This window comes from Bidens hawaiensis, unplaced genomic scaffold (genome assembly GCF_021521415.1).
Source record: "Bidens hawaiensis isolate Kalapana, Puna unplaced genomic scaffold, B.hawaiensis_p1.1 tig00033839_1, whole genome shotgun sequence".
NCBI classification, from domain to species: Eukaryota; Viridiplantae; Streptophyta; class Magnoliopsida; order Asterales; family Asteraceae; genus Bidens; species Bidens hawaiensis.
This window is the reverse complement of record NW_027495818.1, coordinates 56589-128677: the sequence shown is the minus strand read 5'-3', so window position 1 is coordinate 128677 and position 72089 is coordinate 56589. Positions and strand designations below refer to the sequence as shown.

Here is a 72089-nt window from a genome sequence, read left to right as displayed (position 1 = left end):
AAACCGGCTAGGACGATACCCGAACCAGAGACCTCTCGTTCAACAACTTATGCACAAACCAACCGAACCAAAACAATTAAACCCATATGAACTTAATATATCCATTTCCCGGGTGTTCATCTTTTACTCAAAACAAACCAACTCCATACCCATCCAACCCGCTTCAAAAATATAACCGATAATAAACTATTATTAACAATTTAGATCCGAACAATTTATAAGCGAAAACCGATAGCACCAACGCCCAAAATTAATTTAGCTATTAGTTGTACACGATTCGTGGCTCTATACCGAGGAATGAAACAAGTCGTACCTGCCGGAGACGGAAAACCGCAACCGGAGGGAGAGGGAGAGAGAGAGACGTCGCGAGAGAGAGAGAGAGAGCAGAGAGAGATAGAGAGACGGTGAGAGAGAGAGAGAAAGCCGAGGGAGAGGGAGAGCACGGGACCACGGTGGCCGGATTTCCGGCGCCGGAAAAACGACATTGAAGGGAAAACGGGCTGGTGGTCGGCGTCGGGTTGGGTTACAGGGAGGGAGTAAGCTGGTGTGCGGTGAGAGGTGGTGGGGTCGCCGGACCGCGGCTCCGGAGTTTGGGCTCGCCGGAAAGAAGAAGAAAGGGAAGTGGGGGCGGCTGGTGTGATGGTTGCAGTGGGGGTGGTGGTGTCGGGTTACGGGGGAGAGGATGGCTGGAATCGGGGTCGCCGGAGCTCGCCGGTCGCCGGAAAACGGCGCCGGACATGCGAGAAAGAAAGAGAGGTCGGTTGTGTGTGTTGTGTGATGTTAAAGTTAGGTTTAGGTTTTTTTTTGAGTTTATATATATAATATATATTTTCAAAATACCCCCCTCAAGTTTCATCAAGGTTTAATACGAGCTTAAAGGTTTGTACAACTCGTAACGACTTTACGAAAATCATTTTGAACTCCTTATGTTTTCTTAGCGTCACTATAATATGACAAACGTTGGTTTATTAATGATCGATGTCTATTATAATATTATATAAAATAAATAAATAAGGTTCTAAAATGTTGAGTTGGGTTTACGTATTAAAAGTTTACAAAAACGAATATAATTCGAGATCTGAATTTGACGAATGTCACAACATTCGAGGTGGAATTCATAAGATCGAGAGTACAAATTTGAACAAGATTAAACGAAGACTTTGAGGGATTCAGTTAGTTAAAATGAGAAACTTATGAAATTTAAAGAGAACTCTATACAACATTGAAATATCGCAATTGTGTACTAAATATAAGGTAAATTAAAATATTAAAGTACTGGTAGTAGTAATTGAGTATGCAAAAATATTAATGCAAAAAAAATTATGTATGCAAACAAACTGTAATAGATGAAATTGAGAAGCAGATATTCACGAATCATCGACATAGTCCTATTCCAATTAAATCTTAAAAAAAATAGATCTCGTATAAAGTGGGTCATTATAATATCCCCAGATTACAAGGGATTTTTCTATCTCCATAGAATCGTTTAAATTAAAATAAAGAAGTTGCAATATTCATAGTTTATCATGAAAGATTAAATAAATAATGAATATTAAAGTAATAATGGAAAATAGAGATGAGTTGAGAAATAATATAATTATATAGAAGAAAACGCGGAGCTGGATATGCATGAACCACAATGACTATTCCAATAACAACTAAAGAAATCATCAAAATATTTTAAATTCTCATAATATATTAAAATTTAAGTAAAGAGTTGAAATATCCACGAACACCATGCGACTTAAACTAAATAACGAAATTTAACAAAAATGAAAATGGGTTGCTATGATCCCCACGAACCACCGCAGGTTTTCAACAAAAATCGTGAAAATGTCAATAACTAAAATGAGTGGTCATGGAAATTTAATGAAAAATTCCTTTTAATAATGAAAATTAAATTAAATATTGAAAGAGAAAATTTCCATGCTGAAGATAATTTTGGTTAAATGATGAAGAATTCAATTAATAACAAAACTACAACAGTTATATTTCAACGACGAAAATTTGTAAGATGAAAGATAAATTGTGTAACATGAGATCAATAAATATATATGATGTACCAAAAATATTAATAATTGAGGTTGCGGGTAGAAATTGACACGCTTTCAATAATTTGAAATAACAAAATAAATGAGAAAAGACAATTTAAATAATATGATCGACAAATAACTGACTGTCGAAATTTTGTCTTTTAAAATTGAAGAATTGTTTCAGTTTATAAGAATCTAAGTATTTTGATTAATTGACGTAATGTTAACGAATCAACTCCTAAGATTTTTTTTATTAAATAAAAACCAGATAAGTACGACAACCAACGATATTGATCTTTGGGAAGATAAGAAAAATTTCATTGTATGCGAAAAAAGATGCTTAAAATGATGGATTTTTCAGGTTGGGTTTGTTCCAAATAACTAATTTAGACAAATAATCATTTAAGGTATAATTGAATACAAAATACGTTTAGACAAAAATGATGACGACGATAAAAATCTTTTTAGTGAAAACTTAACTACGATTGGTTTGATTCAAAACACCTTTGTTAATTGAGTTTATGAAAGCTTAAATAATTGGGATTGAATGATTTGAGGCACCTCGAATAGGTTTGTGAAAACGAGGTTTGACTAAGGTAGGCTTGATGAAATTAAGTCTTGCGGGTTTAGAATCTAATAAGCGAGAACAACCTTGCTACATGAAAAAGCCTGAGAGGCATAGGGTTGGTAGGTTTAAGCTAAATGAGCATGGGTAGTATGGTACGGCGCCGGTATAATTTAATCTCGGCGTGAATGAGTAAAGAGCAATGTGTTGCGTAGGTGATTAGGGTCTCCATAATTGTAGAAGGCACGTGTAGCAGGTGTATAAAGGTAAGTCGGCAACATAGACCGTTGTGGGATGTCTTGTGCCGTAGGCAGTGTACGACAAGTGTTAACGGGATACCCATAACGGTTATAGTAAGTGTAAGAATGACACAGGAATTGAGTCGGATGACGAAAGTCGCGAATAAGAGATAACGAGCGTGTTCCGGTGTAAGGTTTCTTATTTGGGACACTATGATTTTATTGAGATTGATAATTGGTTTACTTAGAAACCTAAACTCGATTATTAAGCTTGTGCTTGTTATTATCGTTGTTATGAGGGTGAGTAAGGGTAAATGAATCAAAATTTCTCTGAAAAAAATTAGTGAACAAGATTAAATGGATTGTATTAGTGCCTTGAGTTAGAATTTATGCCCTAGAGATTGAAGGAGCTATCTCTTTGACTGTACTTATGGTCATAAAGCGGGTGTAGAGAATATATGATCTATATTGTTTGATGTAGAAATCATTCTATAATTATGTAAAATGAGATTAAATGAGTATAAATAATAAGTTGTGTAAATCTCTTATTAGTTATTAAGGAAAAAAAATGAAATTCGACATAAGTTGTGCTAGCATTAATCATGACATAAGGATAAGTCAGAATTTAAATGAGATAATCTATATGACAATTTGTTAAATAGATGATATAATCAATGAGGTGATTTGATATGAGATTTTATTGAAGCATAACAAATTAAAATGTTAATACTTAAAATTTGAGGGTGATAACTGAGATGTAATTGATAGTTATTGGGGGTATTGAGTTACTTGTGATAAGTTCGTTAACTGATAACGTGATAATTGTGAACATGAGGGATATTGTTTAAATATTAAGGTATTTAATAATACTTTTATTATATTTGATAGTTTGATGATGTTATAATATGCGTATGAGAAAATAGTTATCAATTGCTCTTGATAATTTGTGAATGTGATAATATGAGTACGAGATAACCGATTAGATAATTAAATAGTATATTGTTTGGATAGACTTGTGATAACAGAGTCCTTGTGAGTGAATGATTTGTGCTCCATCATAAGAATGAAAATATTTGTTAGTATGTGAATGAATTGAATCAATAAGTTTTGGTTCCATGTAAATGAATAATTAAGTAAATGAGTCAAATCGTAACTTGTTTCAAACAAAATAAAATACATAAACAAATAATAAATAACGTAAGTTTCTCGATGTATTGGGTTTCCCATGAGCTTGTCCACGGTATTTTGTTGGCCCATGAGTGTTGCGTGCCGTTTTAACCGACTAAACTAAATAACGAATGGAAAATGTAGGTATGAGTAGTTGAAGTATCTCGTTTATCACCACACGTGATAATGCTCCAACCAAATATCGTAAATATAATAACTGTGAAAATGAATAGTTGGTGTGCCCATGGCGTCCCATAGATTTTTCAGCCGACTAGACATTTAAAAAGTAATAAAATAATAACAATAAAACGAAATTGAAAGATGTAACCGTTAACTGATAACGTTAAACGCTTAAAAGGTATAAACAAAACTTAGAAAATCCTAAAAGAATTTCCCGTCAATGAAAACAACCAACAAAAATTTGAATGTAAATATATATCTTGGGAATGAGGCGTTGCCTCGGAGTTATAAAAATATTTTGAGAGTAAGAAATAGTCTCGAAAATTATAAAAATATTTTGAGAGTGAGACATGAGCTCGGAGTTGTGTGTGCATGATAATAAAATAAGCATTAAACTAAACAGTTAAATAAGTACTTAGTCTAGCAAGTAATTACGCAAACTGTAAACAATCAAATAGAACACATCAGGTAAACAAATAAGCACGTGTGGGGCTCCTAAGCATGTTACTAAGGCACCACTAACGACCTATCTTAAACCTTCGGCTTTGATACCAATCTGTCACACCCCAACCTACGGCGGAAATGCCGGGGCGAACTGATTGCTCACAGCTTTTCAAAGGTTACTATCATGAAAAATTATTTAAATGACAATATCTATTAAATGAAACAATTACAATTAAGTACATCAAGTATAAAGAAAACTACAACAATGATTAATTAAGTTTGTATCCTAGAATGCATCTCTACGTGATCTTCATCTTGCTAAACAACCAAGCTGATAACCTGCAAATGCGTATAAAATATATTTTTGTCAACAACACATGTTGAGTGAGTAAAACACCGGTTAAGACACAACAGTAATAATATATATCATATAAAGAAAGATGCAAACTGTTCCCGTGAGAATAAACAGATAAACCATAGCACATACACAAACAATCAACCATAAAGAAAGGGCTAAACCGTTGCCATGCGAATGGGCATTGGTTACCAATAATGAGGTGTCGATGAAACCATTATCAACGCGTCGGACGCCGGCCACTACGACGGTCGTATGATCATATTAGACTGAGAATATGTTGGACCTCTCCGAATGCGGTTCAAATAAAGCATGTAAGCAAATAGCTAGTTAGGCATAAACTGATATACACACAAGGATTAAACAGTTGCGGTTTTGAATACTAGATAATATCGAAATACTGTAAATATGCATATGTCCCCAAAACGTGGAAAACAAGTAAAAAGAGGGGAGTGATTACTCACCTGATCGGATGAATGAAACACAAGTGATGATGTGAGAAAGATAAATCATTATGGATACACCGACAAGTATTCCTAGTTAAATAATAATATGAATTAATTATAAAAGATATGCACGATTTAATGCATTAAGATTTCGGTGTGATTAGACTTAAGTATTGTGATTCATGTGGTTATTGATTGAACAATTGATCTCTATGGATTATTTGTTATTGTGAAATCATTATTATTAAAATATACTTATAATATTTATAAATACAAATATATATACATATATATAAATACGTGTGTATATATATATACGTAACAAAAGCTTTTAACGAAAGTTTGGAAAAAGACGTAACTTAATGAATGTCGGTTTTCGTAAGATGTTTATTTATATCTACTTATTAAATTATCATTTATTAAAAATTAACTATATCAATTAACAAAAACTAATAAAAATTAAAATCCTAAAAATTCGGGTGGCCGGGTTTGAACCCGTGACCACCAGGATCACAACATATTGACCAAACCAACTGCTCCAGCATGCCAGTTGAGAGTTAACTGAAAACGATTACTTATATTCATAATTGACCAGAAACCACCAAACTGAATACAAACCCTAGAGTCACAATCCGTTAATCCGATAAGTTTTGGTTCAATTAAGCTTAGGGTAAACGTTATACTGATCTAAACGATCATGCTACATAATTTAAATACCTCAAATGGTTCTGATTTGATGAAGAACAGCGAGCCAAAACCGACGGCCAGAAACGGGAACAGAACGCGCATGCACAGGCTCCAAAAATGTAATTGATTAAGGGGGTTTAGATCGCCAGGTCATGGGAAGGTGAGGATGAGGTTAATTAAGTTATCATCATCTCTAAATCTAATCTCACTATTAGGGTTTAGTCGGTTTATAAATTGACATAATAAAGATCGTTTTTGATCAATTTCCTTAATTATAACGTCGGTGTAATACTAATTTAGCATATACACGATTGGAGCAAATCAATTCCAACTATAAAGCGAGAATTATGGCGGAAGTTAAGAAACGGGTTAGGGTTTAGGGTCAAACACGGGTTACGGGTTTGGTTGTGGGTCACCAAATGGGTTATTTGAATCTGATATGTTATAATAATAATAATAATATAATATATTTGCACATTAGTCCCTGGAGATGAAAGGTGGAAACAAAGTTGGGTAAAAGTTTTAGTTTGGGTAGTTTTTGCCAAAATATGAAAGTTATAATTATATTTTTATATAATTAATTAAACCATAAGATAATAAAATCAATTTACTCGATACACGCGATATTTTACGGATATAAAAGTGGGTCGGGTAACGGATATAAAATATAGTTAGAAAACCCGAGTTGTTACATTCTTCTTCATTTTCCATCTTCTTCAATGGGTCGTGGAGTGTGGAGGATACGTCTTTCTGACGAGGAGTTTTCTCTCAAAACTAATAGTAAGTTCAAATTAGGGGTTTTTTGTGTTACTAGTTTAAGTTATAAACAAATTTTCTGTTATTAGTTCAAATTATAAACAAAGATTGATTTTTTTTCTTTTAATTACAAATGATAATAACCTGTTTACATTTAATATATTCCATGGAGGCGAGTTTTCTCAATTTTCTGGTAGAGCTTACGCGGAAGACCGATCAGTTTTCATCGATAATGTGGAGGTTGGAAAAATTGGTAAGGGTGATTTGGTTGATATGGCAAGGAATCTAGGATATCCTCCTAGCGAGGTACTTTACTTTCATTATAGAGAACCGAATGTGTGTATGGATTGGGTTATACATCCATTGTGTGATAAATTTGATTTTAAGAAAACTTTTAACATTGTAAGAGGTGGAATTAACGTGGTTGATATATATATATATGTGGAACATGGACATTCACGTTTGATAAACAATGTATCGTTTTCTTCACAAAATCACTTTGCAAATGAAAAGTGCACGAGGTAGACGAAGTTGATGTTGATATAGAATAAACATCAAATAGGTTGAATGAGGAAGAGGGTAATGAAATCGCTTCACATGAATCGGGTTCATATGAAACTGAGGATGATCCAGATTATACTATTGAAGAAATTGGTTATGAGTATTTGGTAGATGTAGAAGTGGACATGACAGTCTTCAAAAATAATGATGATGCCGACGTTGTTGAAGTTTATAATGCCACGGATACTGCACTAGATGATTATGAAGATGGCGAACATGAGAAACATCTTAAGTTTGACCTTGTGTATAGTGATGAAGATAATTCCACTGTGTTGAATAGGGCCGCCAATTTATACAAAGGCACGAATGCACGACACATACTTACACAACTTTAACAGGTAACAGGTAAGGCCTTAACATGTTTTGTGTACTAAACAGGTAGACACGAAATTACCTGTTAATTTTCGTGTATAAACATGTAAAATACATGTTTACATGTTAAGTACATGTGAAGTACCTGGTTATATTTTTATAATATATATATATATATATATATATATATATATATATATATATATGGGAGATTTCAATTAAGAACACCTTTGAGTTTTAAGAACTCGAAAGAACTCAGTGTAACGATTTTTTTTTCGAATTTTTTTTACACATACGTAATATATGTAAGTTATATACGCGTAAAAAATTACAGAATTTTTTACGCACTGAGTCGACTTTTTACACATGTGTAACGGACGTAAAAGTTAGTGTAACCACTTACATATTTATTCTCTCTCATACTTTGACTTTTTTGTCAGATTTAATCTCAACCACATATTTCAATCAGTCTAATTAAATGTGTGGCCTTGAATTGAGTTCTTAAGTTCTTAAAACTCAATATGATTCTCAAAATATCCCTCCCCTATATATATATATAATTATAAGTTATCCTAAACCCCGAAATTTCTAAAACATTCTCACTCTCTGTTTCTTAACCGTCACCTCTCACCACTCACGAACATTCCTTCTCCGGCTTTTGCTTCACTAAACAGGTTGTCAAATATGTGTTTCTAAATAGCTCTTATCATGTATTATCGTGTATACCAGGTAGTAACAGGTTCGTGTTCGTGTTTGGGATACAGGTACACGTTAAGTTTTCGTGTTATGTACAGGTATACACATTTCATGTCCGTGTCTTATCGTGTTCTTGTCTTATCGTGTACAGGTATACACGATATGTCAGCCCTAGTGTTAAATAAAGTGAAACAGAGGATAAGAAGGAAAACAATTAGTGTTGGGCCTTGGAGTGATGGATGTCCATTCTATGTTGGTTAGTTAATTGAAGATAATGATACCATGAATGAAATGGTTAAACCCAGTGTTTTAAAAACCGGTTCAAACAAGTCGGTTAAACCGGATTTCGCACAGTAAACCAGTATTTTGAGTCCGTTATTTTTGACCGGTTTGCTAGAACATCGTACCGGCAGTTTTTGTCTAAAATACTGGTTTTTACCGGCAAACCGGTTTTAAGCTCGAGAAATTTTTGATATTTGCGGCCCATATTTTTTTTTAAATTACTTTTAACCGAACAAATAACATTCAAACATGTAAACTTTAGGACTATTTCTTTAAAATTGAGTGCTTTTGCATTATTTTTTAATATGATTAACTTTTGGATTATTTTTTGTTATAAGAATCATATAGTTTTGAGTTATTTTGGATTGAAGTTACATTTATAGGATTTTATAAGGTTATTTAACCAGTTAAACCTCCTGGTATAACCCGGCCAACCGGTTGTATCATATTTAGACCAATCTGATACAAGTAAAATACCGGTTATTAAAACATTGGTTAAAACATATGCGGTGGCCTAAAGAAGAGAGCTTTACACTAAGAAAAATGACAATATAAGGTACAGAGTATTGTGTTTGGGTAAGAATCTTACTTTGATTAGTGGTGAGGGTTCAAACTTGCCAGCTGGGGAAAACCTTAAGGCTCAAAGTGCCAAAGAAATGAAAACTAAACCCACTTGTCCTTGGGAAATGCAGATCTCAAGACGATCCATTACAGATCAGTGGTGTGTGAAGACACTTTCCTATCAACATCAGTGTCTCCAAACTAGGGTTGTTGGGCTATACACTATGGGCTCCATAGCGAAAGAGGTAGAGTCAGAAATTGAATCCAATCCTACAATCCCTGTGTAAATATCTTCAAGACCAAATCCAGAAGAAGCATCATATCCATGTTTTAGAAGTGAAAGTGAGAAGAGAAAAGAAGCTTGCTAATGATATGGTGATTTTATACAACCATATGGTGTGCTAAGAGCCTATCTTGAACAACTGCTAAAAGCCACCCCTGGTAGCCATGTCAAAATAGATGTCGAACCATGTCATGACCTTAGCAGTCCTACTAGGCAATTCAGAAGGGTTTATATTTGTTAGCTTGCTACAATATCTTGTAATTGCCATGTTTCCATGTTAACTTTAACAACTTCTTGATGTTGTAACATGTTGCTTAGTACAAAATACATGTAAATAAAGTGAACACAAACAACTACAACTAGAAATTCAACAATTACATGTTTACATAGTACAAATACAAACAACACAAGAACTCAAAAGGTATAAACATAAACAAGGAAGAACATCCAACTAATTCCTAAACATTCTTCAATTTGTTACTTCCTTAGCTTTGGTTCTTGCATACTCGTCTTTCTTGTTCATACTCTTGACCAATGCAGAGATCCTTTCACATCCGGGACAAATAGGAATATCTGCCCACTTTAACCATCCACAAGAACCCTTCTGTAATAAACAACAATAATCAACCATGCTAACCCTAACAAACTCATTTCATTCACAACTAACCTTTATACCAACTGATTTAATTCAAAACTAAGCTTAAAAAACTAATTTCCTTCACAATTAACCTTAATAACAACGAATATTATTGAAAATTAAGCTGCAAACAAACTGATTGTGAAGCTAAATATAAACTACATATACCAACTAATTGTGAAGGAAACTGCATCTTTTAATTGTATTCAGATGATCATTTCTTTACAAGTAGGTAGTTTTTTTTTATTATCCCCTTCAAGAGAACACATGGAGAAGTTTTTAGTTTTCGTTATCTCTACCATCTTTGAGGGGCAGTTAGTAAAATAGTGTTCTATACCAGTTTAGAGAGAAGATAAGAATTAATCGAGAACCATACATTTTGATTAATTATCAACATCTACATAAAAGACTATACATCCACTCGTATCGATTTAACTTGTCTCTTTTCACTTTTACATCACAACTTGATTGAGTTGTCAAAAACATTTGGTAGCTAGCTAGTTTACTTCAAAATGTTACATAACTTATTCGTCCTTCCCCTTTAGATTAATTAAGTTACTAATTCAGGGAAGTAACTTATCAGGAATTTGATTAACTTTATTCAGGAGGATTATGTGTATGAGTGTATAACCACAAAATCATTATCGCCATTATGGAAAACTACCACAGCATACACCAACCATGAGAATTTTTAAATTTACGAGGTCTTATAGTTTTGGTTACAAAGTATATATCTAGATTTAAAAATGATACATGCTTAATTTACGATCAAAGAACTTCATTTTGTTTTTGTCATCTCAGATTCTTAGTCATTGTGAAATGACTTTGGCAACACACGAGGTAGGTATGCTGTATAGACAATTATTATGAGTTTGATGATTATTCTAAATTCAAGTAAATAGTATATATTAAATTTAAATAAAAGCATGGATAGGGTACATTAGGTGGTTCATGGTTTTAGGAGAGGCGAAGGTTTGTTGGGATGGCGCCGTTTGGTAACGTTTTAAATGACTGCTTAACTAATTAGTAATTACAATCCTAACATCAAATTCTCTGCCTTCGTCCACGTGACACACATATTAAATAATTGGTATGATTTATGAAAAGTATGTGTTGTTCATACACAGGTCAGGTGCACACATATATACGGGGATCTATTTCAAAATTAATAATTAAATATTACTATAGTATGTTATTGTGGTGGATTAAACACTCAAGATATATATAGTATATAGTTCTAATCAATCTGCTAAATCGTCAAGAAAGCATTTGTCAAAAGTAAGAAAAAATTGCAAAAAGGGCCGTAAAAAGTAGAGGCCTCCCCACCTATTCAACCCGATCTGCTAATCGTCAATAAAGCATTGGAGAGAAAGAATACCATGATTATTTCTTTTAGAATGGCAAAAATCCTCAGTCTGATTGGATGGTTGTAGTTTAGCTTGCGGACGACCCGGTTGGAACCCTCAAAAGTTTCACTTGAAGGACATAACCTCTTGTTTTTGGATGAACTTCTCCCCTAATACCACTTTGACAAAAGTGTTGGAATTAATTATGAGTTGAACGTGTTAGTGAAACTTGAACACGGAATCGAACCTTTACGTCGCCGTGGATATATAGTACAGAAAATTATGGTTATGGGTTGGTTGAATAAAACAAAAACTAATAATTCCTATGAGGAATAATATTGTCATGATGTTTATATTGAAATCGGGAGGAGGCAAGGAGCTGTGGTGATGGAATGAAGCTTTTTTTATTAAACTACAAAACTCAAAACTCTTCAACAAATTATTATACTATTGTGGAAAAACTTAGAAGTATTTATAAATCTAACAATTACACTTTGACTAGAAGTAAGAAATTAATAAAAGATAAATATACTTTTAAATAAACAAAACTTAAATAATAATATATTTGAATTTGATCTCCTTCCTATCTTCCCCTTGAGATCGACCTAGCCATCCCTTGGTTTTATCTTTAACGAATCGGGATTATAATTATCAAAAAGTTGCTATGCCACAGGAATCGGAACCCCATGACGTAATGCAGGTAGGATAAAACCCTTGCGTGGCTTGAATTCGAGTTGAGGACCTCTCAAAGAAAGTCTAGTCTTATCTTTACTGTCATAACCAACTGGGGTGGCCCGATTATTTAAGACTTATTATTTATCTATAAGACTAAACATATTCTTTTTTATTTGTAAAATTAGTATTTAAACTATTCTACACAACATGGTTAAAAACAAAGTTATAATAATTTTTAAACTGTTTATTAGAGATTGTATAAAATAAAACAAGAAACTATAATATTGTCCATCAGTAAGACTAATCACTGATGAATTTAAATAGGTGATTTGAAAGAGATGTTGAGTGTTATTGATGAATGTGAACCTTCATTTATTTAAACTTCAAAAATCAACAACAAAAAAAGATTATTTGTGTCTGAGAGAGCGAAAACTAAGATCTCTATCTTGTTTTCTTCGTGTGTTCGTGAATACGACCAAAAATAGAAATGGTTATTCGCTAGTGAATACGACCATGGGTGAGAAGTGCTTTTGTAGAATGAGATGCCCGATCTTGAGTTTCTTGGTTTTTCTTTATTAATTAAAAAATTACGTGAAAATAATATGTCATATGTCAACCTTTTTTAACTGACGAGAGAGATCTCTCGCCCTTCTATAGAAACTAACAAAATTAAATATGGGTATATATAAAGAGTTAAAAATAAATTTGAGTATGTTAGTTAGAGTTGTCACAGCTGATGTAAACAAGGTATTATTCTATACCTACATAACTACATTACATTAAATCTGATGTGAGGTACATTATGCCATAACATTTTTTTGTGTGCTTTTTATTGTTCTTTCAGAAATTTTTTACTTTTCTATGTAGGTAGATAAAATAGAAGATGACCTGATAACTTGATAAGGTATAGAAATTTTTTTTTGAAGTTTGCATAATTTGGTTACAATATGAAACCCTGGTTTAATCTTTCATTATTAATACATTAACAAAGAACTCTTAACACAAATAAATTCAGAGCCATACACGGTCTGTTCCGCAGGTTAAAAGTTCTATAAATTAAAAAGAAACATAAAAACAAAGTGAACCATTAAAGGATATAAATGTGTTTTTGTTAGCAAAATGGCGGTGGCGCTTCAAAAACAAAGAAGGGAAATTATGGTTGAAGGTAATTTGAGCGTTTCACCACTCCATGCATTCGTGTTAGGCTATCCCAGCCAAGTTATCTAGCCCGTGTCTGTGGAATTGAATTGTTAAAATTGATTCGGTTGTGAGAAATAGTGGGGTAGAGTTGACTAGTTGTTGCCGTGAGGAATGGTCAAAACACGTGGTTCTGGCTTGATTGTTGGGCTGGTCCGGTGCCGCTAGGAGTCAGATTTCCAAAGCTCTTCTTCCTTGAAAGGTCAATGGGGATTGGGGGGTGTTTGATTGCTGATAGACTTTATATGTTACAGGGGTGGATTTGTTGTGTTTGGGATTAGAAAAGAGAGCTAGTGGGTTTAGAGGAAATAAATGAACCACGGGGGCTGCTCCAAATTTGCGAGGGGGGCAATTTAGAAGTTAGAACCGTGGGAGGACGTGGTTTTATGGTCACTTGGAGTCATCCAATGCATTCTCGGTCAGAAGTGTGAAAGATCGTATGTTGCAGAGTTCATGTTTGCCCCCAGATTACATAGTTTAGTGGAACCGGCTTGTTCCGAAGAACGTTGGTTTTGTTGCTTGGAGTGCGAATTTTAGGCCGACTTCGTGCGTTGGATGCGTTGATTAAAAGGAACATTCTAGTGAGATCGGTTTACTGCCCAATTTGTGGTGAGGGGGAAGAGTTGTAACACCCCGGCCTCTCGTACCACCAATATTGTCCGCTCTGCCCACGAAGAGCTCACGGATTTGTTTTTGGTTGCCCAAAACGCGTTGGTGATGTTAAGAGGCAGGACATTACTTATGAACCAAGGATCTCTCTTGTCCACGGCCGATGTGGGATAGCCTAAGAGTGGGACGATGTTGTGTTTGCCAATGGTGTTACAAGCAACCCCCCTTTGGACTCATCGTCCTCGATGAGGCGTGTCCCATCATCCCGAACGGCACAGGAGTGGCTTTGATTACAAGAGTCGATTGAACACATGTTTGTTTCGTACGGTCTAGCTCAAACGATATGGAGTGTGATTGCTCGATGGAGTAAGTTACCGACCTTTTACTTTTTTAGCTATCAAGATGTTTTGGAGCTATATAAGTTCTCCGCGCTCCTGAAGGAGAAGGCATTGATAGTCCAAGCGATTTGTTTGATTGCGACTTGATGCTTATTGAAAAAAAGGAACGCGGTAGTACCCAGTACACTCATATACATCTTGCGGGCCTAGTTGAGGAGAAAAGGTGTTGGGTTTTCTTTGGGTCAAGAATAGGAGAAAAAAATGGGCTCTCTAGGAGAAGTGTAGATTCCAATTGTAATGGGTGTTGTATTTTAGGGTCGGGTTGTTTGTTTTTTGATGGTTGTTCTCCCTTGTCGTTTTGTTTTGTTTTGGACTTTGGTGATTGTAATGGTGTGCCTAGCGACTTGCTAGCGTTTTAATGGAAGGTTTTTTTTGTTGGTCATTCAAAAAAAAATATTTTTTTTAACAAAAAATTGGATTAATGACGGAATGGCGGATCATTAACCTACCCGATCACCTTCGTTCCACTTTTAAGAGGAAACCCATCATAGGTGAGAAAACCTCACGTTCCAATCTGAAACCACCATTTTTTGTCACATGAGACCTGAACCCAAGACCTCTCCTTTTCAAATTAATGTATTTAGGTATCTCACCTTAAAAACTTAGAGTCAGAGATTATCGTCAATTAACATAACAACTAATCTTTTTAATTCCACCTCATATATTTGTTATTTATCCATACACCATATCTTATGTTACCATCATACATATAACATAGCCTAATGAAATTATAGAGTACCAAGTCATCCTTTTTTTTAATAATCAATAAAATCCGACCACTCAGGTACACATTCTGGTAAAGGCCGCTCATGCTTGTGATCGTTATTAGTGTTGTGACCAAACCCACCACCAATTCTAAAAAATATCTACCTCACGAATTCCCATTATCATAAAACATTTTGTCACGCTTAGACTGAGGGTAGTGGGGCGCGGCTGGCCGGGCGTGGACAACGTGGCCGTTGTGCACACCACTACACCTTTGTGTGGACGACGCGGCTGGCCGGCGTGGAGCTGACCGCGGGGCTTTTAGCCGTTGGAGTGTGGGGAAAATCAAAAAAATAGCCGTTAATTATCCAACACAACCACCACCAACAATCTCCGATGGAGTGTGACTCTGATGTGGGTTTGGAGACAGTGGCGGCTTGCGGTGGTACGACGGTGGTTGTTGGTGGGAATGAAGGTGAGGTTGTTGCGTTAGGGTCCACGTGGTTGAGAGACGACGGCGGTGGTCCGGTGATCGGTGGTGGTGGTGTGATCGGTGGTTGGTCGTCGTCGGAGGAACCTTGGCGGAGGACGGTCGTGGGTTTGTAAGAGGACGGTGGTGGGTTAATATAGAAGTTTGGGAGTTCAAATTAATATTAATATTTTAAATAAATAAATAAATAACTGAAACAAGCCTCGGATCACCTGGACCTAGGGGTGAGCAAGATAAGGGTCGGACCCTTGAAACCCGGTTACCCGAATTTTAAAACCCTTAACTAGACCTGAATAAATAATATGGGTAGGGTAAAGGGTATTTAAATTTCACCTTAAAGATAAAAGAGTTTCAAGGGTCCGACCCTTTTTCAAACTCTTGACCCATTTACTAGATAGATATGCATAAGATTTACGATTAATCTGAAAATTATGAGAGTTTGTATTTCATATATGATTCATCAGAAATTTCCCAACTAATACAAAAAATAAAATTAAAGGGACATACTATTGAATGGACACATATATATGGAAATCACTGATTTGTTATCTACATGTAATTTGTGAATGTGAATATTGTTTGCATCAGTTCAATTAATGGTTGATAAACTTTCGAAGTTAGACTTTACTATGTTATTAAATGAAAGTATAATTGTTCTAGGATTCATATATATATATATATATATATATGAGATATGCAACTAATAAATGCAAAAAATGAGATGTGATTAACGTCTTAAAGGGTAAAGGGTTGGACCCTTGAAACCCTTATTTATACCCGACCCTTTTATTGTTTAGAGGGTAGGGTCTCGGGTCCATGTTTCTTCCTAAAAGGGTAAAGGGTCCTGGTAGGGTATTAGGTAAAAGAGTCGAGTCTTACCCTTTGAACAGTCCTACCTGGAACACTATACCTTATGAGGCTTGATCTTGTGCCATGTCAGCGTCAACGTGACGCAAAAATAATGAATCACTTAAGCTTAGATCAAGCGCTACTACCCTTAGCCTTACACCGACTACCTTCATGAAAATATCGCTTTTGATACCAAAGTCTTCCTTAAATGTATATATTTGACATTTCACATTTAAGTTGTGTGTTAATTACTGTATTAGTTTTAAGTTCTGATATGAAGCTGCAGAATGTCATCAGTCATCAGTCATGTCACTTCACTTCCTTGAGAATTCAATAATTATAGAAAGCAGACAAAACCAGACAACTCACTTTCTCCCTAGTCCACTCCTCAAACGATGTGCACCCTACCTAAACCCTTCCACCACCACCACCGTATCCTGTCACTCATTCTCTTCCTCACCGCCACACTCTCAGCCGCCGCTGATCCAAACCCACTCAAAAAACTCTCCTCCCATCCGACGCCGTCGCCCTTCTCAGATTCAAGCTAAACTCAAAACACACTGCTCTACAACCTCAACCAGCGGCTCGACTACTGCCAATGGCAAGGCGTCAAGTGCGTCCAAGGCCGAGTCGTTAGCTTCGTCCTCCAGAGCCACAGCTTGACCGGCGTCTTCGCCGACAACACATTGGCTCAGCTCGACAAGCTACGTGTCCTCAGCCTCCGAAACAACTCACTTACCGGCTCCATACCAGACCTCTCAACTCTCACCAACCTCAAAACCTTGTTCCTTGACCACAACACCTTCTCCGGCTCATTCCTGTTATCACTGCCTTCACTTCACCAGCTCCAGTCACTTGATCTAGCTCGCAACAACCTCTCTGGTTCATTCCCGGTTCAACTCAACTCTCTATCCCGGCTCACCTTCCTCCGCCTGGAATGGAACCGGTTCACCGGCTCAATTCCACCGCTTAACCAAACCGTTCTCCAAGCGTTCAACGTCTCCGGAAATAACCTCACCGGTGCAATACCGGTAACGCCTGCGCTTTCGCGATTCGATAACTCGTCGTATTTACTAAACCCTGGCCTCTGCGGGAAGATACTTAACAAAATATGCGAGACGAAGTCTCCGTTCTTTGACGCTCCTTCAGGCGGTACTGCTTTGGCGCCGGTAATGCAAAACGCAGAGTCGCAAGGTTTAACTGTTTCTCCAACGGCGGCAAAGAGGCATAAGCGAGTAGGCGTAATCCTAGGATTTGTGATAGGAGTCCTAATCATTATAGCTTTTGTACTGTCGGTTTTCACTATTTTGAATAAGCGAAGCTATCAACGTAGAACTAAATCAGTTGCGTTCAGTTCAGATGCGGAAAACGAACCAGAAGTCGAATACAATGATAACGTAAACAGGAACAATGCAGCTAGTGCAGTGAAGAGGTAGGTCCCCGCAAAGACCAGTTGGACCCGCAAGACACACCTTGAAGAGGTACGTCTGCGCAAAGACCAACTTGATCCGCAGGACTCACCATGCTCAGAGATGAAGACCTTACACGCAGTAAGCCAGCTGTTCCCGCAGGAAAGCCTCCCTTGGTACAGTACCCTGCCTGTTCCCGCAGCTGTGGGTACAAGCCAAGAAGGAAGGCTACCCGCACTAACAGTAAGGCTACACGCATAAGGCACTAACTCTTATACTTCAGCAATGTCACCTGAAGGAATGAGCAGGGCGGGAATATTCCCGCCCAAAAGAGCCAGTCCGTATGCTTCTAGAAGATCTTTTGTACTATACCTACCAAGGTATGGACAAATAGACAAGATCTGACAAAAGCAGCCCATGAACCAGTCACAGGGTGACAGCTCACCGACAATAGTACGAGGAGGAGCACGCTCCAGTACAAAATGTCACTATCAGCCGCTGCCTACCCACCAACTCCCATCGTGGCACGAACGTAGCCCGTGGTTGGTGGAAAAGGAATATTATATACAGCTGGCCGTACCTGCTTGGAAACCTACCTTCGGCTATAAATACTCCAACACCTTGGAACGGTATCAGGATCTTATCTTCTCTCTAGCTATTTCTCTCTATATACACTTATATTCAGAGCAATCTAGTCTGATTCTCACGCCGGAGGGTGGTCACAAGGAGGAACCCCCCCCCCCCTTCTCAGTGACGAGCTCACGGTGTCTGTTTTGCAGGTTGAGAAGAATAACCATTTTTGCTGGACCTAACCCTCGTGAGAAACATCTACTTAACCCCCAGATTATCCTTAATCTGCCGGGGTCATTTAGTGTTTCTTCATTGGCGCCATCCGTGCATTAAGCTAGAACTAATTCTTTTTCTCAGTTTTTTCAAACTTCTGGAAAGATGGTTAAGGTTACTCCGACGCCAAGGCCACCGAGTGACCAAGAAATTCCGGTAACCACAACCCCAGCTACTGGGGGAAACACCGGTGAATTCACGATTTTTACGAACACTACCCCGGTTACCCAAGCCGGGGCAAGTGCAGTAAACAATCCTCCCCCTGGGATTCATTGATACCCAGTTGGAGAAACAACAGACGAGGCTTCCCCGCCAAACACTAGAACAAGTTAAAGCTTGGGCGGAAGCACGTCAGAAAGAATTCCAAGCCGAGTTGGATGAACGTTTACGTTCACTCCAACAGGCCAATGACGAATTCGGAAGCATTCGACAACAGCTCAACATGAGCAATGATTGCGAGTATGTGGACGATGAAGATTGGGAAGAATCTGACAGTGACGCAAACCCTCGTCATAAGGCGAAAGGGAAGCGTAAGGAAGACTTCCACTCGAAGAGAAATTTCGAGGAAACCTTCAAACCAAAGAACACGGGGGGAAACCCACGTGACTTCTCCAAAACTTTCAGACCAACTGTTGCGAATGCGGGAACGTCCAAATTTGCAAGGGACATTGCGGAAGCAATTGCTCCAAAGAGTGCTAAACAGATGTCCAACATAAGCACTTACGATGGCATATCTGACCCGGACGATCACTTGAACAGATTTATAGCAGGGGCAACCTTCAGTAATTGGACGGAACCCACATGGTGCTACATGTTCCAGATGACGCTCGTCGGGGCAGCCAGAGCGTGGTTTGATCGTCTACCGGTCCACCACATCTACGATTGGGCAGACTTCCAGCAAAAGTTCAGCCAGCACTTCAGTCAACAAAGAAAATATACTGAAGAGCAATGGACGATCCTCAACTGCATCCGAGAGGAAGATGAATCTTTGCTAGACTTCATCACTCGCTTCAACTCAAAGAAGCTAAGTCTGGGCACTATTAGCGAAGATCTTGTTCGCGCTGAGTACCCAGAGCTCATCCGCATGTTGACAGGTAAAGATGGCATGCCATCCACGTGGGATGCCATCATGACGGCAGCTAAACGCTTCGCCGAGACGGAGAAGCAACTGGGTAGAAATCTTTCCCAGAGCACAAACCTCTACACGCAGAGAACAAGAGAAAATAACGTCCGTACCGCCCGACAAAATAAGAAGAGGAAGCTTGGTATTTGGCAGTCAAGGATAAACTTTGACACCTCATCCAGCTCTCGCCTTCTCTTAGGCGGTAGGGACAACACGCACTCGTTGAACCGGAATCCCAGGTGGACGCCACTCACCAAAAGCGTCACCGAGATATTTGCCACCGAGAAACTCCCATGGCCAAAGGCTCCAATAATCCGACAGCGTCATAACGCTGATCAGAGCAAATCCTGTGACTTCCACGGGACCAAAGGCCACACCACGGAAGAATGCACATCTTTGAAGGATATCGTCGAAACATTCGTCAAAGATGGGAAACTCACACACCTCGTGGCGTCAATCAAGAACGGTGGGAGGAATGACAATCGGTACAAAGGCAATGGACGAAAGCCCGTCGACATCAGCATTCACATGGTTCATGGCAACGTCAGAGGAAGAAAACGACGAACAACAGAGCCAAGTGCGTGGAAGGAAGCTGAAGTGCGCTTCCCGCGTGTGCCAGGAGGACCCAACAAAGAAGGCCCCATAGTCATCAAAAGCCAGCTGGGGCACTACATCACCTCCCGCACTCTTGCTGATAACGGCGCTTCGTCAACGGTCATGTACAGGCAGTTCTTCGACAAGCTAGACGACGAAGACAAAGAACGCCTAGAAACGGTTTACGCCTCGATGGAAGGGTTCGATGGCAGCACAAACACCCCATTGGGTATCCTATCTTTCCCCGTCACTCTCACGGACGGGAAGTACTCCCGCACAAAAGACGTGGACTTTGTCGTAATGAGGAAGCCACACCACACATACGACATTCTCTTCGGGAGAGTTGGGATGGCAAGATTTAATGCCGTGGTGTCTTCGGTCCATGGCATGATGGGGTGGCCAACAGCTGAGGGTGTCGCGATGATCACGGGTATTCCCCAGGTATGCATCGCATCTGTCTCATCTAAACCCAAACCAAAGATGGCTAAACCAACCATTACCGAGCCGGAAGAATGGGCCTTCAATGGCAAGTACCCTGACCAGGCCGTTACCATTGGCCCAACGATCACTAATCCCACGCGCACCTTACTCAAACGCTTATTGCAAAAAAATGCTGACATCTTCGCGTGGACACCAGCTGACATGACTGGTGTACCCCGAAGTAAGGCGGAGCATAAGCTCAAGTGTGACCCGGCTTTTACGCCGGTCATACAAAAGCGTCGTGTAATGGGTGCGGAACAGGCTAACGCGTGTAGAACACAAGTCAAGGAACTCCTTGACGCAGGCATCGTACGCATTAGTAAATATCAAACATGGGTTGCAAATCCCGTCATGGTACCGAAATCCAACAAACAATGGCGCATGTGCATAGATTTTAAAGACCTAAACAAAGCATGCCCCAAGGATTGTTACCCGTTACCCGAAATTGACCTTAAGGTAGATTCGTTAGCACCGTTTCGCCTTAAATGCTTCCTTGATGCGTATAAGGGATACCATCAAATCCACATGGCCGTTAACGATCAAGACAAAACCGCATTTCGGACGCCCGATGGCACATTTTGTTACCAAATGATGCCATTCGGACTCAAGAATGCTGGGTCCACGTACCAACGCCTGATGGACAAAGAGTTCCATGCCCAAATCGGGAGGAACTTAGAAGTTTACATGGATGACTTGGTCATCAAAAGCCTTGAGCCAGAGGCGATGTTGACAGACATCGAAGAAACTTTCAGCACGCTCAAAAAATAAACATGAAGCTCAACCCGAGCAAGTGTTCCTTTGGGATGGAAGAAGGGAAGTTCTTAGGAGTCATCGTTACCAAAGATGGCTTCAGAGCGAACCCTGAAAAGGTCGAAGCCATTATGAAAATGGAATCACCTACTACCATCAAACAGGCTCAGACACTGAATGGACGACTAGTCGCACTTAACCGCTTTTTGGCAAACCATGCGGATAGGTCGTTCCCATTCGTGTCAACATTGAGAAATTGCTTGAAGAAAACGCACTTCCGCTGGACACCAGAAGCGGAAGCAGCTTTTCAAGAGATTCGGTCACGCTTGATCGAACTCCCAACGCTCACAGCACCAGAAGTGGGGGAGGAATTAATTCTCTACCTCTCCGCCACAGACAGAGCAACCGGGGCAGTCTTACTAGTAGAACGAAAAGGCATCCAGATGCCCATCTACTATGTAAGCCGCGTCTTAACGGACGTGGAAACCCGGTACTCTACCCTGGAAAAATTAGTCTTAGCACTTGTACAGGCTAAGACGATATTTCCAAGGTCACCCAATCACCATTCTCACCAACTTCAAACTTGCAAACGTTCTAGGCAAACCCGAGTTGTCAGGACGCCTAGCCAAATGGGCAATTGAGTTGGGGGAATACGCGATAAAGTACAAGCCAAGACCAGCCATAAAAGGCCAGGTCTTGGCCGACTTTATTGCGGAAGTCCCCGCATCGCGTGAAAAAGAGTGCCAGGAAGAGGCTCAACCCTCTCCAGCACAAGACATTAACGATGTCTGGCGACTCTACACTGATGGAGCAGCCAACAATGAAGGTTCAGGCGCAGGGTTGAAACTAATTAACCCGGCAGGCCAAGAATATACTTACGCTATTTGGCTTGATTTCCCAAGTACGAACAATGAAGCGGAATACGAAGCATTCTTGGCCGGATTAAGAATTGCGCGTAAGATGGGAGTGAAAAACTTGGAAGCCCACGTGGACTCCATGTTAGTAGCCAACCAGATAAACGGGACGTACACGGCCGTGAATGACATAATGGCCCTGTACCTTGCACAAGCCAAAACCCTTATGCGCGATTTTAACGATTGCAAAGTGGTGCACATCAAGCGAAGCGAAAACAAATCTGCGGATGCGTTAAGCAAGCTTGCATCGTTAGCCTTCACCCACTTGGGAAAGGACATCCGCGTTGAACTTCTCGGAGCACCATCAGTCCCGCACAAGGAAATTTGTGTCATCCAAACCGGCACGGAAACATGGATGACACCAATCATAAATTACCTTGCAGCGGGTATACTACCAGAGTCGAAGACACAGACAAGAAAGATACGCTGTAAATCACTGAACTATCAACTTGTTGATGACATACTTTACAGGCGTAACTTTCTTGGCCCACTCCTCAGATGCGTTGACGACCAAGATGCCGACTACCTCCTAAGGGAAGTACACGAAGACATCTGTGGAGTACACGCAGGTCCACGCGCAGTTGTAGCTAAGCTAAACAACGCGGGATACTTTTGGCCGGGGATGCACACGGATGCGCTGGCCTACATCAAAAAATGTAGGTCCTGCCAGCTTTACGCACCCAACACGCATCGCCCGAAGAACGAACTTGTTCCAGTCACTTCTTCATGGCCATTCCAGAAATGGGCCATCGATATGACAGGCCCATTTCCCACAGCAGCAGGGAACGTTCAGTGCCTAGTGGTAGCCATCGACTACTTCACCAAGTGGATAGAAGCAAAACCCTTAGCCCAAACAACCGCAAAACATATCAAAAAATTTATTTGGGAATTTATTATTTGTCGTTTTTGACTTCCACAGAATTTGGTGAGCGATAACGGCACCAACTTTGCTGACCAGAAGCTACAAAAGTGGCTGAAAGAGCTTCAAATCACCCACACCTTTACCTCAGTGGCACACCCGCAGGGTAATGGTGAGGTGGAAAGAGCAAACAAGAGCATCGTCGACGGCATAAAGAAAAGACTCTTGGAGCATAGATCCGGCTGGGTAGACGAAGTTCCACATGTCCTTTGGGCAAACAGAACGCTGAAAAAAGCAAGCACGGGCGAGACTCCGTTCAGCCTCACCTATGGCACTGAAGCCATGGTTCCAGTCGAGATTGGTCTACCCTCACCAAGAGTCATAACTCAACCAGAAGACAATGATGCGGAAAGACGGTTAGACCTTATGCTAACCGAAGAGCGCAGAGACCTAGCCGCAGCGCGTGAAGAGAACTACAAGCGACAAATGCAAAAGTGCTACAACACGCGGGTGAAACTCTGCAACTTCAATGTCGGAGACTACATACTGCGTAACAATGAGGCTTCGAACCAAGAGCGCCCAGGAAAGCTGGCCCCGGTCTGGGAAGGGCCATACATTATTAAAGAAGTTTTGGGAAAGGGCGCATACCGGCTCGAAAGGCTCGATGGCACCCCCATCCCAAGAACATGGAATGGAGCTCAATTACGCAGATGTTATATGTAGATCAATTCTAAACTTGTAAAGAAAAGGCCTAGAGCCACTTCTAATGGAAATGATTCTCCTTATCACATTGTGTTGATAGCCTTACCTTTATACTTATGAACTGACCACACTGATATGCCGGTATTCACCGCATAAATAAGTGAGGGAGGAAGTAAGTCGTTGCGTGTGGAAAGCGGCACAACCCGCATAAACACAAAAACAGCAAATATTTCTAAGGGGAAGATGAGGAAAACCTTCACGCAGGTCAGATATAGATGAAGTTTGGTTATCCTACTAAGTGAAAGTGACGGTCCTACCCGCACAATCATGATAGAGGAAACAGAACATTAACCTATTATTTGACACGCGCCGAAAGGTTAACTTATTTAAAACACTTAGAAAATTACTAAGTTAAACTAAAATATGCATGAGCAAATCATATAATGTTTACAAGGCAAGGCGTTAACAAAATATTTTTATTCACAATAAAAGTTGTTCAAACATTACAAAATGGCTAGGTATCTACCCGCTTACAAAAAATACAAATCTATCCTAACGGTTGGAAGGAATCTCAAGATTCAAGCCTCGGGACCACTTCCTCCAAACCCACTTAAACCCGCACCATCAGTCGGCTGCGGCGGTTCGAGGAAAGCTTTGAGAACAGCTAGCCCGTCATCAGCGGCAGCAACTTCATTAATCTTCTCCACAACCGGATGCGAGAAGGCAGCATACTGGTTCACAGCTTGGTCATAGGCAACTTCAGTGTTAACATCGTGTAAAGGAAATCTGGAAGGCGGGATGCCTTTCTCTGCAAATCCTAGACCAAGCAAGAAGCCAGCCTTCTCCCCATCCTCATGAGAAGCGTTGAGGGCTGCGCTCATGGCATCGTCATAAGATGTGTTCGCGAAAATCCGATGCACAACCTACAATAAAAAATATATATAAACTTTTCTAAGTATAAAGAAAAGCGCAAAGCAAAGAAATTATGGAGCTACGCATACCTGCGGCAACGCTTCTCGTAGAAGCCAATCCTTATTAGATAGAGCTTCTTGAAGGGTAGCTTGAGCTTGATCGCGGGCGCGTTCGGCTTCATTCTTGTTGAGGTTGGCAAGCAACACGTCCTTGGAAGCAGCCTCTTCAACGCCTTTAAGCTTGCGCTCAGTGCGATCAAGCACAGCCCTTTGATCCAAAAGCTCCTGTAGCTTCTTGGCATCTTCTAAAGCCAAAGCCTCATGAGCCTGCTGAAGCTTCTCCAGTTTGGCTTTAAGCTCTTCATTCTCAACGCGCAGAGGCTCAACAACGGCTTCGGCTTTGGTGGCCCTTTCGGTGGCATTACGTGCAGTTTCCTTAGCCAACCTAAGCTGTTCGTTAACAGCTTGGGTAGCCTTGGAACGGGCCTCATGCCTGGCTTGGATCTCGGCCTCAAGGTCCTTGAAGGCCTTCTCTTTCTCCGCAGCGATGGCGGCAAGCCTCTTGTTTTCCTCCCGCAGCGATCGCGCCTGAGCCACCTCCAGGCTACGCACAGTCTTTAACTTGTCGTTTTCACGACAAAGTAACTCGACACGCGGCTGCATCCGGGCGAGAAGGATTCGAAGCTCATTGGACAACCTACCCTCCAGGTAGCTAGCCATTGCCTCCCCCAATGCACCGCTTGGAGCGGCATGGCGCGCCCAGTCGACGCAGTCCGCAGCCGTCCTTAGAGTTGTCCCCCGGCGGATATTCCACCTTGAAGCATACACCTCATTGGAATCCGAAACTGCAAAAACAAAAAACAGTTAGGAAAAAATGATAAGAATGGATAATAGGCCAAAATAACCCCACGCACCTATAGGGTCGATAACAGGCCGATAGCCGCTAAACCCATCACCTGAACCTAAAGGATATCCATCTAAGAGGTCAAGGAGATGGGAAGGAGGCAATGGTGGGACTCCCTCATCAACAGAGGTAAGTCTAGAGGTTCCAACTCTAAACATACCTGGAGAACTGGCCCCAACAGAGGTAGTCGCTGACGCCGAATGCGACAATGCAGAAGCCATTGAGGTAGACACCATCGGAGATGAACTCATAACCGTGGTAGCAGCCGTAGATGAGCTCGCGGAAAATGTCACCGCCGGTCCAGTGAAGGATGTAGTAAAGATGGCACTGACGGCCGGCGGAGATGACGTCATAACTGGAACAGTTGCTTCAACAGTATGAGCAACTGAACCAGCACCAGAAACAGGCGCAGCCGCCTGGGTCATCGCCTCGGATAGGTTGACCAAACCTATCGTCGTGGGTCCTGAACCGCTTCCTTCCGCACCGCTCTCGAAAGCAGATAAGTCCAATCCTGCATGAAGAAAAACAAAAGATTAAAAACAAAGGCGGAAGGAAATGCGGAAAAGGTACACAAAAAATATACTTACTGACTTTCTTGATCCTGAAAGACCTGACAGGCAGAGATAGACTCGATGAAACTGGCCTCTTCGCGCCAGTCACCTTCGCAGCGCTTGGTGGCTCGGAAGTGACAGCCGTTGTCTCAACCTCTGAGACAATGGTCTCGTCACCACCACCAAGGTTCCCCGCCACCTCCTCACTTTCAGTCTCGGAATCAGACTGATTCCCCAGGTCGACGACGGAAGCAACCTTCGCCTTGCCCTTCATGCCAGCAGCCTTCTTCTTCCTCACAAAGAAAGGCCCATCTGCGGATCCCTCATCAGAAGATGACAAAATCAGAGGAATTCCAGCAGAATTTTGAGCATGGAGAGGACGAGGATTAAAGAACTCCTTACCTGGCCGAGTGGCGCTTAAAATTTCGTGGCCTGGCTGGTAGACCTCTACGAATCTATCCGCCGTCTGCTCCAAAATGGGCAACTCGTTCTCATCGAGATCACGAGTACCCAACCGTGTGGGACCACCAGTCTCCAGCATATGCAAGAGCGACTGTAAGTCGTTTCCCTCTGAAAAAAAAAAAAAAAAAAAAGAGACAATGTTAGAAGAAAAACCCTAAACCAACACAAAAAATGGAGCATACCGTAGAGGATATAGTTCAAACCGTATTGAAGGACGATGGGTATTTGCGGCGTCCCAGACCCGGCATCCTTCCACACGCGGCTCATCCCAAGCATCACCATCCCAGACTCCGCGAAGCGATAAACCGGAGTCTGGATCTAGGAGATCTTGGCGAACCATTTCGTCTCCTGGTAATTGGACGCGTGAAGGTTAGGGAGTGCCCTCCCATTATTGAACGTCATCGCGTTGGGACGACGCGAGCGGAGAGGTAGAAAAACTCCCGCTTCCAAGAACGAAGACTACGCTCAGTAGCGCAGATCTTCAACCCCTTGATCCGAGTAACAAGGGTATACCAGCCCTGGATGCACCTCCAGGTGTAGAAGGTCATCAGACGGTCGACGCGGGACTCGATGTCCAAAATACGGCACACCCATTCGAAATGGCGAACTTTAGCAATCGCCATTGGGTGCACCTCCGTCAAATGCACACCGTGTTTCTCCAAAACACGGTATACGAACTTCGTTAATGGGAATCTTAGATTCCCATATATGAAGAACGAGGCGTAAACCCCTATCTTGCCGTTAGGGGCATCGTACACCGTCTGGTTGAGCTCCGGAAACTCTGGCTCATACGGCTCCAGCATGAACTTCTTGACGATGTAATGGTATACATCGACAGAAAGAGTACACTGGCACTCGCCAGCAGTACTCTTATCGTCCTTATCGGACGTAGACGTCGGGTTCTCGAGGTAAACGTCAGACTCCTCGACGTTAACCTCAGGATCATGAGTAGAAGAAGACATTCTTTAAAAGTTAAAGAAAAGGGTTTCAGGAGAATGCTCACCAGAAAAGATGAGTATTCGCCGAAAATCGCTTAAAAGGAAAAGAAAGGTGAAGTGAAGGTATGGGACGAGATACACCCTCTCCCCCCTTATATACTCATCGCAATGAATGCGATGAATTTAATGTGGATGAGAGAGAAAGCGCAGGCGCAATGACACGGCGACACGTGTGGATACAGCAAGCTGGCAACAGGTGTCGGAATGGCGCGTGTCATGAGACTCGCGCCCACGCGCCTGAAAAAGCGTTCTGATTGACCACATGCTGTCACGTCGTCATAACTTCCTGCACGTCCTGAAACCGTCAGAAGACGCCAACGTCCCTTCAACCATTTGGACTGTCCTTATCCTTTCACCAACTCTCCGAATTCCAAAAAGATTCAAAAAGATTCAAAAATAAGAGGGAATATTCCCCCTTACCTTGGAAAACAAGAAACCATAAAACATGTGCGGGTACAGTGTCAAGGCGAAACCCTTCACATACTTAACACTTGCAGGGAATTGAAGCCAAGAAGATACCTTGGAAAACAAGGAACCGTAAGACAAGTGCGGGTACAGTGTCAAGGTGAAACCCTTCACATAGTCAACACTTGCAGGGAATTGAACCCAGGATGGATCTTATGGGTCATGCTTGCGGAAAGGGAAATAACACCACCGCATGGCGGGAACGTTGAGAACTAGATTGTTTGAAGCTTCAAGGTGGAATTGGCTGCTTAACATAACTGATCACTATGTCTAAAACTACCAATACCCCGTGAAGAATCTATACAAGTGAAGCTCAACGCTCCCGACTTGCGAAGAGGTTACACACCTACCCGCATCATATCCAAAGATCAGGCAGAAAAAATCGGGAATTTTCTGCAAGTGACATTAGGAAAACCGCGGGAAGAATCCCCACGGAGAACCTTAAAAAACGAAAACCCCTCTTTAAAACCCCTTGCTTAAAGTCCAAAAGTTCCTCTCATTAACAATTCATGAGAAGAACAATGGACTGGGGGGACTTGAAGAGGTAGGTCCCCGCAAAGACCAGTTGGACCCGCAAGACACACCTTGAAGAGGTACGTCTGCGCAAAGACCAACTTGATCCGCAGGACCCACCATGCTCAGAGATGAAGACCTTACACGCAGTAAGCTAGCTGTTCCCGCAGGAAAGCCTCCCTTGGTACAGTACCCTGCCTGTTCCCGCAGCTGTGGGTACAAGCCAAGAAGGAAGGCTACCCGCACTAACAGTAAGGCTACACGCATAAGGCACTAACTCTTATACTTCAGCAATGTCACCTGAAGGAATGAGCAGGGCGGGAATATTCCCGCCCAAAAGAGCCAGTCCGTATGCTTCTAGAAGATCTTTTGTACTATACCTACCAAGGTATGGACAAATAGACAAGATCTGACAAAAGCAACCCATGAACCAATCACAGGGTGACAGCTCACCGACAATAGTACGAGGAGGAGCACGCTCCAGTACAAAATGTCACTATCAGCCGCTGCCTACCCACCAACTCCCATCGTGGCACGAACGTAGCCCGTGGTTGGTGGAAAAGGAATATTATATACAGCTGGCCGTACCTGCTTGGAAACCTACCTTCGGCTATAAATACTCCAACACCTTGGAACGGTATCAGGATCTTATCTTCTCTCTAGCTATTTCTCTCTATATACACTTATATTCAGAGCAATCTAGTCTGATTCTCACGCCGGAGGGTGGTCACAAGGAGGAACCCCCCTTCTCAGTGACGAGCTCACGGTGTCTGTTTTGCAGGTCGAAAAGAATAACCATTTTTGCTGGACCTAACCCTCGTGAGAAACATCTACTTAACCCCCAGATTATCCTTAATCTGCCGGGGTCATTTAGTGTTTCTTCATGCAGTGAGAATTATTAACAAGGAGGTTGAAATTAAAGAGCAGAAACTGCAATTACCTCAACAACATCACGGTGAGAGAACCGGTAATCTGATATTCTGCGACGGCGAGACGGAGAGGTACGGACTGGAACAACTGATGTCAGCATCGGCGGAGTTGATAGGTAGAGGAACGATCGGAACGACGTACAAAGCGGTGATGGAGAATCAAAAGACTGTGACGGTGAAAAGACTTGACGCCGGGAAGACGGCGATAACGTCTGGTGAAGGTTTTGAGAAGCATTTGGAGACGGTTGGAAGGCTTAGACATCCGAATTTGGTTCTAGTGAGGGCTTATTTTCAGGCGAAACAAGAGAGGCTTGTGATCTATGATTATCAAGCTAATGGCAGTTTGTTTAACTTGATCTATGGTAAGTTCACTGTTAATCTTTTTACTGTTTGTGTGAGTTCACTCGCTGAGTTTGACTCGGTCAGTTAGAGCATGTGAACTTTATTGGAAAAGTAGAGGTATGGGTAACGTGCTTTCCCACTGGAACAAAGTGTGTTGAGTAGTAAGCATTAAGTTATCGTGTGATTATAGGGGTGTGGTGAGGTGAGTTGGCTAGCTTTGGTTCGGTATGGGTTTTAGATTTTAGATTTTCCTAAACAACCGGTGTGGTTACAAATGATTTAATTAACTTAGGAATTTAGATTAATTCGGTTATTCGAAAAGATGGTTATGTATAAAAGATAATAAGCAACTTTGTCGACATATGACGCATTATTTTATAAAGTTAAAAATTATAAAAGCTGGTTTTTCAAAAGTAGATGCAAATTTTCGATTATTTATTGTTATAACTAAAATATGAAGATTGTTTATTTTAGTTAATTCGGTTTATAACAATAACTAAACCTTAAAAATCAGGTATCCAAAAATACATAACCTAACCCATCAGTTTCTCAACGTGTTTGATTATTCAGTTTATGCCCATCCCTAATCGCGATGACACAAATTATCTAGTGTGGGGTTTGGATAACGGTTGGGATATTAAATGTAAAAAAAAGAAAAGAAAAACAAGTTAAGTATATACCACAACTTAATCTTATTCGTCCATTTTATATATTAAATGACATTAACAGGGTCAAGATCAACAAGGGCAAAACCACTACACCGGACATCCTGTTTAAAAATAGCCGAAGATATAGCACTAGGCCTTGCTTACATCCACCAATCCTCTAGACTCATTCACAACAACCTTAAATCCTCCAACGTCCTACTCGGTCCCGACTTTGAAGCATGTCTAACCGACTACTGCCTGTTGGTCCTCGCGGACCCCACTTGTATAGACGAGTCCATTTCCACAGGCTACAGGGCCCCAGAGTTGAGAACATCCTTCAACCGAGCTACAACCAAGTCTGATGTTTATGCATTTGGAGTCCTCTTGTTAGAGCTTGTATCGGGTAGACCCCCGTCCCAGCATCCACACCTGGTCCCCGAGGATATGGTTGAATGGGTGAGTGCAATGAGGGAGAATGATGACATGGCAAATAATAATAGGCTCAGGATGCTTGTTGAAGTAGCTGCGGTTTGTAGCATGACATCACCCGAACAAAGGCCCGTGATGAGACAAGTGTTGAAGATGTTACAAGAGATTAAGGAGACTGCGTGTATGACCACTGACATTGATTACATGTATAATGGATATTCATAAGTCAGTCATAACGACTAAAGCACAAGAACAAGCTAGAAGGAAATGGTTATCTTTATTGTAGACTGTGGTTATAATTTTGGATATGCAACCACAGAACAATAGCAACAAGTCACGTTTTTGTATGATATGCTGCTGGTCAAGAGGAGGATGCTGGCTGTTCGTGAAGATTAAGTTTTAATATTTGAAGTAAGATCCCAACATTTCTGTTATATATCCACACTTATTACGTTTTAATTTGTCATAACTTGTCTTTAAATTTGTATTTGTCCACATCGAAGCAACTTGTGGCGGTATGCTTGTAAACAAACCAAATAACACGGCATGTTCGTGTTCGTTCGTCTAACTTTAAACGACAAATGATTTAACACGAGACGTACATGGTTTTCTTGTTTGTTTTAATGTTTGCTTATGTTCATTCGCTAGTATTATAAACAAGCGACCACAAACATAAACAAACACATACGATCAAACATAATAGATGAACAGACATAATTGAGTAAACACCAATTAAAAGTAAATGTGAACATAAATCTATTAGGGCGGAAAGAGTAAAAAGAATAAACTTAAAAACTAGACTAATTTGTAATGGGTGATATTTTTTTCTCATAAAACTAAACTGTAATATGTCAAAAAAAATTTTAATAAATATATATTAACGAACAAACTTAATTACATGTAAACTAACAAACATAACTGAACGTAAAAGAACAAACACAAAAGAAAGTAAATGAACGAACATAAACGAAATTAATGGAATGGATGTTCATGAACATAAACGAACTTCCAACCAAATGATTCACTAAACATTCGGTTCATTTACTAGCGTATGTGGCGTTTAGAAGAGAGTTTCATGTTCTGAGACGAATGAAATATATACATTGTTCGATTCCTGTTTTGTGGGGATTGAAATAAATAATACAAAATTCTACTAATCTTCACCAAATGAAGATAACTACTATCTACAGATAATGTTCTACAAAAAACTTTCAGTTTTCTTTTTTATCCTAACTCTGATGCAATGTGTCCCTCTTTAATTTATAAAATGCATGTTTAAACTTTAACCTCCATGATTATTGCACATCTTCACCATAACAAGATTGAGATGATCCAGTGGTTGGACCAAGCCTGAGAGACAAATCTAGACCCTTCAATTTATCATCCCTCTTTCTTACCTGATCGTTAGTTTTAATCAGGTGTGATAGCTTCCATGGTTTCTGCCACTTCCACGTGAACTGTATCAGCCATTCATCATGACTTCGCCTCCACCTTGAGATCTTCCCCACCTGTTCGCCAAGGGGCAACTTTTTCATCGGCACATGTGCGATTGGTATCATCTGTACCAATGGACATACCGTCAAGAAAATGAATGTAAAGTAATGGAAAGGTTCGCAGAACCTTGACAAACAAACGGCTCACCTTTTGTGTTTGTTTAACAACCACTTGAAGTGGCCTATTGCAGATTCCAGGTTTATAGTCAAGTTCCCTTGATTCTGGGAATGGTAATGGAAATTCAATACCAATATCTGCAAAAATATCTATCCCAGTTGGAGCCTTTCCCTGTTACGACCCCAATAGTTAAAGATAATGAGGAAGTCGGTTCGTTTAGCTCTGAAGGTAACAAAGAAGAAATGAACACGGTTTCATAATTACCACCTTTAAAGGAGCCGAGCCGATTGTAAGAGCTTTTGATTTCTTTGAAGGTGTCTTATCCCTTGTGGTCCGCACACTCCGTTCTTCAAGTTCTTTCAACTTTGTTACTGAACTTACTTTTGCACTTTGAATAGATGTTGTTTGTGTTGCAGTTGAACCAGAATATCTATTATCCTTTGTTTCATATTCCTTTTCCAACAACCGGCGTCTAGTAACCCGAAAGTACAAACAAATTAGAATTTGAGAAACTGGAATAATGTATTTTTAATTTTACCTTGCTTCAATAGCTGTACTGAATAAGTGTTGAAGCAAATCCTTTGCGTCTCCCAGTGAGTGTAATGCCTTCCATCTTCCAGCCGAAGCAGGATCGTGTCCCCGCCCCGCCTCTTGAATCTGTGAAGACAGCTTCGAAAGGGCAGTTGAAGAAGATTTCACCTTGCTTTCAAGTGATACGATCCTAACTGCTCGCGTGTTTGGTGACAATGAAGGCCCTCCTCTTACACCAAAAACCATATTCAACAGTTAACACAGTTACTCAGCACCCAATATATCTTGGCTGGAATAACCGGATTCAAACCAAAACCAACGGGTTTGATTTATGTTTTTTTTTTGTTTCGGTTTTGGATGTGATTAAAACCGGAATAACCCAACTGAACCGAATTTATTGATTTTCGTTTTTAAATTTGAATCTTAAGTAATTTATAAGAATTTAATAGTGTAACCCAAATATTTTAGCCCAAATGTATAATAATCAATTATTATTAACTGACAGATTAAGTCCAAGGTTTTAGGCTCAAACTCCCAAAATTTTCAGGCCCATATTGTAAAAACCGAAAACGCAAAAGCCGTATGGTTTTCAAAATACTCAAAAACCGAATTTTCAGTTTTCAGTTCAGTTTGGGCCCAAAACCGATCCATGCACACCCCAAATTTTTGGTAACAGATATTATATATACCTCTGAGTGCTGGGTCGCCTATGAGAAGGCCTATCCTGTTGTTTCAGAATGCTCAAGTCCTCCTTAAGTTTTGCATGTCTCAGAGTTTGCTTTTCATGGTCGGTGCGTAGTTTATACACATGCATCACTTTGTCAAGTTCATTATCAAGCCATCTCTTCAATGTTTTGATCTACAAATGGAATATTAATTAAGTATTAACTATTAACACTTTCTCTAAAAAGAGAATAATATTAGCAGAAACATAAGGTTTACAGTTAGCTACCTGTCCGGATCGGTTTTGTCCTCTAGGTTGAGCTGAAAGAGAAAGTGGAGAGATAATGAAAGTTAACTCAAGTAGGAAAAGAATGTGTACAATAATTCCGTTGAGATTATTATTTACCGATAGTTTCACGGCGTGTGGGAAGTTTGTTTTTGTTTGGTTTAAGCAACTCCTTTAGCTTTTTGGTAGCTCTTTTAGCTTCTTCTGTTTTCCTTTGAAGAACCTAAGGGTTTATAATCAATCTTAGATTAAATTTAAGGGTAAAAATACATTTGAAAGTAATATCTTTACCTGTTCTTGGCGTTGATATAGAGCATGCATTTTTTGCAATTCGACTTCAGTTTTCCGGCTATCCTTCTTTAACTGCTTAAAAACAATGAGTTACATTGAAAATTCTTCGTAAGCATATATGAACTCAAAAGTCACTCACCTGCACCATTTGCTTCTCTTGATTAGTCTTCCATTGCCGATATTGCTCTTCATCGTGTTTAACCTTCTGTTGTAACTGCACCTGTAATACAATACAAAATATACAAATAAAAATCAAATAAAAACGCTAGGAACTTCATGAAATTGTAAGCTGCATTTAGGTTTGTAAACGAACACGAACAGGGCATGTCCGTGTTCATTCATTTAATTTTAACTGAGAAACGACAAACACGGACAGTTAAAACGAACGAGGTTTTCTTGTTTGTGTTCGTTTGTTAAGAAAATAAAATTGTTCATGTTCGTTTATGTTCATTCGTTAGTAGTATAAACGCACGGTTCACAAACGTAAATGAATGAATCAAATGAAGATCGTTCATGCCCATTTGTTTATTAAATAAGCAAACTTCCCACCGAACGGTTCACTAAAAGTTCGGTTCGTTTACAAGCCTAGGTACATGTGCCCAGAAGTTACCTTTTGGGACTTGATACTGCGTAACTCATCTTGCAACCGTTTCTTTGCATCGTGGCATTTTTGCTTGATAAGTTCAATCTCCTGTTCATGTTTCGCTTCCAAATTTGAAATCTGTATAAAGGTTTGATAAAAAGAAGTTAGCAGATAGTTAAAAAGAGGTCTAAGGCAGCATGATAATGTGGATCACAATCACCTGCCTCAGATCTAGTTCATGATTCTGAGCATTCATAGTTTGCACATTTGTGGTTGACTCACCGAGCCGTGCAATTTCATCTCGCAACTCATCTCTTTCCATCTGCAATAACCTTTTGTCTTCCTCAAGTGCAATGATTTCATCCCTAGAATGTTGATTAAGTGCTTCCACAGCAGTAGATCCAATGATGGCCTTCGGAGAGGCTGTGCATTGTGAGCCTTTTGCATCTTCATGAGGTTCTTGATATTCATGTATCTTTTGAGCATGAGTTTCTTGATATTCATGCATCTTGTGAAGATGAGTTTCTTGATATTCATGGATCTTTTGAACAAGTTGTGAGTTGGTAGCCTCCACAGAAGCACATTTTCTGCTGTATTCATGAATCTTTTGTTCAAGTTCTGAGTTGGTAGTTTCTAGCAAGTCAACTTTTCTCTTGAGATCCTATAAGCAAGTATGCACATTATCATAAATCATAATTCTTTCTAGTTTCTAATAGGAAATTACTTGCACGTAGAGTTGTTCAAAAAGCTCCCATTTCGCGCGAAAAAAGCTTGTTACAAGCCGACTCAAGCCGGTTCGGTTTGTAAACGGCCTGAGCCCGAGCCAAATTGTGGCTGCTTAAATTAAACCCCAACTTTTAACATAACAATATAATAATATTAATAATAACATATAAGAATAATGAAAAAAAATAATGCATATAATGTTTTGAATCTGCCTCGCTATCTTAAAAAATAACAAAAAACCCAAAAATAACACATGATGCAATAAATTCTCTAGTTTATAAATATTCTATTATGTGTATGTTAAAAAAAATTTTTTTGCATTATGTGGTGTGAGCTGGCTCGACAAACCACAAACCAGCTCCAGCTTTCTATGAGCCGAGTTGATCTAGACTTTTCAGCTCGTTAAAACAAACGAGATGAGCTGAGCCGCACTGACTCGTGTAAGTTTAAGCTCAAGCCCGAGCACAACCTGGCTCTGCTAGGCTCATTTACAGCCCTACATGCACGCCACAAATACTTATTTGACCACTTTACCTTCGCACCACAAGACGAGATAGGAAAGTGTTGCAAAATGCAGATGGCAGTATTGTCAAAAGAAAAGTGTTTGTGGTGTGCCAATGGTAACAAAAAACATATTCATATATAATACCTGCACTTCAACAAGTTCAGCTTCTTTCCTGTGAGAAAGTTCTGCATGCAACAATCTTAACTGCTGCCTCAATTTGTGTGTGTCAGCAGGAAATACTTCTTTTTGAACCTACAAAAGGTCCATTAAGCATGTGAGCAAAACCATAGTTCAAAGAAAATATTAGTGAAGAAAAAATAATATCAGTTAAACGTACCGAAGCTTTATTCTGAATGTTGCGAGCACGATTCGCATACTTGAGAGTATTAAGAGTTTCCTCAGCATTATAATCAGCAGGGCTAGCACAAGCTAAAAGTAAACAACACTCGGTAATATAAGTGGTATTAACAATTTGAGAACATAATATGATTAAGAAGATAGATAGATACCTATCATAACCGTTTTGCAATTCCCACCAAGTGAAGCTTGTAATAACCGAGTAAGTTTACTGTCCCGATAAGGTATATGCAGTCCCTCTTTCCATTTCTTGTCATCTCCTAGTGCACTGATCACATTCCCGAGTGCAAGAAGCCCCTTATTGATTTGAATACCTATTTACAAGAAACTGGAATAATATATCTGAATATTGAGATTTCAATGAGGCAGGCCTGTAAACGAACTGAGTGTTTAGTGAATAGTTCGTGAACCGTTTGGTGGGAAGTTCATTTATGTTCGTTTATTTAATAAACGAACGATCATGAATAAAAAGATTTTGTTCACTTAGTTAAACAAACAAAAATGAATGCATGTCTACTTCGTTCATTTATGTTCATTAACGTCCATTTATGTTCGCTCATTTAAATTCGTGTATGCTTGTTCATTTATGTTGATTAGTATACGATTGTTTAAGCTCGTTCGTTTACGTTTGTTAATATATTCATTTAAAAGTTTTATGCATTACAACTTAGTAGTATACTAAGAACTTTTTACCCCAACATGTTCTTCACATACTTTTAACTGGTTTTAGCTAAGTTATGTTTTAGCTCAACCGTTCGTTTATACTGTTAACGAATAAACATAAATGAAACAAATGAACATGAACATGAAAACCTTGTTCAGTTAGTTGTTTGTGTTTGATTTTTTGTTTAGCTAAAGTTAAACAAATGAACACGAGCATGCTCCATTCATGTACGTTCATTCGTTTACAGGCCTAAATGGAGGGGACCCTCAGTATATAAGAAACTATAAACTCTAGAAAAACATACAATGGGTCCGTGGGCTAAATAATAATGACTGGTAATAATCTTTATCTAACAATCCCTTTTTAAACCTACTAACCTTCTTTCAAACGAACCCCTTCAGAGCCTGCTCGCTTAGCTCTCTCGGATCCGGCAAGGTCTACCAAGTGCAGTTTTGCACAACGGTACTCCTCGGACATGATAAGTTGATTAGAGCTGGTTTTGTCTTTGTTTTTATCCTTCTGCTCTAGAATTATGGTGAAGATTGCGTGGGACCGGCTGTTACAAACTTGGCGTTCATCTCATTTGTTGTAGAGTAACTAACAAATGGATGGAAATATATTACCTTGATTGATTGTTCATATCTGTTGATGCTACTGACCGATTCAAACATCCCTGCTCAAGGCAAGCTGCCATTTCTCTCTGTGTACTAACACTAACTTCGGTTGACCCGCTTAGGCTTAGACCTCCTTCTGATGTTTTGCGGACTGGTAATGGCTGTTTTCCTGGAACCGCGTCCTCAGGATTTCCATCACGGGTTTCAAGTCTTTCGATAATGCCCGAATCCAGCAAGTCCCTCACTTCCTCTTTTAGAATCTTAACATTCAAACCCTTTACTTAGAACCAATTGCAAACACATATACAGGGAGAAGTTCATTACAAAGCACTAAATTATTGCAAGAACAAAAGGAACAAACTTAAATCTTGTAATTTTCTCAATAGTATATATTTATTATTATTTGTTTATTATAAACATACAGACGCCTTTGTTTACTTTTAGCGGCAAATTCACACGCCATAAAAATTGCATTTCAACCATTTTTTTATATTTGAAAGAAATAAAGAATTTATTTTGTTCATGTTCTCATAAAAATTGCGTTCTGCCTACAACTCTCCCCATTTGGGCAACATAGGAAGTGACCTCAATGAAGGAAACATGCAATTGGAATTCCGACTGATGTTGCAATTCCTGAATCTTGTTAAATATTGTGTTCATAACTTGAAACATAAGTCCAGTGTGGGAAGTTTCTTTTGGTGAAGTACCCATGGTGTATGTCTTGCCTGAACCTGTCTGCAAACAAATACTAGTTTATGAACAAATCAAAACAAAAGTCTCTCATCTTCCCAGTGACGAAATTACCTGACCATATGCGATAACCGTACTGTTGTATCCTTGAAACAGAGCATCTAACAAAGGAATCATACAATCTTGAAACATATTTTTTGATGGAGAGCCTCCTCCTCCATACACATGATCGAATATAAACGAATGCGCACCCATTAGCACCTGCACTTGACAAATAATTGATGATGGAAATGCGTAGCAGCACGAATCCTAAGTATAATAAAAACCAATAACGAATATAATGATTGATCAACTATATAATGATACTATGGATAATTACAATATGTTCCATATAACAGAATCGTGTGTTTTTATGCGTACGTACCTGTGAGGTGCCTGGAACGACGTCCAGACATTCTTGGCCGCCGTTTTGGCGCTCATGGCGGAGGAGAGGACGAATATGCACGGCGACCTTCACATTGCAATTCTCAGGTGAGGTCTCCATTAAGATGTTCTTGTCAGGAATTTGAAGACAATTTTGGCGGGTAGATGAGTCATTCAGGATCCAAGGAGGTCTTGTAGCGTCTCTAAAGTTGTTGGTGAATTTATAAACACGTCGGTAGGCCTAGGCCTGATGCTCGATCTCCACGCCATCGAATGGTCGATTTATTCAGTTTAGCCATGCATGATGGACATTGGTGTGTTATTCGTAGATCAAAATTGGCACAATGGTTCTTCTCAAAATAGAACTTAGAGCCATGATCGATCCCAATTGTTATGCCTGGTCATCCATAATTCTCATAGTCATAGATTGAGAGAGAAACCGGGAAGATGATGATGAATTATTTCATTAGAGAAAGAGAGGGAATTATTAGGATCTAAATGAGAAAAATCAATTAATTAATTAATGAATACAGATTTAAATCAATCTTTGGTGATGTGATTAGAGGTGCATAAAACGGAATTTTCAAATACCCGGGTTCGGGTATGACTGAGTACTGGGAAATCGGGTATTGGCAAAGCCCGGGTCGGGTTCGGGTCCGGGTATTGTCCCTAAAAGTCATACTCTGTGTATCGGGTCCGGGTCGGGTATGGAACCGGGTATTCTAAAACAGAGTTTCTGAATACCATGTTTTGGGTATTGAAAAACCCTATTTTTTGGGGTTTTTCTAGCTTTTTTTCGGGTATTTTTCGGATATATATTGATTTTTTAAAGGGTTGCACCTTTTAAGAATTATATTTCCAGGTATTTTTCGGGTAATATCGGGTATAGATCAGTTATTTGAAAAACCCGGTTTGGGTTTTCGGATATTACCGGATACAAATCGGGTTCGGTTCCGGGTACCTGTTTCGGATATTACCGGGTACAAATCGGGTTCGGCTAGGGTATTAAAAAACCCGTGTATAGAAAAACCCGTTCCGGGTATTTTTATCGGGTCCGGTTCTGGGTTCGAGTTTTTGTGCACATGTAGATGTGTATTAATTTATTACGAGGGTATCATGTGCTTGGGCCAATGTTTAGGCTCTAATGTGCATTTGGGCTTCTTAAAAGGATCAGGCTATAATGTTGGAATTCTTGGATTGGCCAATCTATTTCAATGGGGACTGGCCCAACTTGGCCCAATCCATTTGCTGACACAACACAATTGTCTATCACACCATATATCAAAATTTTCCGATCCGTCCAAATCGAGCGAGTCAGGTTACATAATAAAAAAAATTTAAAGAGTTAAATTTTTTAAATACAAAACAAAATTAAGTAAGTCGTGAGACGGATAAACTTTTTATATATGACTCATTAATATACATGTTATGCGCAAAGTATTCAATGCTTTTGTTGATCGAAAAAAAAGACAGGATGCTCAAACAGAGCAATATGAAATAGTTACAGTTGTTGGACAACACAGTAAAGTATGGCCTTTTCGGGTTCTTGGTAGTGGGTAACAATAACAGGTATAAATGTATAATATTAATATTCTTTCATTTAATATATATATATATATATATATATATATATATATATAATATTAATATTCTTTCATTTAATATATATATATATATATATATATATATATATATAGAGGAGGGTTAACGTACAATAATAGGTTATCGTACATTAGGTACGCGAGACCCTGCACCACCAGATCCTAATTGCAATTAAAACTACGCGGTGGCATAATTGTAATTAAATCAAAAAAATACTTCTCGCACAACAGATCGTCATTTGCTGCAAGCCTTCAACCATAATCAAATCATCCACAAAACTAAAGCATAATAAACAATCGATAAACCCATTATCGCTATAGTTTAATAATCTTCAAATTGATCAAAAATTGTTGATTTAATCAATAGAATTGATGTGTATGAGACTTTAGAATCATCAATCGATTATGAAATTGCATAATAATACACTTAATTGAGCTATGATTAGGGTTTATGTTTAAACGTTCTGCACAAAAACTTTAAACGTTCTGGACTTTTTGTACAGAACTTCTAAACTTTTTGTACAGAACTTCTAAATTTTTTGTCTAGAACTTCTAAAGTAAAAAGTTTAGACCAAAATGAAGAAAAAGTTTAAACGTTCTGACAAAAAATGAACAAAAAGTTTAAACGTTTAACTAATACGTTCTGATCAAAACTACAAATTTAAACGTTCTGACCAAAACGAACACCTTTAAACGTTCGAGTTTAGATGTTCTGTACCAAAACTTTAAAAGTTCTAACAAAAGGTTTAGAAGGTTTATTCAAAAAACTTTAGAAGTTCTATACAAAAACTTTATACGTTCTGTTTAAACGTTCAGAACAAAAATCAATTAAACTTTAAAAGTTCAGTACAAAGAGTTTATACGTTTTAGGTTAATGTTAATACGTTCAATGTTAAAACCCAGAATTCAAACTCAAAATTGATAACTAAAACTTTAAATTGATGATTTATTGGATCAATTTCAAAGTTTAATTGATCAATTAGTTCATCAATTTCAATTTCAATTGATCAATTTGATAAACTAACCTGTGAACAACTTGTGACAGAGAAAGATGGTGTTCACGACGGTAACGTCGATGGTCGCGACGGTGAATACAGTCGTTGGACGGTGACGAATTGATGAACAGTGATAGTGAAGGCGGACGGAATCGATGGGAGCAGTGGATCATAGTTGATGAAATTTACAATATTGCCATCGCATGATTTTGAAATCAATAGTGTAGGAACTCGCGTACGTAATATATGATTAGGGATTATTGTATTGGATATATATATATATATATATATATATATAGGGGTGGGATCTAGAGAGAACCCCTCTTAAAGAGAGAACTAGAGAACTAGTAAATAATTATTTTTAACTATTTAAAAAAAAATTATTTTATGATTTTTTTTCTTTCCTCATTCTAATAAGATGATATTGATACTAAAAAAAAAAACTTGTCGGTGGAGTACTGTAGTGCATATGTGCACTAATGCCTATTGCATATATACAATAGTGTTTTATTGCATATAATACAACACAATTGCATTATCCAATACACACAATTGAAAATATGCAAATACGACACTAATAATTGTGTGCAAAACACATTATCGCATATATGTAATACAACACTAATGCACATATGCACTATATCGATTTTTATTAATTTTTGTATATAATATAATACTATTGCAAATAAACAATACAAACAACTATATATATGTTATTCAACACTATTTCAAATATCAAAATGCACACTATTGCACATATACATTATAAAAAAAGTCGGTGTATTGCATATATGCATTACTCGTTATTTTTTTTTATTTTTTTTTTTATGAAGAATAACAACATATAAGAAGGATGCAAGAAAAAAAATTTTAAAAATATTTTTTTTAATTAAATTAAAAATACTTCATTATTAGTTCTCTAGTTCTCTCCATAAAATGGAGTTCTCTCATGATCCTCTCCCTTTATATATATATATATATATATATATATATATATATATATATATATATATATATATATAGGGGAAGGATCCTGTGCAATTTGTTGTTAACGTGAAAATGAAGGAAATGATCGTAGCCTTTTATTGCTGTTGATCTACGGTTAATATTCTATTATGGCAGTCTTGTAATTAAGTTGTTTATTTAATAATATAAAAGGGTAGGTTTGGGATTTCCCAAAACAAAACCAACAAAACCACGACCCCCCAAATCGGAGATGCCTTCCACGATCACCATGCGGTTTCAAAGTTCAAATCAACATGCTGGCACATTGCATATCTTCAAGAAATTGTCTCACATACATTGTAAGTGTTAGGTATCAAATAGTAGAGGGACTAAAGTGTAAATAGCTAATTGTTTAGGGTTATATCCGTAATATGTTTGTATACATATACGGGATCCGTTGGATAGACGAGTATCGATGAATTGATTTGGTTTTCCTCTCTCTGTTCTTCTTCCTTTCTCTTTATCGATCTTAATCACTCGATTACCATTTTGTATCGTAACAAGTGGTATCAGAGCATTCTTTCCTCTGACTTGTGGGTTAGTAGTGATAGTGATAACACGAATCACTGTTCAAGAATTAGGGTAACAAAAACAATCAAGATTCAATACAATGATCAACAATTTCTGGAATTAGGGCAACAATCAAATTGATTTTCACAACATCAGCAACAATTAAGCCATGGAATTAGCAATTGAAAACATTATGGCAATTAGGCAACAAGGTACAGTTAAAAACTTTTGTGAGGAATTCGATTTTTTGTTCAATCTTGTCAAACCATCGGAAGAATTTAATGAATATTATGCTATATACCTCTTTATGAATGGTCTTGAACAAGAAATTAGAGATGTTTTCATGACATGGCATCAATATAGTTTTCACACATTGAAAGATGCCATTTCTTTGGCTTTGAAATTGGATGCAAATGAGTTGAAAGATTCGTTTTCTCCTTATGATCCAAATTCTTCTTTATATGATGCCTTCAAGGTATTTGATGTTAATGATTCATTGGAGAATGGAAGGGTAATTGATAATGAGGTTTTAAGAGAAATTGAAAAAGATAATAAGAGTGCATCCAAGGTGTTTGATGAAATGCCTAGTAGGTTTGAAAATGAAATTGATTCTTTAATTCAAGATTGTAGTATTCAGGATTCGTTTGACGATGAAAATTTTAAAGGAAGTAAAAAAGATAGTCAACTGACTGAAAATTTGGGAAGTGAAACGAATTTTAATATGGATGAGAATATTGGAATTGAAGGTAATATAGTTGAATCTGTTGAGGGTGATATAATTCTCATCAATTCCAATGACGAACTGAAAGGTAGTTCCACTGTACCATTTCGATTTCATGCTATTAGCTGGATCGAAAAATCTAGTAGTGAATTCTTTCATGATTTAAGTAGCACACACAAGACATATATAAACAAATTTCTGGTAAGGAAAAAAGGTCATGTGATGTTGAATTTTGGTGATATCCTTAAATTTGGTTTTTCATTTGAGTTGTCTAGATATCAAGAACCTCCTGATTTGTTAACTGCAGAAGAGACAGAGTTCGCTTTTGAGGTGTTTGTTAAGATGCTTAAACGGTTTAGGAGTGAAATATGTAAGTTTGAGTTGGTAAGCGTTGAAAAGTTTGAATGGAAACCGGGTTGGAAGTATATGTCAAAGATGAGTAGTTTGTTCACAGCATGTTTGCTTCTTTTGTTCATTTGGGTTTTTCTCTTACATAATGCATACACGGGTCTTAATGGTTCGTGTTTAAAATCATATGAAAGATACATGAACTGCGTTTTTAAAGATCAATTTCTTATTCATGGTGCTCGGTTTGGTTGTTATGGTGCTGAGTTTTGGACTGCTAAGATAAACAAATGTATTGTTCTTAGTCGCGTGGCTGGTAATTTTCATGGTTGTAGTCTAAATGATGGTTTTAATCAGCCTAATATTAGTACAACAAGTGTGCCCAACAGGTTGCAGCGGTACATTGAACCTTTGCAGAATGGTGCTAAAGATGGACAACAAAGTAATGTTTCATGCAAAATGGTAATCGAGTGATTAAGATCGATAAAGAGAAAGGAAGAAGAACAGTGAGAGGAAAACCAAATCAATTCATCGATACTCGTCTATCCAACGGATCCCGTATATGTATACAAACATATTACGGATATAACCCTAAACTATTAGCTATTTACACTTTAGTCCCTCTACTATTTGATACCTAACAGTAAGTTGCTAATTAGTTGGTAGATTTCAGCAATTTAGACTTTGTTGATAATAGCCCTAAAAAATTACAGATTTCAAGAAGATCAAAGAAGAAGTTGAAGAACAATATTTAAGATATATAAAATTGCTGAAACTATAAAGAAGAAGCTTCAAACAGTTAAGTTTTATGGAATTGTTGTTATAGAATAAAACACTAGTGAGAATTTTTTGTTTGATTTTTTTTTTGTTTTTGTTTTTTTTTTTTTGCTGACTTATGCTGGTATGCTGATTTGATATGGTGAATGATGAGTTGCTGATTTGTGTTTTGTGGTTAACCGTAGTTATTATCATCACTTGTCATGTGTTGTTTTAGACTTTTAGGATTTGTTATTTGTTGTTATATGAAGTTTGGTTTCAGTTGAAGTTAGGATGCCATTTGTTGTTTTCACATGTTGTTAAACCCCACAAAACATAAGATGGTATGCTGATATGTTTTCTAGATTTGTGTTCTGTTGTTTTTACGTATATATGATTGCCTTTAAAAAATTTTGTTGTTATTATTATAGTTTGATGTCTTGTTGTTTTGCTGTTTTATGGGCCTGCAATTTGTTGATATGTTCATGTTTGTTGTTAGATATCTTGTTTTGTTTGATGTTTTATGGTGATGTATCTTGAAGATATGCATTGAAACCCTAGTAAGAAGATTATGTTGGACATCTGAATTGAATATGTTGATTGAACACATATGGAGGTGCATGTTTATGTAAACTACTTTGGACATCTGCATATGCATGTTTATATATTTTGTTGTTATATATGTGTTATGATTTAATTTAAATGCATTACTTAAGCTTCTTTTTGTAGCTTGTTCTGAAGAGTTGTCTGCGGAAAAATTTGAGAAACCATCAGATTGGGATGATGATTTTCAAACTCCAAAGAAGAAAGGTTAAATTTTTCAACAATGTTATTGTTAGTATTCAAATGAAAAGAGATTATACTTGTTTTTATTTTTTTATTTTTTATGCAGATGAGTTTAGTAACGGAAAAGCTATTGAGATTGTTGATATTGTTGATTCAAGTGTAAAGAAAGGTGGGGTTCTTTAAAATGTAACTTACAGTTAGTAATTGGTTGATTATCAAAATACATTTAATAAAAAGTGTAATTGTAACTTTTGTTAGACAGAAGCTTTAAACGAAAGGGAGGCGCAACAGATAGACAAAATGAAAATTATGTGGTGTTAAGTACACAAGAAAGGAGAGGTACCTGTTTATATTTTAATGCTGGTGTTTTTTTTCTAATAAATAACAAAATGAAAATAAGTGAAATGGGTTATATATGGGTGTGTAGTCTCTGGAAGGAAAAGGCAAACTGTTGAAATATTGTGATTGAAGATTTTTAGGATCAGTTCCCATCATATCCTAATTTGTTCCTTTGACCCACCAATCTCGGCTAATCAACAGCCTAACCAACAGCCATTCCTTCAATGATATTAGCTGTCCACTGCCTTATTTAGAAACTTGTATGGCTATATAATGATGTATAGTATAATGAACAATCATCACAAAATAATACAAAACACAAACTATTCAGTACTCTCTCTTCTTTACATTACTTTGATTATCATGGTTTACATGGTATCAGAGCAGTGTATATGATCCACACCTGTATGTTCATCATCTACCTAAAGCAATGTCAGAAGAAGACAACAACAGTCTAGCTATTCAAATAGCCAACCTCCTGAAAAATGGAGTTCAAACTCAAACCCAGAATGCAAAACCAAACTCATTCGACAGCCTGAAAATCAGCCTTAACCTTTCAAGCCAAAACTACCCTCTATGGGCTCGGATGATTCGAGTCGCCATAGGGGGGAAATCGAAAGCCTTGTTAAACCATCTTACAGATGATCCACCAGAACCTATCAGTGAACAGTGGAACAAGATGATTTGATCGTCTTTTCCTGGCTGATTCAAAACAATGAACCTAGCCTTGCTAGTAACCTTACGGAGTTCCCAACAGCAAAAACGCTTTGGGACGCTCTCACAGTTACTTATAGCAGCGGAAAAGACAAGCTCCAGACATTCGATCTCCAGGTTAAAGCCAATGGGTTCAAGCAGAATGGCTTACCGATAGAGGAGTTCTGGATTGTTATGCAGTGTGTCTGGGGAGAAATCGAACGACGGGATCCAAACCCTATGAAATGCCCTGCCGACATCGCAGCTTACAACAAGATTAGGTCAGAAAACAAACTCTTTCAGTTCCTTAGTGCCCTGGACCAGAAATACGACTCCCTAAAAAGGGAGATTCTCCGGTGGGATCCATTACCGACGCCCGAAGCCGCCTATGCGGCTGTTCGCAAAGAAACCGCACACCAAACCATACTGGGAAACACCCATCAAGGGGTGAGCTCCGGTCTAAACTCGCTCGGAGATACCGAAGGTTTAGGGCTTGTCTCAAGAAGCCGCCGGTCAGAACAAAATCGGTCATCATCCCGGATCGATAAAAGCAAATTGAAGTGTGATCATTGTGGGATGAACAAACACACGAAAGAACAATGCTTTAAGCTCGTGGGTTACCCGGATTGGTGGACCGATGGACACAAGAAAGGGAAAGCCGCCGCTGTCGTTGGCAATCAGGAGACCACCATCAACGGTAGCAGCACCGGTGAACCTCGCATGCCTGCCGGAAAAGGATCGGCTGGAGGAGGATGTTTTTTAGCGGCTGATAAAGGGGAAGAAGAAGGGGCAGGAACAGGTATAGGGTTTGAGAGTTACATCTCAAACCCTTCACATTTAACCGACCCTTTTCTGTTCTCAAAAAATTCAAAAGGGGCAGAAATAACCCCTAAGTTTTTAAAACCAAAAAATCTTAAAATTAAGTGTCAAATTGATGGAAAGGCTAACATAGCAACAAAAAATGTAAAAAACAAAGATTCTTGGATTTTTGATTGTGGAGCAACTGACACAATGACCTATGAAAAATCTGACATACACATAGTGTCAGAACCAAAAAAATCCAGAATACACACGGCGAATGGAGAAGTCCTTCAAGTCAAGGGGGGGGGGGGACTATTCAGATTTCAGAAAATATGAAACTACCGAATTGTCTTTATGTTCCGTCCCTATCCCACAAACTGCTATCAATTAGCCACGTTACGAAAGAACTAAATTGTGTCGTATTAATGCATCCTACATTTTGTATCTTACAGGACATCAGGACTGGAAGGATCATTGGGCGTGGTACTGAGAAGCAAGGGCTATACTATGTGGATGAAGTGGCTCGACAAGGCACTGTAATGCTGGCCCATGGAACTGCCGATAGGGAAGCATGGTTATGGCACCGAAGATTGGGACACTCATCCAGTAGTTATTTACATTGTTTATTTCCTAAATTATTTCCAGCAAATAAGGCCTTGAATTGTGAAACATGTTTTTTGGCGAAGAGTCATAGACACACGTTCAAACCAAATAATACTAAAGTTGATTTTCCTTTTTCATTAATTCATTCAGATGTGTGGGGCCCAGCTAAGGTCGTGGGGGGGGGAGTCTTTTCGTTACTTTGTAACCTTTATTGATGACTGCACCCGCATGACCTGGATTTATCTCTTGAAAAATAAGTCCGAAGTTTTTTCAAAATTCACAAACTTTTGTGCAATGGTTAAAACTCAATTCAAGAGTGAGGTCTGATAATGGGGGGGGAATTCGTTAACACCTCCATGAAACAATTTTATCAAAAAATGGGAATAGTTCATCAAACATCCTGTGCCCATACCCCAGAACAAAATGGGACATCCGAAAGGAAAAATCGCTTCCTGTTAGAAATAACTCGTGCACTCATGATTGAATCTCGAGTTCCAAAATCTTTTTGGCCCGAAGCTCTTGTCACAGCAAATTATCTTATGAATCGTCTTCCAACGAAAGCTCTTGACTTTAAAACTCCTCTTCAAGCACTCTCTCAATTTCACAAACCCCCATCAAACCTTACTCTTGAACTTTGAATTTTTGGTTGCTCCGTCTTCGTTCACCTCCCAAAGACCGATCGCTCCAAACTCGACACATGTGCTGAAAAGTGTGTGTTTGTCGGATATGGAGTCAATCAACACGGTTATCGATGTTACAACCCACACACACGTCATATGTATACTACAATGAACTGTGATTTCCTCGAAACTGAATACTTCTACACTACCCAACACACTGGTCAGGGGGAAAGAGCAACAGATGACGCACTGAGTTGGGTACAATGGACGCCATCCTCAAAAGAAGAAGTTTACAATGAAGACATGCCACAATCATTCACTAGCCCTGAAGAAAGTACCACTAACGATGATCCTACCAACCTGACGTCAGAGGTAAGTAATTCTCAAACTCAAGACACTAATGATGCAAATACTGAAAACGTCGATTATGCTGAATCACCCATTAATAATGCAAATCCTGATTCATCTACCATTGAGGCAGAACCAGAACCGCAGGTTGAACAGGAAACATATGTCCTATCCCCAAGATCTAACAGAGGAGTCCCTCCAAAGAGGTACTCTCCAGAAGAGGAATCTCGTGGTTCTCGATATCCAATGGCAAATGTGGCAGCCGGGAATTTATCCGAGGAAGCTAAAGCATTCTCCACATCTTTATGCTCTGAAGAAATTCCAACTACAGTTGAACAAGCACTTAAGTTAGAGGAATGGAGAAAAGCAATGGAAAGTGAAATGGATTCACTAAATAAAAATGATACATGGGAGAAATCCATCCTCCCTCCCGGAAAAAAACCGGTAGGTTGCTGATGGGTCTTCACTGTGAAATACAAGCCAGATGGGACTATTGAACGATACAAGGCTCGACTCGTAGCAAAGGGGTACACTCAAACATACGGAATTGACTATTCCGAGACATTCTCTCCAGTGGCCAAGATAGACACAATCAGAGTTCTACTCTCTATAGCTGCAAACCAAGACTGGCCACTTCTGCAATTTGATGTGAAAAATGCTTTCCTGCATGGAGAACTCAAAGAAGAGGTCTATATGGAAGTCCCTCCTGGATTCATGAAAGAGTCGAGCTCTAAAGAAGTGTTTCGCTTGAAGAAATCATTATACGGATTAAAACAATCTCCTCGGGCCTGGTTTGGGAGGTTTACCGTGGCAATGAGGAAATACGGTTTTAAACAGAGTAACTCTGATCATACTTTGTTTCTGAAACGAAGAAACGGGCTTGTAACTTGTCTAATTATTTATGTTGATGATATGATAATCACAGGAAATGATGAAGAAGAGATGACACGGTTAAAAGCTAACCTATTCAGAGAATTCGAAATGAAGGATCTGGGGAGACTTAAATACTTCCTTGGAATCGAAGTCATGAGGTCAAAACGAGGAATCTTCATCTGCCAAAAGAAGTATGTCCTTGACTTGCTAGCTGAAACAGGAATGATTGACTGCAAACCTGCAGATACTCCTATGATGGTGAATCAGAAGCTTTATATGGAGGAAAACGGTGAACTCGCCGACAAGGGAGAATATTAGAGGATAGTAGGAAAACTGATTTATCTCTCACACACCCGGCCCGACATTGCCTATGCAGTGGGAGTTGTAAGTCAATTCATGCATCAACCCCAAATTACTCATATGGAAGCTGTAAAGAGAATCCTAAGATATCTCAAAGGGACACCTGGTCATGGAGTGTTGTTTACAAAAAATGAACAACTTGAAACTCAGGTATACACTGATGCAGACTGGGCAGGAGATAAAGGAAATAGGAGATCGACCTCAGGGTACTTTACTCTTGTTGGTGGAACCTAGTCACATGGAGAAGTAAGAAACAAAAGGTGGTGGCCCTTTCAAGTGCTGAAGCAGAATTCCGAGGTATAGCACGTGGTCTGGCAGAAATACTTTGGGTGAGGAAACTCTTGACAGAAATTGGTTATCCTCCAATCCAACCCAGTAAAATTTTGTGCGATAACAAAGCAGCTATCCAAATCTCAGAAAATCTAGTCCAACATGATCGTACAAAACATGTTGAGGTGGACCGACACTTTATTAAAGAAAAACTTGAAACAGGAATAATTGAGCTTCCATTTGTTCGTTCAGAAGATCAACTCGCGGATATTTTGACAAAGGCAGTTACGGAAAAAATTTTCAATCACTGTCTTAGCAAGCTGAGCATTGAAGACCCCACTACTCAACTTGAGGGGGAATGTTGAAATATTGTGATTGAAGATTTTTAGGATCAGTTTCCATCATATCCTAATTTGTTCCTTTGACCCGCCAATCTCGGCTAATCAACAGCCTAACCAACAGCCATTCCTTCAATGATATTAGCTGTCCACTGCCTTATTTAGAAACTTGTATGGCTATATAATGATGTATAGTATAATGAACAATCATCACAAAATAATACAAAACACAAACTATTTAGTACTCTCTCTTCTTTACATTACTTTGATTATCATGGTTTACACAAACAACTAACGAAAGCATGGCTGTTCAAAACGTACCACCGTTATACAAACAAATGACACATGAAAGAATTACCGTTAGAAATATACCTGGAAACCTGGTATCCTTAGTTGAGAATCTGAATCCTGCTCAGTTAATTGCTATTGAAGATATGGGATTTTCTAGTGTGATTTTTCTCAAATTACCTAATATCCCAACCTGTTTAGGACGATGGCTTATAGACAACTATGATGCTAACAACAACAGTCTTAATGTTGGGTCTCACAAAATTGAGATAACACGAGAACTGGTTAGTGATGTATTAGGAATACCCCATGGAAAACGTGGCATAACTGAGATGAAAAAACCAAGTTATAAAGATCCAGTAATAGCTGAATGGAGAAACCAGTTTGGTCCTAAATGTCCACTTATGACAGCATTAGATGTTATCAAAAAAATGAAGGCATGTTCTGAACATGATAGGATTTTTAAGCTGAATTTTCTAGTTGTGTATATGACAATAATGGGCGAGACAACTAAAGGTGGAACAATAAATATGAAGTTCTTGAAATCGATGACAAGGATTGAAGATGTACCAAATATGGACTGGTGTGGTTACATGATTACTCTTTTGAAAAGAACCAAAATGTTATGGAAAACTACAGAACATTACAATGGTCCATTGCCTTTGCTTGCGGTACGTAAATTTATAAACACTTTAGGAAACATTTCTTATATATTTTGTTCTAATTAAAATAAGTATGACTTATTTTATAATGTTTTGTAGTTAGTGTATGCTCATGATAAAGGCAAACATCTTCTACCACAATTACCAGCATTACAACATTATGAGGTAGAAGCACTAGAAAAACTTCAAGTCGACTTGAAAGGGAACACAAATAGTTTCATAATATATATGAAAGAATATACCGAAATGAAAAACATGGAAAGTACTGTAGATATGGTGATTGATGGTGTTAATTTAAACAATTGTCTGGTTAATAGAGACGGTGGTGATCCAATGACATCGGATGCAGTTGCCAAACAATTCAATGCCAAACCAGAGATAGAGATACCTGGAAATGTTGTTAACCAAAAACTGAGGGTAAGATATCAAGGTTCAATAATTTTGGTCTTTAATTAACTAATATATTAACTGTTAACTGATATAACTTACTTGACATTATTTGCAAAGAGGATGTAAAATGAGATTGATAAACTACTTGATGAGGTTGTCCAGCTAGTAGAAGACAACTATTACAAATACAATGAAGATGATGGATTAAAAGAGAAAGTTTTTGGTTGGGGTTCGTTGGTTGATCATTTAAAATCAAATATGTTTTATAATAGCACCAACACTACAGATGTTGATGAGGACGGGTTCACAAGTACAATGTGGTGTGAAGCGAATAAGGCAGCAAGAAACATAGAGAGTATATTTCTAAGTGGAGAAACTATGAATTTGGGACAAGCAACAAATGTTAATGCGGGGTTTGAACAACCAAACTTTGATCTAGGGATATCACAAGTTACACCCACTTTTCACTCAATGACAAGGGAAACACCAACAACAAAACCGCAACCTAACGCTGAACTTGATAAAGCAAGTGCTCCAACCGTTGGTCTATCTGTTAACAAAACACCTGAATTTGTCATCACACAATCAGTAGAAATCTCTCAGGTGAAACCAATAGCAGAAGCAATGAAGAGGGAACCTCGTTTGATTAAGTTACCGGACGTTTTACGTTCGCCCTTTGTGAGGAAAAAGGTAAGCCTTGTAATTAAAAAATCAACAGTTGAAGTCAACTTAGGGACTACAGTGTTTGCGGCGAATAAGGATCCATGGTAATTATATATATGTATACGTTATAAAATTTAACACAAAAAAATCGTAATAATAATTTCACATAAAATTTTGGGCAGGAATTTGCTGTTTGAATTAGAAACCGGGGCTGCTGTTAAAAGGGTGTCTTTTGAGACATTTCACCCTAATGTGCATGTGCATGTAAGTGTGATACAGGCTTGGGCTTCGGTGCTTAATAGCGAAGATAAATTCAAGAACAAAAGTGACCCACCAAGATTATTCTGTCCCCCTGATATGTTGGTAAGTTAATAAACGTTTTATTTATTTGGCAATAATATAAATATGTATTGAGAGTTAATTACAACAATGACAACAAGATCCCTAGTATTAAGTTATTCTTGTAATTAGTGTGCTGAAGATTTTGAGGAAGATGTTGAAGTCAGCCGAAGAATAACAACTTTTCACAATAACATGGACATTGTCCTAAAAGATGCAGGGTTGGATACCCCAGTTGGTATAGAATTGGTATTTATTCCGATGTTACATTCAGATCATTATTACGTGATGTGCTTTAATTTGAAGAAGACACAAGTTGATGTTATTGACAACTCTGCGACTGTGATGTTTGATTCAAAATATGAGAGGAAACTACAAATAATGGTATGGCTATGATTACAAGTGATATACATAAGTTAAAATTACATATTTAATATCTGGTTCTTATGATTTTTTTAATAATTTATATAGCAAGAAATTATGTCTTTACTTGACAATGACATCCCACCTGATTGCTGATGAATTGAGAAGATGCACCCCAACTCGAGTATCAATGCCTTGGAGGACCTTAAACAACACAGTTGACAATGGTATTTTTATGATGAGGTATATGGAGACGTATAAAGGGACCTCCATCAACGCCTGGAAATGTGGTCTTACGGCTGAATCGGAAGCACAAAACAGCCAGTTGATAGATTTGAGAGTGAAATACGTGGCAAAAATCTTATTGTCTGACATCAACAAACACAAAGAGTTTGTCATCTTAGAAATTCGTGACTATGTGAAACTTCCTATTGAAGAACGTGCAATGATGAGGAACAACTCGGTTGAAAGGATCATGGAGCGGGTAGGAATGTATTGCTCTTAAAAATCATTGGTTGCTATGTTATGTTTATTCCATCAAAACTTCAGGTTAAGTTTGAAACGATTGTGGTTATGTTATGTTTATTCTAGCAAGATTTTATTTGGTTAAGGTTTAGTTACCGGATGATATTATGGCAGACTAATGGTTAAGGTTTATTTAGATCTTTTTTTAGCTTGAACTCTCATTTTGTTGACTTTGGCTGATAAACTTGTGTTATGAATTGATAATTTAACGCCAAAAAAAATATTTGGTTGATTGAAACTGTTAAAAGTTGCTTGTAAAACATTTAACTATAAAAACATTATCAATATATTGTATCATAACATAGAACTAATACACAATTTTGAAAATTTGCTATGACCATTAAAATTCAACACTGCATAATGAATAATTATAACCCTAGGTTGGTGTAAACAAAAACTATAAGTTGTTAAATGTTTTAGGAATCAAGTATAAAACGTTCCATACTGTTTAAAAAAAAAGAAAAACAAACAACATAACAATACAATACCAGTAAAGATTACGTTAAACACATAATATGGTAGCCGTTTTAAAGTTTTTATAAGTTAAGTTTACTTTCAAAACACAATCTTGAACAACATAAATACCAAATATGATAGAATATCTATCACTATAAAAAGAAATAGAAAATAGTGTATTGATACTATCATATGTGATATCATCATCACGTGTTTCAATTGTATTGAGTTAAAAAAAAGTATAGTAACAAAGCACAAAGAGCAACTATAGCTGTAAAGCAATTGTTAAAACAACAGTTAATAGTCCAAAACATAGATAACAATGACAATTCAAACAATCCCAAAACACCATATCAAGGTACGGGTTACATAACATCAAACTTGCAATAACAAAAAAACAAACGATAAACTGAAATAAAAACTAATTTTTGTTGTTATTTGGGTTTAACTCGGGGCACGTGCGCCTATTATGTCCGGGTTTTCCACAAACATGGCAGGCTTGCGGTTTTCCAATAGGTGTATCAGCAACATGCTCCGAAACTTGGCAGGCTGGTGGTTTTCTAGGATGTTTACCAGCAGCAACCAGCTCTGAAATAGATTTGAATCTTTTTTTAGACCCACTTTCCTTTGTCCTTATACCCACTGGAACACGAATAGTAGCTTCTGAAGGTTGATTAAACCCGAGTAAATTGGTAATCCTGTCTTTTTTTGTTGGTGGCTGGGACACCCCACAAACTTCATATGCTTTTACCATGTCCTCTTTGACTTTATCACCATATATCTTCAGCTCTTCGATGTTGGTAACAAATTTGTTGATAATATAGTCATGTCCAATCCTTATGTATAACATCAACATTCTGAGTAATTCCTTGATCGATTACAACATTTCTATAAGAATTGTTGTTAACAACCTCTCTAGTCCATCTACGTTTGACATAATTTTTGGGGAACACTTCGATCTGACATAACTTGAGTACACAAAAAACATGGCTACACAACAATCCATATTGCTTATATCTGTTACAGCTACACGTAATAGCCATATCTTCCTCCCTAAAAAACACCTATAAATATCAAAATATTAAAATGTTAAATAGAGCCTTAATAAATAAAATTGCATAGTTGTAAGACAACTGCAATATTGTAAGCAAAATATTATGAAAAACATTTGAACATACCTCATATAGACCAGAGCCTTCCATCTTTGTATCTTTTATTGAAAACTTATAAAAATCACCTACTTCCTCAACAGATCTAGACATACACTCATGTACTCCATGACAGATTTCCTGTTGAACATCATAAAAAATGTTTCGAGTGTATATTTCATTAGCTTGTCTCTCAATTTCATATTTGGTTTCCCAACGAGGAATTGTATCCCTTGTGAAGAAACGTGGATCGACTCACTGGTAGACGATCTACTTTCCTCGGGTGTGATTATGATATTTCACCGATGGTTCTCTTGGATCTGGGTTCTTCCACCTACAAAATGAACAGCACCGTAAACTTACCCCTCAGAAAGGGACAGAGGGGTCCTCTTTGGGGTAACCCTCCGGTGTGAGAATAAGTGTATGTAGGAGAAGATAATGATATGAGAGTAAGGAAATGGAATGTATTGCTTAATAGCTGAATACTCTGTAATTGGATGTAATTGGATGTTATTGTGATGTCATTGTGATGTCCCCTCCTTGTGGAGTTGATGTGGTATTTATAGTGCTAGGGTTTCCACTGATTGGGCTTAGACCCAGTTAGGGCTTTGTTGGCCTCTTCCAGTTGCTTTGCGCCACGTGTCCTTTGGGACACTTGGTGCTTTTTCATTGGTTATAATCACGTGGTAGCACATGGGTTTTGCTGAGTTGTCCACCTTTCATTGGCAGCTGTCAACATCAGCATATTCTTATTCCTTAAAAAGATACCTTCTGGAAGGTTGTCTGACGTGCACAATCAAGGTTGCCCTAATCCTGATTTGGATAAGGATGAGGTTGATTATGTGCATGTGTGATACGCGCCTATCCTGAGGATGCGCGAGGTCTTCTCTTTATTCTCACGCGCAGATGTTTCATGCGCAGATGTGATATGCACGAGCATGTGATATGCGCCACGCGCGGATGCGCCATGCGCATATGTGATATGCGTGAGCATATGTGATGCGTGAGCATATGTGATGCGTGAGCATATGTGATGCCCGAGCATATGATGCCTGAGCATGTGATGCATGAGCATATGTGATGCCTGAGCATCTGTGGTGCCTGAGCATATGATGCCTGAGCATGTGATGCATGAGCATATGTGATATGCGTGAGCATATGTGATATGCGCCATGCGCGTAGGTTTTGGCTTTGTGCCTTCATAATGTCTTGATTTCAAGCCTCTTGTCCATATCTTGTGGGTTGACCCGCCTCGCTCGTTGTTGAGGCGGGTACATACCTCTTCAAGCCCCCCCAGTCTAATGTGTGTCTTGTCTCGCGCGAGCGAGGTAAGATAGATATTAGACTTAGTAGTTTGCTCTTTTAGTAGGGGTTTGTCTTTTTCTTCTTTTTATTCATCGTTGCGCGAAATTCTATCCTTTTGGTTGAAAACGAATCGTCCCTGTACGTGGTTGGTTGTTGCTGACATGCGTCAGTGATGGAGACGTGTCAGACCTTTCGTGTGCTCGAGGTGCTACAGTTGCCTTTCGTGTCCCCTCACCTAGTGTCAGGGACACGTGTCGCGCTCGCGTTGGTCTGTTCCTGCGAGTGGTGGCGCGTGAATTCTGGCAGCAGCTGTAGAGTTTCTTTTCGTGTCCCCTCACACAGTGTCAGGGACACGTGTCGCGCTCGCGTTGGCTTACACCTGCGAGTGGGGGCGCGTGAAGTCCAATCAGCACCAATATTTCTCTCTCCTGGGCCTATAAAAGCCAGCCCTTAGAGTTTTTTATCCTTCATCTTCTTGTTTATTATTCAGAGCTCTTTTCTTTCTTTCATTCTATTCCGATTGCCTTTGTTCTGCTTCCAGATCTCTGTTCTTCAGAAGCATCGTTTGTCCGTTTTCACAGTTGTATGTCTGATAGCTCAGACAACACAATCTCCCCCATCCATTGCCGTGTTAAATCGTTAGTAATGTCTACATTGAAGAAGACCGGCAAGGGGAAGAAGGCTGCTGAGGCCTCATCGGAGGAGGTAGGGAGGACCAAGGCCGTGAAGAAGTGGGATGAGATCCCTTGCAAACTTAGGCAGTCCGATTTTGACAGCCTTATCGCCTCTCAGGGTTTTATCCCTGAGTTTGGCTGCATGTTGCCTGGGGCCGGGCAAACGGCGGCGGACCCGCCTACCGGCTATATTTCCCTTTACTGCCATTTTTTCACCAACTGCAACCTTCGTCTCCCGATGACAAGGTTTGTGGGTGCGGTGCTTAGGTTTTATGGGATTCATATTTCCCAAGTCCATCCGTTTGGACTCGTGCGCATGACTCACTTTGAGTTCATGTGCAAATCTCAGCGCGAGGAGCCCACCCCTCGGCGCTTTCAGTTTTTTTATAAGCCCAAGATCCAAGATTCTTGGTTCTCATTTATTCCTCGCAGTCAGAAGGTCAAGTGCTGCACTGTTTCATTCAAGAGCTTTCATGACTGGTCTGAGAGGTTTTTCTACATCAGGGCTGGTGTGATCCCCATCCGCATGACCATGCGCGCGATCTCTTCTGCGCCTGCGGATGTGGGTGTCTTCAAGAACCCAACTGGCGCCTGGGTTAAAAAGTTGACCGCCGAACCATCCCCTGCCAAGAAAATTTGCGAGGAGGCGCTGGTGGGGGTTGGTATGAGCAGGAGGTGGGCTGACAGCGCGACTGAGCCCGTGATCCAAGTTGACGGCTTGTGTAAGTTAATCTCATTGCCTTACTTCTGCGCGAATATAATTCGTTTTGCTGATATCATTTAACTTGTTTTGTGCAGTCGTCAAGGAGTATGTCCACGCCGCCTATGATGAGCATATGGAGGGTGGCTCCGTCACGCTGGGCGCTGGGGAGGTTGGCTTCCCCGATCGCTTTGATGACATGTTCATCCCTGTTGATCTGGGATTTATCTTTGACAGCGATGCGCCTGGTAAGCCTTTGTACTTATGCATTTTCCTTTATAATACCAAATTTGGCTAACATTTCTGTTGCACGTATTGTAGATGCGCTTGAAAACTACGAGCTGGAGCTCGCGGAAGAGGAGGAGGAGGAGGAGGCGCCCCAACTAAAGCGTAAAGCTAAGGGGAAAACTGGCGCAGGGGCCAGTAAGAAACAGAAGAAAGATGTTGCCCCTGTTGTTCAGGATCCTCCTACTCAGGCGGGGGGATTTGAGAAAACCCAGGAGTTTCCCTCCAAGTTTCCCTTGTCTTCCCTGCCTCAAAAAGTGGGCAGACCTCCTGTCCACACGAGGTATGGTGCGACTACCTCCTCCCTTCGCGCGGTGGAAAAGGGAAGCGGCGTTGCGCCTTCGACAGGTATACTTTGCTTATCTTTTATGGTTCTATGAGCGCGATTCTGATTGAATTACTAATGAATCTTTGCTTACTCAAACGTTTGTAGAGCCGGCGACCTTGGTGGATCAACCTCAAGCGCAACAAGATGCCGAGGCTGCGCCGGAGGTCGCTTCGAAGTCCCCTGTTTTACCCTCAAAAAAGGGTAGAATGGACTTCATGGCGATGTTTGCTTTGCGAACGGAGTTGCGCCAAGGTACGTATTGCGCATTTATTTTCTGACTTTCTTTTAGATCAAGTCATGAACCATTCCTTTTTGTTGATTTTTTCACAGGAGTCATTGCTGGCCTGCAAGCTGCTGGCGGCACTCCTGGCGCCGGTGCCAGCGCCGTTGGCTCTGCTCCTGCTCCTGCAAGCGATGAATCTCCCCTCATCGGGATTACTAAGGAGCAGGAGGCTGTTTTACGCGCCGATCTGGCGGCGTCGAGACCTCCCTCACCTTCTCCTGCGCATAGCCCTCCTCGCGAGACTGATTTTGATTCTAGGTCGCAGGAGAAAAGGCCTGTTTCTGAGGAGGATGAGGAGGTTCAAGCTGAAGGCTCCGACAGCGGCCGCGCCAGCCCTGCAGCGCCACGAGGTTTCGCGGAGCCGTCTTCTCGTGGGCCTGCCGCTGACTTTTCTGCTTCGTCCCCGCAGGTATAAGTTTGTTTTTGCTCCGCTGCGCGGACTTTCATATTAGTGTTTTGATGACTTAGATCATTACTTTGTGTTTGAAGGAAGCCGATCACATCTACCGCCCGAGATGGAACATTACTGAGGACAGCTCATTTCAGTCCATGGGTGTGTGTGAGGACTTCTGGGCTCATTCTGCGCCTCCAGCTGAAAGGAGGTTTCAGGAGGCCCGCGCTCGCGATGACTTGCTTAAAGATCATCTGTTTGCTGGGTCGGCTTTCTTTGCTGCCTCCCAAGAGCTTCGCTATGATTACGTAAAGGTACGTGATGCTCTTGCGGAAGCCAAGCAAGAGGCTAAAGTATCTGCTTGGCATCTTTCTGATGCTCGAGAGAGAGCTGAGAAGCTCCAAGCAGAGCTCAGTGAGAACAGGGCAAGTGCCAACACCGCCTTTGTGAAGCGCGGGCATGAGCTCCAGGCTGCGCGGGAGAAGCTTCAGGCAGCCAAAGCAGACGCGGCCAAGTACGCGCGTAGAGTGCGCGACTTGGAGCTGGACGCGGAGGCGCGTGACCAAGCTCTTGTCCAGTCTATAACTGACAAATCATCGCTGGAGAGTGAGGTTGCGCGCCTGAAGAGGGAGCTGGCGGCCGCGCAGGCCGAAAAAGATGAAGCCTTGGCGACGGCAGCGTCTAGCCAGGAAGCACTTGATGCTGCGCGGGCGGAAAAGGAAGAAGCCTTGGCAGCAGCAGCGTCCGACAAAGAGGAGCTGAAACAGACTAAGGAAACTGTTGAGTTGTTAAACTCTCAGATTCCTGCCCTCGAGACGTCTGTTGCTTCCCTCGCGCAGGATCGCCAATGGCTAATCTCACAGGGCATGACTCGTTGCGCTTACGCGATGAAATACTCAGACGAGTTTCAGGCCCATGTGATGGATTGCAACGCTGCCGCGCGCTTGGTGGGTCGAGCTGAAGGGTTCACGGATGGTTATGAATATGGCATGTTGAAGAAGAACCCATCCGAGTACCCTTATCAGAGCGACGTTGCCTGCGCGGACATGGCCGCGATGGGGGAGAAGTATTTGAATACTCCCATTCCCATCCTTGCGCAGGTATTTTAACCTTAATGAGATAACCTTGACTTATTTTCCAAGTCTTTTTGTACTCATATTTTTCCTTATGATTTGCAGATATCCGCGCTTGCTGACCAGCCCGATCTCGGCGTGCTAAAGAAATTACTTGACGAGTGCGAGGGGGCTGGTGGCGGCGATGATGGCGCGGAAAATGCTGCTCCTGCTAGCGGCTCTGGCGTGGCCAAAGGATCCGCTCCTGACACTATTGTGATAGAAGACTCCATTCAGGATGAACAACTTGACTATGGTCAGTTTGGAGATGACGAGGAGCGGGCTGCGCCAGATGCTGAGGGCGGTGATGAGGATTATGAAGAGGCTGACGTCGACGTGGAGACTTGAGAAGCCCTTCATGTTTATTATTTGTATTTTGTAGTTTGTATCTTATCATCTTGTAAACTTGTAAATTTCAATGGTTTGGAATGAAATTTTGTTTTTTCCTTCTTCGCATCTTGCGCATTCCCCATTCATCTCTTTATATTGCATGTTTGCTTGTTGAATATAAGATATGCTTGCACGTTGAAATAAGAACAAGGCTGTAAGGAAATTATTATACTTAATCCTTGTCATATTGTAAGTGATTTTGCCATATCTTGATTATGTTGACACGTGCCTAGGCGTTTTCATTATTCCTCTTTTGCGCGACGTTATCGCGCATTTATTATATGGAATTATGAGTTTTTAGCCTTTACGTATCAATATGTGTTGCTCAGATATCTATTACAATTGCATGCGCGACCTCGACCTGAGACCTTAACAACTATGTTTTGGCATTTGTTTTGCCTTAGTTGTGTTTAGGTATTTTTATGGTCAGGCTGCGCAGTATGTAGGATGGATGTTGTGAGTGATTTGAGCTAAGGCTTACATTATTGGTCTAAGGCCCTGACGTTTTAGAGTTAAGACTCGTTAACGCGTTTGAGCTTGAAGCTCGCGCATGTATGTTTTACTTCGTTTTATTTCGTTTTTGATGTCAATACAATTTTGTCATATTACTCAAAATTAATAAAGGGAAGTGTGAAACATGTATGCAAAAGGTAATAGAATTGGGCTAAGGCCCTGACGTTTTAGAGTTAAGACTCGTTAACGCGTTTGAGCTTGAAGCTCGCGCATGTATGTTTTACTTCGTTTTTATTTCGTTTTGATATCAATACAATGTTGTCATATTGCTCAAAATTAATAAAGGGAAGTGTGAAACATGTATGCAAAAGGTAATAGAATCCACATTAAGAGAAGATATGGCGTATCATTATTCATAATGGCTTAAAAAGCCTTGATTACAAACTTGACATTTTTCACATGAAACATTTTCTAAGCTGTGCCGCGTTCCATGCGCGCGGGATCTTCTTTCCATTCAAATCTTTTAAAGCGTATGCGCCTTTTCCCAATTCTTCCGAGACTTGATAAGGTCCCTCCCAATTGGGGGACATTTTTCCCGGGGGTATCGCGCGGCTAGCTTCATTGTTTCGAAGGACAAAATCATTTTTCTTGAAGTGGCATTCTTTCACACGCTGGTTGTAATATTTTTCCAGTTTTTTCTTGTATTTGGCTTCATTGATGATAGCCGCCTCTCTGCGCCCTTCAAGTAAGTTGAGATCCAACCTTCTTTCGCGCTCGTTATCAATCTTGCTCATCATGAGCACTCTATGGGATGGGCATCCAATTTCTGCTGGAATCATTGCCTCCGTTCCATAGGTTAGGCTGAACGGGGATTCGCCATTGCTGGTTTTGCTTAATGTCCTGTGTGCCCACAGGACATTAGGTAGCTCTTCGACCCAAGAATGGGATTCTCCCTCCAACCTTTTCATCAGCCCATTTAACAAGCTTTGATTCGCGCGCTCCACTTGGCCATTCCCCTGAGGGTGGTATACCGAAGTGAAGATTTGGTTGATGCGCAATTCCTTGAGCCAGTTTGATATCTTCCTGTCAGTGAATTGTTTGCCATTATCGCTCACAATTTCCATGGGCAAGCCAAAACGGCATATGATGTGGCTCCAGACAAACCGCTTCATCGCTTCAGCTGTGATTTTTGCTAGTGGCTTGGCTTCAACCCATTTTGTAAAATATTCTACTACCACTACCAAAAATTTTACTCGCCCTTGCGCTTGCGGTAGGGGACCCACAATATCGATTGCCCATTTGTGGAAAGGCCATGCAGAGGTCACCGGAATCAAGTTGTTCTTTGGCCGCATGGTGTTTGGCGCATAGCTCTGACATGCTTTGCATTTTTGGATCTCTTTTAAAGCGTCCAAGTACATGCCTGGCCAATAGTAACCTGCGCTCATTGCCTTGGCAACCACCATGCGCGGGCCAGCATGTATTCCATAGATTCCTTCGTGTATCTCTCTGATCACATAGCTTGCTTCCTCAGCATCTAGGCATTTCATGAGCGGTCCAAGATAAGAGCGTCGATATAATGTACCATCAAGCAGTTCATAGTTTTGCGACTTGTGTCTTATCTTCCTCGCCTGTGCGCGATCGCCCGGTACTTTTCCCTCCTTCAAGAATTCCATTATTGGAGTTATCCATGATGAAGGGGTTGTATGAGTTACAAGGACAGACTTCGCTCCCACCGACGGGTTGCTCATTACTTCTAATCTGACATCTTTGCCAAAGTGATCGAAGCTGGTTGATGCCATCTTGCTCAGCGCGTCGGCAGATTTGTTTTCACTGCGCGGAATATGAATGATTCTGAAGCAGTCAAATTGCTCGATGAGCTTTTTCGCCTGCTCTAGATACAGAGGCATGGTGTTCTCCTTGGCATCATAAAGGCCATTGACCTGTGCTGCTACCAAGTATGAATCAACATGGTCCTCTAGCTTTTTAACTCCGAATTTGTGCGCGATGCGCAGGCCAGCCAGCAGGGCTTCATACTCAGCTTCATTGTTGGTGCTCTTGAAGTCCAACCTGATGGCGTAAGTATATTCATGATTCTCTGGATCCACCAGTTTTAGGCCTGCGCCGGACCCTTCGTTGTTTGAAGCTCCGTCAGTGAACAATCTCCAAACATTTTCTTCATCATTGGCTCGCGGAGCGCTGAGCCTCTTCAATTTTTCCTTCGGGGACTTCTGCAATGAAATCAGCCAAGACTTGTCCCTTTATTGCTGGACGGGGCTTATAGGCGATCGTGTGTTCTCCCAATTCCAGCGCCCACTTTGTCAGCCTTCCTGAGAGCGCGGGACGCTGCAAGACTTGCTGGATGTTGTAACCAGTCAGAACTTCAATAGGATGACCATTGAAGTATCTATGAAGCTTGCGCGACGCGTGTGTTAGTGACAGAACTAACTTTTCCATGATGGAGTAGCGCGTCTCAGGATCTGTCAGCACCCGACTCACATAGTATATTGGCGTTTGGATTCCTTTGCGATCCACCAACAATACTGCGCCGATGGCGCGCTCTCCTGCTGATAGGTACAATGTCAAAGTTTCACCAGGAAGTGGAGCTGTAAGCGCGGGCAAATTTATCAAACATTCTTTTATCTCACTGAAAGCTTGCTCGGCCTCAGGAGTCCATTTGAATTGGCTTTTCTTTAAGCAATTCCTCAATGTGTTGACAAATGGGGTAGATTTGCTTGCATGGTTCGCTAGGAACCTGTTGATTGAAACCAATCTACCATTCAGCTTCTGGACTTCTTTCATGGTGGATGGCGAGGGCATGTCAAGGATGGCCTCCACCTTCTCAGGGTTCACCTTGAAACCATCCTTGGTGACCATTACACCTAGAAATTTTCCCTCTTGTACGCCGAAAGTGCATTTGCTCGGATTGAGCTTCATGTTAACTTCCTTTAGGCGCCCAAGGGTTTCTTCGATGTCTTTGAGCATTTGTTTTTCCTCCCTGCTTTTGATCACCAAATCATCCACATAGACTTCTAGGTTTCTTCCAATCTGCTCGCTGAAAACAGCATCCATAAGTCTTTGGTAGGTGGCTCCCGCATTCTTCAAACCAAAGGGCATTTTTGTGTAACAAAAAACACCCTTGTCGGTTCTGAAGACGGTCTTGTCCTCGTCTTGTGGTGCCATTTGAATCTGGTGATAGCCCTTGTAGGCATCCAGGAAACATTTGAGCTTGAATGGCGCCACGGAGTCCACCTTTGCGTCGATGTTTGGGAGGGGGTAACAATCTTTTGGGCACGCTTTGTTGAGGTCCTAGAAGTCAATGCACATCCTCCACGACCCATTACCTTTCTTTACCATCACAGGATTGGCTACCCATGTCTGGTATCGTATCGGGCGGATGATGTTTGCGCGCAATAGATCCTCAACCTGCTCATTCATGGCCCTCGCCTTCTCATCCCCCATGACTCTCTTCTTTTGAGCAATTGGCTCTACAGACTTGAAGGTGTTGAGAGAATGTTGCGCCAGGTCTCGCGGAACCCCAGTCATATCAGAATGTTGCCACGCGAAGACCGACATATATGCTGTGAGCAATCTTTTCATTCTCAACCTCGTGTCGTCTGATATCGTAGCGCCAATTGTGATTGTTTGCTTCGGGAATTTTGGGTTGAGAATCCATTCCTCTGGCGCGTTGTCTGCCATTGGAAGTTTCATTCTCCCTTCCCGCGGAGTACTTGTCACTGCACACAAATGATCTCGGTATACAAAAGTTACACCTGTTGGTGTTGGGAACCCCAATGCGCCGTGCGCTGGCGACGGTATGGCGTTGAACTGGGCAATCGTTCCCCTACCCAAGATCATATTGTGGCAAGAAGTGGTGGGCAAGACCAAGAAGTTGACAACTTCGACTCGCTTGTGTTTCTCATCCTCCATGGTTAGTTCAAATTGTATTTGACCTAGGGGATGAATGATTTCATTTGAAACACCAGAGATCGGTGCATTCACAATCTCAAGCCTTGCTTGGTCTGCCGGATCCAGTTTCCTGAAACATTGCTCATACATGATGTCTGACTCGCTGCCAGTGTCCACCAGGACTTTTGACACTTCATAATGAGCAATGTGTGTAGTGATGACAAGAGGACTGCTGATGGAAGGGCCTCCCCTGATTCTTGGGAAGATTACTTGTTGCTCGCGCCAATCTCCTTGGATTTGCGCGCTTCTCTTTCTTGATATTTGCCCTTGCCTTCCTCCCTCAGCTACACAGATTCTTTTGTACTTTTTGCTGGCTGAGGCTCCTGATTGTTCATTTTCTGGTCTTGAGTTTTTCACCAGGTGAGCCAGCTTGCCTGACTTCACATCTTTTTCAATTGCATCCTTCAAGTGGTGGCATGCATCAGTGTTGTGTCCTGTGGACTTGTGAAACTCACAGTACTTGCCACTGTCTGATGGTCCCTTGTAGTGTAGTGGCTTGGGGCTTTTGAATTGGACATTCTCAGTGCTTAACACCTGTGAAGGCGTTTTAGTGAGGGGAGTCCATATTCTTGGCAGAGGTCTGTTAGGATCTCTGCCACCTTCCCTCTTGTCACCCTCCCCGCGATTACGAACGTCTTTTTGGGGCTGGGGTGAGCTTGGTTGCGCCTGTTTTTCTGCGGAAGAAAAACTGGTTGGTTGCAACCTGGACCATATAGAGTTCTGTTTGCCCCTTTTTTCGTTGCTGCGCGGTGACTCAGTTTGATGCGCTCTTTCTCTTGCCCTATCTTGGGCAATTTGTTTTTCATTTCTCGCGAAGACTCGCGATGCTTCCATTAGTTTGGCCCAAGTGGTTGGCATGCCATCTCTGCTTACGAGAGCTCGGCGGAGTTGATCACTGCGCGCGCCTTGAATAAAGGCCACGCGCAAGAGTTGCTCAGTGATACCTCCGATTGCCAGAGACTCCTGATTGAAACGAGTTATGTAGTCTTCAATCGTTTCATCATTCTTGCGCACGCAGTGCATGATGTCATCCGGGTCGCGCGTGTGTCTGCGCTGCTGTACGAAGTGGGCTTGGAACTTTTCCAATAGCTCCTCGAACCCATCGATTTGCCCAGTCGGCAAGCTCTCGAACCAGACACGCGCCGCGCCCCTGAGGCAGCGAGCAAACATGTGACACCATGTTGGCATCGTCCAGCTTTCTAGGTTTCCTGTGTTGTCAAACCCTTGTAAGAAATCGTCTGGATCTGTTGTGCCGTCATATTTTCCCAAACCACTTGGCATCTTGGTTTTGTGCTGAATGGGGGCCTTCGCGATACGCTCAGTGAACTTTGAATGTTTCACCAAGATGGCTGGCCTGTATGGTGTGGTTACGTCCACTTGCCCTCTTACTGGTGGTCTGTATGGCGCGTGTAGATCCAGATCGGCTCTGGCTCCAGGCGCCATGTTCACGTGCGCGCGGAGCTGTGAGCCTCTTGCATGAGTATCTCGCGTCTTCCTCATGCTGTGCACTTCTTCATCACTAAACTCAGTGTGTGCAGTGTGAACGGAATGACCATCTTCCGGCGCGCGCGCCCTTTTTGTTCCATGAACGTTTTGCTTGTCAAACGCTAGCCGTTGTGTTAAGTCGGCTGACTTTTTGTGTTTGACCATCTCATTGTACTTGTCCATTAGACGTCGTTTCTCGTTTATGAGCCATTCTTTGGGGTCATTGGTTTCATCTTCTGGACCCATTGGTCCTTTTTGTTTCGCGCCGGCAAGATTTTGTAACGTGAGATCGTCTGGAGGAGTTTCAGTCTGGCCATGAGGAGTTGTGATTAAGGGTCGGTTACTGGTGGCGCGCGTAGAATCACGCGGCACCCTCAGAAACTGTTGTCCCTCATTAACATCCTCACGTTCAATATCCTCCAGAACTTGATCAACGTTACGAACGCCAGAAACCATGGTGAAAATTTGTTTTTTATAGAGATCTGATGAGATATTGTTGCCGTTGTAACAGTGGATGGCGCCAATGAAGAAACGTGGATCGACTCACTGGTAGACGATCTACTTTCCTCGGGTGTGATTATGATATTTCACCGATGGTTCTCTTGGATCTGGGTTCTTCCACCTACAAAATGAACAGCACCGTAAACTTACCCCTCAGAAAGGGACAGAGGGGTCCTCTTTGGGGTAACCCTCCGGTGTGAGAATAAGTGTATGTAGGAGAAGATAATGATATGAGAGTAAGGAAATGGAATGTATTGCTTAATAGCTGAATACTCTGTAATTGGATGTAATTGGATGTTATTGTGATGTCATTGTGATGTCCCCTCCTTGTGGAGTTGATGTGGTATTTATAGTGCTAGGGTTTCCACTAATTGGGCTTAGACCCAGTTAGGGCTTTGTTGGCCTCTTCCAGTTGCTTTGCGCCACGTGTCCTTTGGGACACTTGGTGCTTTTTCATTGGTTATAATCACGTGGTAGCACATGGGTTTTGCTGAGTTGTCCACCTTTCATTGGCAGCTGTCAACATCAGCATATTCTTATTCCTTAAAAAGATACCCTCTGGAAGGTTGTCTGACGTGCACAATCAAGGTTGCTCTAATCCTGATTTGGATAAGGATGAGGTTGATTATGTGCATGTGTGATACGCGCCTATCCTGAGGATGCGCGAGGTCTTCTCTTTATTCTCACGCGTAGATGTTTCATGCGCAGATGTGATATGCACGAGCATGTGATATGCGCCACGCGCGGATGCGCCACGCGCATATGTGATATGCGTGAGCATATGTGATGCGTGAGCATATGTGATGCGTGAGCATATGTGATGCCCGAGCATATGATGCCTGAGCATGTGATGCATGAGCATATGTGATGCCTGAGCATCTGTGGTGCCTGAGCATATGATGCCTGAGCATGTGATGCATGAGCATATGTGATATGCGCCATGCGCGTAGGTTTTGGCTTTGTGCCTTCATAATGTCTTGATTTCAAGCCTCTTGTCCATATCTTGTGGGTTGACCCGCCTCGCTCGTTGTTGAGGCGGGTACATACCTCTTCACCTTGTATCATGATCATTCTTCCTATGGTTATATTTTTTAGACTCCATGGTGGTATCGAAATTACTTAAAAACTCAACCAGTGTAAAACTACTGTTAGTAAGTTGTCCGAAAAAATGATTCTCACTTTCAGAGCGGGAGGTTGTACGCATTAGTCCAGACATGTGCTCATGACGATAGTATGCTGGTATCCAAACGCCTCTAATTTCATACATATCAGTTAACTATTTATTAGAATCCAATCGGAAATCTTTCATTATCTCACCCCACTTCTCCTCAAACTCATGCGGCTCTATAGAATCAGTCCACACGATATCACATATACGCCTCTTAAAATTAGAATTTCTACACATTGCTTTTCCAACCTTATAATAAACGAAACAAGAATATTATAAATAAATTATAAAATGCAACATTATAGAAAAAAAGTGATAACATGTCTTATCCAAGCTCTCTTAAAAAACATATCAATAACTTGCAAGATCATATGAAATAATCATATCAGCTACATAGTAAATCACATAAACACAAATCTACAAAACATATCAACAAACCATCATAAGGTTAACTGCGTTATAAATAAATGATAACAACAAATGATGATAACAACAAATGACAGCAAAACGTGAAGCAAGGAGTCAACAAATGAAAGATAAAAACATATAACAACAAATAACACACATATAACAGCAAAGCATAGCAGCATATTATCACAAGTTTTATTGTGTTAGCAACATAAATCAGCAAAACATATGAAAGTAATAATAAACAATTGCACATTCTTAGAACCATAAATTAGACATATAGTAGCATAAATAAGCAAAACATATCAGCAGACTGTCACAAGTTTTATTGTGCTAACATAAATCTGAAAACATATCAACAAAGATACATTTGAGTATCATAATGTTAGCAAATAAAAACAAACACATTGTTAAAATTTAGAAACAATGCATATTCTTAGTAACACAACACATAACTAAGCAAATAAATATCAGACCAAAAACATATAGTAATAAACAAATCAACAGAATAGTTATAAGTCAAATAACATATATATGACAGCAAATCTTCATAACAATAAAAGTACTTCTTTGTACTAATTACCTTATCAGCAAGTTTTTTCATTATGTGCCACATACACAACTGATGTCTGCTAGTGGTGAATTCAGCTTTAATGGCCTTTTTCATGACAGGGTCCTGGTAGGTTACGACAACTCTGGGTTCACTTCCTAGACAATCTTTAAATCTCTGTAACAGCCACTGTATGACTCGGTTGTCTCTGAAGTTAGCAAAGCGGCAGCAAATGTCACATTACGATGATGATTGTCAATACCAGTAAAAGGAACAAACACCATATCGTATCTGCAAAAAAAAGTTATAATAAATAAATGTAGTTAAAACATATTAAAATATAATAGATAAGATATGACATAAATTAACAAACTTGTTTGAGCGAAAGGTAGAATCAAAAGACATAACGTCTCCAAATATATTGTAGTTACATTTCATAACTTGATCCGCCCAAAACAGGCCAGCAAGTCTACCATTTTCACTAATAAAGTACTCACAAGAAAAGTCGGGTAAATAGTCTTTCTTCAACATCAGGCGACTAACTGCCATTTCGGCATCAAACTCACCAATGAACATGTTAAGATCTCGCTTGAAGTTCTTTACATCAACCTTTGTAGCACCAACTTCCTCAAACCCACCATAATGGGTTCTCATAATGTTAAATGCCTTTACAGCCCAACATTAATCCTTGATAAACTATAAATCAGTTGTTCCTTAACAAATGATAGACTCCTAGCAGAACTTAACAAATGATAATCTTGCTGTTCAACTAAAGAGTGATTATGTTCTTCTATAAACGAATATACTTCATACTTGTTTTTTTCATCTAACTGCAAACGTAAATGTGCTTGGCAACCGGTCCTAATTGATGGACGTTTCCTAATTTGTTTTTCATTATTATGGTTGTCTTTATGATCTTTTGTTGTATCAATTTGCCTAAAGTTTTTTTGACCTTCTTCAGAGCAAACAAGATATTTTCGAGTAACTACCCCACGTTTGGTAATTTGAGTATTTTTGCGAACTGAAAAACCTCCTTCTTTAGCATAATTCTTATAAAATGTAATGGCATCTTGCACAGATTCAAACTTCATACCCACCTCAGGACGACACGAAATTGCAACAACAGGCTTGTAATACTTCTTCCCAGATCTGGGAGAAATCCTTTCAATGCCCACAGTAGGTCTTCCGTATTCGAATTCCCCATTTTCATTGCTAACTGTAAATACCAACAAACATCAACAACACAAAACCACAACTAACATTAATACATAAACAAGCACAGTATTAATCAAACTTACTATCGTTATTGGACTCTAAATCAGAATTCACCATGGTAGTTTTGATTAAGAACGAAAGAATGATTATGTGAGGGATTAATGAGTTCATGCTATCATATACTCACGTCTCAAAAATAAACTGAATGTAGTGGGAGATATGTAAGGGATAACAAATATCGTGTATTTGAAACATATATATAGTCATTGACGATTATGCCCTTTTTAATAAATTCCCTAGGCTATTTCCTATTGGTTCTCATGATTCTCACGTTAAAATTGTTTTGTATTTGATCCTACATCTATAAATATATACTAGTTTTTATCCCCCGTATTACGGGGGCTGTTTTACATTACTCATTTATAATATTTATATACTTTTTGGGTTTAATTTTATTTGTTGTAATGAAATTTATAATATTCTTAGAGTTTGATGATAAAAAAATTCACAAATAACTAAAATGTTATAACCCGGTTTAAAAGTTATCTGGGTTTGGTAAGACACAAGACCCGCTTATTTTTTTTACTATAAAATTGTTTATTAATTATAAATGATATTTTTTTTTAAAAAAAATCATATAAAAATTTTTAGTATATCCTATTTTATAGGATTTTCACATCAATAATTTGGTGAGAATAAGATTTAATTTAATGAGATGTTATAACCCGTTTAAGAAATATCTGGGCTTGTTAAGACTCATACCCGTGAATTTGGGTCAAATGCATGAGAAACCTCCATTTAAAAATCAAGCAAATCTGATGACTCCAAAAAAGGG

General features: G+C 39.9%; 2 protein-coding genes and 2 pseudogenes across 3 annotated transcripts; 1 reads left to right on the top strand and 3 right to left on the bottom strand.

Moving 5' to 3' along the window:
- Positions 1-15530: 15530 nt before the first annotated feature.
- On the top strand, positions 15531-31735 carry LOC143585420 (putative inactive receptor kinase At5g67200 pseudogene; annotated as a pseudogene). Its single transcript, XR_013144543.1, has 3 exons — positions 15531-15732; positions 29841-30242; positions 30952-31735. The product of XR_013144543.1 is annotated as a putative inactive receptor kinase At5g67200 pseudogene (transcript).
- Positions 31736-32593: 858 nt separating this feature from the next.
- On the bottom strand, positions 32594-33686 carry LOC143585419 (kinesin-like protein KIN-4A). Its single transcript, XM_077067213.1, has 4 exons — positions 33448-33686; positions 33174-33381; positions 32940-33080; positions 32594-32857 (listed from the first exon to the last, which is right to left on the bottom strand). The coding sequence occupies exons 1-4, from the start codon at positions 33684-33686 to the stop codon at positions 32594-32596; spliced, it is 852 nt and encodes a 283-aa protein (XP_076923328.1).
- Positions 33687-34446: 760 nt separating this feature from the next.
- Positions 34447-39363, bottom strand: LOC143585418 (kinesin-like protein KIN-4A). Its single transcript, XM_077067212.1, has 13 exons — positions 39244-39363; positions 38934-39080; positions 38715-38864; positions 38139-38389; positions 37893-38071; positions 37004-37165; positions 36832-36923; positions 36639-36746; positions 35484-35924; positions 35291-35401; positions 34820-34900; positions 34681-34752; positions 34447-34612 (listed from the first exon to the last, which is right to left on the bottom strand). The coding sequence occupies exons 1-13, from the start codon at positions 39361-39363 to the stop codon at positions 34502-34504; spliced, it is 2025 nt and encodes a 674-aa protein (XP_076923327.1). The 3' UTR covers positions 34447-34501.
- Positions 39364-55313: 15950 nt separating this feature from the next.
- Positions 55314-71265, bottom strand: LOC143585424 (protein FAR1-RELATED SEQUENCE 5-like; annotated as a pseudogene).
- Between the last annotated feature and the right edge of the window lie 824 nt (positions 71266-72089).

Bases quoted from the DNA above. Each gene is read 5' to 3' on its own strand.
- LOC143585419 (XM_077067213.1), bottom strand. From the start codon at position 33,686: ATGGTTTTTGGTGTAAGAGGAGGGCCTTCATTGTCACCAAACACGCGA. The intron at 33,081-33,173 runs GTAATTATGAAA...GGGTCGTAACAG, and splicing joins GCTCGGCTCCTTTAAAGGTG to GGAAAGGCTCCAACTGGGAT. The intron at 32,858-32,939 runs GTGAGCCGTTTG...CCATTGGTACAG, and splicing joins TTGTTAAACAAACACAAAAG to ATGATACCAATCGCACATGT.
- LOC143585418 (XM_077067212.1), bottom strand. From the start codon at position 39,363: ATGGAGACCTCACCTGAGAATTGCAATGTGAAGGTCGCCGTGCATATT. The intron at 38,072-38,138 runs GTAATATATTTC...AGTTTGTAACAG, and splicing joins GATATGAACAATCAATCAAG to CCGGTCCCACGCAATCTTCA. The intron at 36,747-36,831 runs GTACGTTTAACT...GACCTTTTGTAG, and splicing joins ACATTCAGAATAAAGCTTCG to GTTCAAAAAGAAGTATTTCC.